Raw genomic sequence first — 72,089 nt, forward strand, 5'->3', positions numbered from 1 at the left:
CGCATCCAAGCCTGTTCCGCAGAGCCCAAGTTTGCGTTATCCATCCGACACCACGTTGTGGTTGTGCACATGTGTCTGTTTTATATGTGACCCCTCAGCACAACTGAGCCCGGATGTCGCCAGTGCCACTATTGAGATATGCTCCATCGAACTTAACAATAAACAATAGGAAACAAAGGATTTATTGACTGTTTTATTGATTTTTCACTACTTAAATGTCAAGTACTATAGACATGATATACATCATTTTGAAGCTAATTTCAAGCAGAATATTTTGGTTGAATATCTCAAAAATGATGATTGGCGACTTCAGGGCTCAGTTGTGCTGAGAGGTCACATATGTGCGGTATCGCAATGAGCTGGTATTATAGCTTCAGTTGGATAACCGATTATAAAGGAAACGCAAGGAAACAATGGTATGTGGACCTTTGTTCACGAAATGAGACAATGGTCTGCTTTTTGTTAACCAGCATTCTTGAAAATGAGCAACATAATGATTGTTGACTTAATACGGTTTGGAAATAATTTCCTCATATTTTTGGTGTTATCTGTCGTTTACATATCCTTCCTAAAACACCAAAGTACGCATATTTCCAAACATCTAAATTAGCTAAAAATTTAGGACATGTTACAAAACTATATTTTCTACAATTTTAGAAGAGTACTTTTAATATTGGCTGGTTATTTTTCACACAGCGACGTTAACTAGGCAAATCCCCATACTTCTAACGTACGCTATTTGTAGAGGTCACGCGTCAATGGTAAGAGCACTGTGTATTGTGTATAGGAAAACGGACAGTAACTGCAGTATGTCTGATTTGGTGGTGTGATATCTTTACGATTACCCATTTATTCAATGCCTTCTTCGGTGACAGCGCCATCTTTACAAGCATCAAAGTGATAAAGCTTTACCACTGTAAATAGACCTGTATCATCCAAACAAACCATCGTTTGATGTATGTTAATTATCTTTTAATCATAATTGTTGTTTTAATGACGGTAGAGATCAATTGTATTTATGAATAAGTTACGAATGAGTGATCACATTAGAACAGTGGCGTAGCGACGGGTGGGAGTGCAGGGGGCACGTCCCATGGGCGCCACCCTTAGGGGCGTCGAATTGATCAATTCAGCATCGATTCTGCGCCCCTCCAAGTGATGGAAGTCAAAATTTTCGCGCGCATTTCAGCACAAAATCATTTCAAATATCAGTTTAAGACCGATATTCAACTTCATTATGACCAATATTAATTAGTGGTAGGCCCTATTTGTGCAAATTTTCACGCGCTCCACGCGCAATTGTTTCAAGAATCGGGGGGCGTCATTATGTATCCTAAGCCCTGTACGCCACAAGCCCTAGCTACGCCACTGCATTAGAAAGGTTTTGTAATAATAAATGAAAATGATCATTAAAAACCCTCTCCACACTGGTTCCAAATCTACATTTTCTTTAAAAATTCAAAAATGTCAGAAATGTGCATTGCCATAGATATGTCAAAAGACAGGCACAGTGTGCCAGCATGTTTCCAGGATTGTAGATACGATGCAACCCATGTTGTCAATGTTGGAGATGCTGCAGACGGCGCCAGGAGACGGCGGCCATATTGAATTTCACAGTTGAATTACAGAAATAATTATGACTTTTAGACATACGGTAAAAGTAAAAGACCTCTAGTGTGGAAGGATCTAATTGTCTGGGATCCACACTGCATGACTTTACTTTCAACATGTTTTTAAACTTTAACATGATTAAAAAAAATTTTGTTCGGTTACCCAGGTAACAAAACACCTGATATATGGCAATTTTTTACCCCTGGTCATGCTCACGGTGGAGACCAAAATTTGATTTATGCCTATAACGTTTTTTGAATCCTAATAATGAGCGAAGTACAATTAGCTCCATCTTCGCTTAATTTTGAAATTTGATTCCTGCGACCATTTTTGTTTTATGTAAATTAGCATTTTCCCTACTTCTTTTTTCTCCCCTTTTGATACGTTGTTGAGGAAGGTGCTTAGAGTTACTAGCAAGCAAACCCATTGTTCTAGTGTTTTCCAGGTTTATCCATTATTTTCCCTAAATTGACTAATCTAATAGTTTATGGGTTTGTTCATCTGTCTGAATAAAGCCTCCTTAGCATTTATAAGATTTGGTATGAATTTGTTCATGTGATTTAAGATATAGTCTTTATTAATATTGGTTTATTACTGTATAAAAATTGTATGTGTTTTGAAGTTACTTGACACTTTGAAGCCTTTATTGTAACACAAGGTTTCTCTTTGGTATGGATTCGTTTATGTCTTTTCAAACTACATAACACTATGAAGCCTTTATTACAGTATCGACTAGTAAGGTTTATCTAGTGGTATGGGTTCGTTCATGCTTTTTCAAGGTACTTGACTGTGTGAAGATTTTATTACAATGCTGACATCTGTAAGGCTTCTCTTTGGTAAGGGTTCGTGTATGTGTTTTTAAGTCACCTGACACTGTGAAGCCTTTTTTACAGTATTGGCATATGTAAGACTTCTTTTTCGTATGAATTTGTTTATGTCTTTCCAAGTGACCTGACTCTGCGAAGCATTTGTAGCAAAATTGCAATATGTAAGGCTTCTCTTTGGTATGGCTTCGTGTATGTCTTTTTAAGTGCCAAGACCGTGTGAAGCCTTTATTACAGTATTGGCATATGTACGGTTTCTCTTTGGTATGAATTCGTTTATGTTTTTCAAGTAGTCCGATTCTGCGTTTGGTGCAGTATTGGCATATCTAAGGCTTCTCTTTCGTATGAATTCGTTCATGTTTTTTCAAGTTAAAAGACTTTATGAAGCCTTTGTTGCAATACTGGCATATGTAAGGCTTCTCTTTGGTATGAATTCGTTCATGTGTTTTCAAGTTACTAGAAGATGTGAAGCTTTTATTACAATACTGACATTTGTAAGGCTTTCTTATGAATTCGTTCATGTTTTTTCAAATGACTAGACTGTGTGAAGCCTTTATTGCAGTATTGGCATATGTAAGGCTTCTCTTTGGTATGAATTCGTTCATGTGTTTTCAAGTAACATGACTGTGTGAAGCCTTTATTGCAATACTGACATGTGTAAGTTTTCTCTTTTGTATGAATTCGTTCATGTCTTTTCAAGTTACCTGACACTGTGAAGCCTTTATTACAGTATTGACATATGTAAGGCTTTTCTTTGGTATGGGTTCGTTCATGTACTTTCAAGCTACTAGACTGTGTGAAGCCTTTATTACAGTATTGGCATATGTAAGGCTTCTCATTGGTACTGATTGCTTCATGTCTTTTCAAGTGACCAAACGTTGTGAAGCCTTTATTACAGTATTGACATTTGTAAGGCTTTTCTTTGGTATGTAGTCGTTCATGTGTTTTCAATTCACAAGACTGTGTGAAGCCTATATTGCAGAATTGGCATATGAAAGGCTTCTCTTTGGTATGGGTTCGTTCATGTGTTTTCAAGTGACTAGACGTTGTGAAGCCTTTATTACAGTATTGACATATGTAAGGCTTCTCTTTATTACGTATTCGTTCATGTGTTTTCAATTCACAAGACTGTGTGAAGCCTTTATTACAGTATTGGCATATGTAAGGCTTCTCTTTGGTATGAATTCGTTCATGTGTTTTCAAGTGACTTGACTGCGTGAAGCCTTTATTGCAATACTGACATATGTAAGGCTTCTCTTTGGTATGGGTTCGTTCATGTCTTTTCAAGTGACTAGACGTTGTGAAGCCTTTATTACAGTATTGGCATATGTAAGGCTTCTCTTTGGTATTCTGTTCTTGTACATTTACCTCACTCCTGATTGGAAACATTGTATTATAATGTTGACCTTGGTCAAATACCAATTGCGAATCGTTCTCATTCGTTTGTTTGTTTGTTGAGTCATTTACACGTGCCCATTGGTCAGGAGATGGTGACGTCAGAAAACCATGCCTTCTACTATATTGGCTATTATTGGAGGTGTTTTTCTTTCTTCTTGGTATCGGTATCATCTTCTTCTTATAGTCATACCAGTATGTACGAATCCACTGCTCATGATGACGTAGATGACGCAGGTATCCAGGAGTATTATTAAAGAACCTTCTGCAATATTTACACACGTGAGGCATCAGGTACCCCCCTACTCGTGGCCTTCTTGGAAGCATTCCTGAAACGAATAATAAACATCAATCCATCTAATTGAGGCAAACATTTAGAGAATAAACGATATGAATTTTAATTTTGCCTATCCTCTACCCATGATAGACGACAGGCAGGTCCAATATTTTGAGTAGTGGATGCCGGCGCAGCCGGTATCCACTACGATAAAAATATTGGACCTGCCTGTCGTCTATCATAGGTAGAGGATAGGCAAAATAAAAATTCCTACCGTTTATTCTCATTCTTAGTCAGTTAAATATTATTTTAATAACTGTAAACAATTTTTGTTAAGCAAAAACTAAGTTACCGTCATAAAAACTCCCTCATTATAAAATGAACGAAACTTGTTTACAACTTCACGTATTCTGTTGCGCGTACTGCTAGCGCGTCGCGTATTCCGCACTAGTCTACGCATTACAGCGCAAAGCATACGCGCACCTCTACAAGCGTGTAAGGCATTATCGAGACGCATGATGACGTGGGGTCGTCTACGGCCTGATAAACGGCACCCGAAATCTTGCGATTGTCCAATCAAAAATGTGTCTACGAACTAGACCACTCCCACTGACTAAGAATGGCGAATCTTAGCGACCGGTGTCATTATTGGCCTACTCACTAATTCTACTTCAATTGACTTTTCCATCAATTTCATAAAATTTCTCAATTTTCCATATGTCTCATCGTACGGACAAAATACAATCAACAGAAATAGTAAAAGTTTGTTTTCGTTTCCTTCCAAGTCATTTCGGGTATTTCAGAGAAAGCGTGACCAAATGTTTAGCGTACTCGCCTTTAGCATGTTTGGTGCACCAGGTCCCGGGTTCAATTCCCAGCGGTGGCAAAAAAGTCTGAAGACGTGTATGTCTGTTAATTGAATTGGCAACATATTTCCGCTCTCCCCATGTTTTATTTAGAATTAGACATTGTGCCATGAGAGTACTCCGTTCTTCGGATGAAACATTAAGTCGACGGTCTCGCGTACAGAAACCCATACCAATACATGTGTCTCGCAGTCAGATTCAAAAAGAATATGGTGTTAACATCGGACTGTCCCAATCCGTATGTCGTGACCCAATGGAATATGCCGCCATTTCATTCTCGCGTACAGAGACCCATACCAATACATGTGTCGCAATCAGATTAAAAAAGAGTAGGGTGTTAACATCGGACTGTCCCAATCCGTATGTCGTGACCCAATGGTATATGCCGCCATTTCAGTCTCGTGTACAGAGACCCTTACCAATACATGTGTCGCAATCAGATTAAAAAAGAGTAGGGTATTAACATCGGACTGTCCCAATCCGTATGACATGACCCAATGGAATATGCCGCCATTTCATTCTCGCGTACAGAGACCCATACCAGTACATGTGTCGCAATCAGATTCAAAAAGAGTAGGGTATTAACATCGGACTGTCCCAATCCATATGACATGACCCAATGGAATATGCCGCCATTTCAGTGTCGTGTACAGAGACCCATACCAATACATGTGTCTCGCAGTCAGATTCAAAAAGAGTAGGGTGCTAACATCGGACTGTCCCAATCCGTATGTCGTGACCCAATGGTATATGCCGCCATTTCAGTATCGTATACAGAGACCCATACCAATACATGTGTCGCAATCAGATTCAAAAAGAGTAGGGTATTAACATCGGACTGTCCCAATCCGTATGACATGACCCAATGGAATATGCGGCCATTTCAGTGTCGTGTACAGAGACCCATACCAATACATGTGTCTCGCAGTCAGATTCAAAAAGAGTAGGGTGCTAACATTGGACTGTCCCAATCCGTATGTCGTGACCCAATGGTATATGCCGCCATTTCAGTATCGCATACAGAGACCCATACCAATACAAGTGTCTCGCAGTCAGATTCAAAAAGAGTAGGGTGTAACATCGGACTGTCCCAATCCGTATGACTTGACCCAATGGAATATGCCGCCATTTCAGTCTCGCGTACAGAGATCCATAGCAATACATGTGTCTCGCAGTCAGATTCAAAAAGAGTAGGGTGTTAACATCGGACTGTCCCAATCTGGATCCAGAGGAGTCAGAGGGGGTGGGGCCAATTTGGGGGAAACATGAAATATGCTGGAGCGTTTGCGCTACGCAGGGGATGTCTGAAAAAAAGTTAGAAACTTTTGGAAAATGAAGACCCAATTGAAGCCATTTGGTGGACCATTTTCCCAGCAAACACAAAACGTTTTCGACATCATTCGCAAAAGGTTATAAAAGGTTGTCAGAAAACGTTTAAATGTCGGGTTATATAAAGGGTACACTAATGGTGTAAAACGTTTTCATAACATTAAATAACATTTTTTTAGTCCAGGCAAAATAATAGTTGACCTCAAACAAATTGCAACAGAATTTTTTTACCACAATGCATTTCTACAATGTCTCTAGAATGACATACTAAAAGTCCCTAAATATCCAAGTGGTGGAAATATGCCTAATTTGCATAAATCCAAAATGGCCGCCAATTCACAGATTTTTCACTTTATTTTGAATGTACCACTCATCTTTTACAACTTTTAAGGTACTTAGATACCTAAAATGCTTATTCCAGAATGGATAATCAATTCATGTTTCACAGGTTTGCCAAATGTCTCAATATGGGTGCCTTAATTTGCATAAATCCAAAATGGCCGCCAATTTTGGGATATTTTATATTGATTTGGTCATCATTCCCAGTCTACACAACGTTTGTGGTAATTTAAATGTCTAAAATGCACATTTTAGGATCGGTAATATCTATGTATGTTTCGCAAGTGTGCAACGTGCCTTGATATATGTGCCCTAATTTGCATAAATCCAAAATGGCCTACAATTTTGGGACATTTTATATTGATTTGGTCACACTACAATGTTTGTGGTAATTTAAATACCTAAAATGCACATTGGGATGGGTAATGTCTATGTATGTTTCACAAGTGTGCAACATGTTTTTATATGTACGCCCTAATTTGCATAAATCCATAATTTTTGAACTGATTTTTTCATAATTTTCATATTACGTATCTTTTTTGTGTGTGTGTCTAAAATGCATGTTTCAGGATGGGTAATCTTAAAATATGTACCCCAAATGTTTCATATGCCATAATCTGTGTGCCTAATTACAAAGAGTGGCCAGTTACGGACTTTTCATATTGATTATAAAAAAAGTATAATACAAAATATCACACAGAACCCTCAGCTTTCATCCAGATTGGGGTACAGTTTGGTTGCAATCCTCAATATTACAATCTTGTAATAAGCACTTATGTGGCAAAGTCATCTTCAGTAGCATCAATTTCAATGTCTGGTGGTGGCGAGTTAGTGCACAAAGTGTCACGGCACTCAGTGCAGACTGCTGAACAAGGGAGGCCATACTTTTAGCATGTTCAGTTTTTGTTTGCGCAATCTTTCTTATATCCACATCTGATGACCTTAGATTGTGGTGTTGGTGGTTACTCGGTATGTAATGCAAGATTTTTGCAATCAACAAGGTGCCAACCCCAATCTTCTGGAAGTTAATTGTTTGCCAAGCCCTTCCACTCGAGTATTTGATAGTAGACACCCAGGAACTTCTTGAAATAGTCACGTGACAGCAGACCATTAATTAGCGATAAAGTGTCAAAGGCAACGAACTTTATGTTCTTCTATCATCACAGAGCACAACAGAGCGCACAGCACACCTGCTTATGTAGGGGAGAATGGAATGTCAGTGGTGTGTCATTGTATGTGCATATCTGCTTATGTAATTTACTGCACAGCAAACACAAATGTTTTACAGATAACATTTAAATGTCGGGTTATATAAAGGGTATAATAACGTTTTTTAAAACGTTATTAAAATAACATTCCAAAAACATTTTTGAAAACTTGGCACAAATCATTCTAAACAGAATGTTATTTTGGGGTTGAAAATATATTTTGCAAAAAAAATATTTGCCCAAAATATTTACAATAACGTTTTTAGAATGTTTTCACGACCTTTATACAACCCGACATTTAAATGTTATTAAAACGTTTTGTAAAAAACATTTTAAGAACATTTATGTGTTTGCTGGGTGCAAATATTTTAACATAATGTTATTTAAGTGTTGACAAAATATATGGCCAAAAATGTTTGCAAAAATAGTTTACAATGACATTTCGAAAACATTTTAAAAATATTGTTGTAGTGTGTTTTCATACAAAACGTTTATATAACCCGACATTTTAATGTTATTAAAACGTTTTTACCTAAACCAAAACCCAAAATATAACTTATTTAAAACGTTTTAAAAACGTTTTTGTGTTTGCTGGGTTGCCACTATTATTGTGTAAAATTTTAGTTTGAAAAAGCCTAAAATTTGCGAAAAGACAGCGCAATTGAAGCCATTTGTGGACAAGTTTTGACTTTTATTGTCTGAATTATTGCTTTATAATTATGTACCCATAACAGAAGGGGTGTCCTATAGGGAGAAAAGTTTGAAAATGAAGACCTCATTGAAGCCATTTGGTGGACTATTTTTGCACTATTATTGTGTAATCAAGATCAATCTCATCGACCGGAAAGTTTCAAAGTGAAAATTTCATAAACTTCCCTCTGATATTGCTGTACCTGCTGTGGTTCAGCAACAGTTTAAACTCCAAATATCATTATGTTTGGAGCTAGCAGTTTAATGAAGAAGATAATATTACTTACTTGGAAATAAAAAGAACTCTTCTTGGCTACAACTGTATGCAATCCACGCTTCTTTATTCTGATGCCCAAGTCGTTAGTTCTATATTGGTTCCAGGTTACGGTGTTAATTAACCTTCTGATGTTGACGTTAATGAAGTAAACAATTTTACCAGTGCCTTCTTGCTGCTGCAACTAAACAGTAGTTAGGTTGAAAATGCAGTAAGTACTGTTCGGTGAATAGCCGAAGTAGAATCTCTCAAATAAGCCTAATGAATGCTGTAACGCTACTATCTATGCTCAACTCTTCGATATCCAAATATGACCAAAGGTCGGGATCAAAGGTCGAATGCTTTGCAAAGAAATAAACTGTTTACGCATACACGATTATCAGTTACGTAATTATTGATTTAAGTAATGATTGTTTTATTATTGTTAGTGTTACGATAATTATGGGAACCAACGTGAGTTAATGAGATGAGAATATGATGTCAGGAATTGGAATTTAAGATTGTTATTATCTTGACAACAATAACGACTCAATTAAAGGGTATTTCGTGATCCTAGCATCCTCTTTTTATGACATTTTTCAGTAGATATCCATGAAAAAGCTTATTTCCAAAATTTCAGCTGATTCCGATTTTGCGTTTGCGAGTTAAGCATGATTTTGTGTATTACACTGCTCCATAGACAATGTGTTGACATTTCGTTCTGGTATACCAGCACGTATACCAGAACGAAATTCAAATTTCACGATATCTTTGCTAAACGAATTTATAATCTGCAAGAATTTTTTTGCACATAAACATTATGTAGCCAGAGGTTTCCAGTGATATAAAAATCTAAACTTTTTTTTTGTTTAGTGGGGGGATGATGCTGTGGATCACAAAATGCCCTTTTAATTGTCTATTCCAATGTTTACTAAACTTGAAAATGTGAAAGTAAATCTCATGAAAATAAAATGTCGTTTCGATCAATTTTTAATAATACATTTGAAAAATTATTTTCTGATATAAGCATGGTGTATGTTTTCAACATATAAAAATAAAATCTTGCTGGTAAAATAAAACGAAATAGATAACAAAAATAACATTAATTCAATTCAATTCAATTCAATTCAATTCAATTTTATTAAAAATTGAATTGGCCGTTGAAATGAAAGAAGACCTAAGTGTAATTCAAACTTTTGAAATCTAAGAAATTGCTTAAAAAGGTGAAAAAGTATCAATTTTTGGCCAAAATCACTAAAAACGTGCATTTTTTGCCTACTTATGGATTTCAGGAGGTCATAAGTCAAAAACCATGGCTCACAGAAAAATATTGTGATTGACCCTTTTTTTCCAAACATCCACCTTAATAGATTAATACACTTTTAATGAATAAAGCATAAGTCATTTTTCAAACAAATTCCCCTGTGAGTTGTTTTTTTTTTTTACTTGCACAAAGTCACCAAGAAATGGCATTTACACCCCGTCAAATACATTGAATTAAGTGATGAATTTGTTCAACGATATTAAAATAATATCTATGTGGCATGTGTTCTACACACTCCATTTAGGGGCCGTCCATAATTTTCGCCATTTTCACTTACGTACAAAGCGTACGTAACTTTTTACCCCCCTCCCTCCCTCGAGTTACGTACAAATAAAATGGCGAAGGATTTCCATGACTACTAATAGCAAAATTGAGATGTTGGCTTGGGGTTGTGGTTAGAGTTTAGGTTAGGGTTATATTACGGTGTTCCAGGAGGACAGTTAGTTCTGGATTAACATGATTAATATTTTTACAGATAAGTTGAGAAATGCTTTAAAAACTTCCTTTTTAAACCATATATTCATGAAAACGAAAGCCATCAATAAATTAAAACATAGCTTAAAATGCAGCCTGAATCTAAACTAAATGACTAATGCACTTTAAAATCTGCTGAACATCCTATACTCTCTTTTCCACTTAGAACTCCCGGGATCAAATCATAGGTGGAACCAAGGGGACATCCCTTTGACATGTTTGGTGTATGTTCTTGCAATTAAACTATGGGTTCCAAGATAGAAAATACTTTTTAAAGTATTTTGGTATGAAATAAATTGAGCATAATGTAAAATAGGACCATTGCTTCTGCATAGACTCAACATTAAAGCGAAAATCATTTTTTGCATGCATGTTAAAGAAATTGTTAAAACGAATTGAAAAATTTTACGGGTCAATTGGTTATGTAAAATATTGGAAAATAGCATAATAATTTTCACATTCATTTTTTTATTGCTCAAACAAATCGCCATTTTTCTTACGTACACATGCCCAGGATTTTTACCCCCTCCCTCCCTCTTACGTACGCTTTGTACGTAAGTAAAAATGGCGCAAATTATGGACGGCCCCTTAGTTTTAAAGATATAACCAGTTAAAAAGTGAAATTTTGGGGTAAAAATTACAAAAATTCTTAATGCTTTCGTAACCGTTGCCATGGAAAGGAATAGAACGCGCGGTTATAAATTTGCCATCATGTCAGAAAAGATTCTGCAGACTCTTCTGAACAATTTGATATAAGATTTGTCCATTTTATGTTGAAACATCTGTCCTATGAAACCATTAAATAGAGCGCTTTTTGCTTCATGGCCTCTATACCCTACAGAGGATAGCAAATTGGAATAATCAATGCTATCTACAGTAGATATCAAATGAAACTCATCAATGCTATCTACAGTAGATATCAAATGAAACTCATCAATGCTATCTACAGTAGATATCAAATGAAACTCATCAATGCTATCTACAGTAGATATCAAATGAAACTCATCAATGCTATCTACAGTAGATATCAAATGAAACTCATCAATGCTATCTTCAGTAGATATCAAATTAAAATCATCAATGTTATGATTGTTATCTACAGTAGATATCAAATTAAACTCATAAATGTTATCTACAGTAGATAGCAAATTGAACTCATCAATGCTATTTACAGTAGGCCCTAGATAGCAAATTGAATTCATCAATACTTTCTACAGCCAATAGCAAAGTGGAATCATTAAATTATGCTATCTACAGTAGAAATTGTACCTGTACAGGTACTCAGTGTGTACTTGTGCAGGCGGTCATAATAGGAATCTCGTATAGTGTATTATAGTTGTACACCAAGGCTCTAACGATTACCCATTTGTTCAATGCCTTCTTTGGTGACAGCGCCATCATTAAAACCACGAATTACTATTTTACAAGCATCAAAGTGATAAAAGCTTTGTCGTTCTCTTTTGTATATCGTAAATATAAAACTGTATCATGCAAAGTTCAAATTATTTTAATATAAGCACTGCATGTAACAAAATCAATTTATCCATCGTTTGATGTATGTTAATTATTTTTTAATCATAATTGTTGTTTTAATGACGGTAGAGATGAATTGTAATTATGAATAAGTTATGGATGAGTGATCACATTCGCTTTGAATAAAATTATGATAAATATTGAATGAAAGGAAGGTTTTGTAATAAGATCATTAAAAACTCTCTCCACATGGCTGTCGTTGACAGACAACAAGTTCTAAATTTTCCATAAAAATGTCAGAATTGTGCATTTCAATGACCATATTTGGAATCGGCATGAGACGTGCATTGGTTCAGTGGTTTTTGAGATAGCTCTTGATATTTTGATAAAATATCTTAAAACTTATGCCTAACTTCTGGGAATGGTTCCTAGCAAGGTTAAGTGAAAGAAACCTCAAGAAACTCCAATTTCTTGGAATTGTTTGATATGAAAGGAGGGTATGATTTTTTTGTATTAGTTTAAGTATTTCCTAACCTCTCTTAGCCACAGGGTTGGCTACAAAATCACAGAGTATACCTTAACCTTAGGATAAACTGGCATGAGTGCGCCGACCCCAGGTTTTCAACAGTTCAGGATTGTTTCTGGACGGAGGTCGGGTGAAAAACGAAATTACGTTTACATGACTTTGTCGAAATTCGTCGTGTGACAAGAATGAGTATATAGATGACTAGGGGGAAGCTTACTTATTTGTGTCTTCTATACTATCCATCATATACCCTAGGCCCTGCATAACGAAATTCAACAATATTCAATATCCAAAGCAATATCCTCACTACAATAGGCCCCCAAAACAGAACTCCCACCCCAAATAATCGCAAATTGACACGAAAGCTTCATTCCATGAAGCATTTCTCTCGTATTTGATCATCTTCTACTCTTCCCTAAAAAATTATTATAATACCAAATCGAATCACCATGGAATTCACCGTATCCCGTCCAGCTCACATTGGGCGCCCCATTCCTTTTTTAAAGGAATTTTTATTATGTTGAAGCTATGGCTAGCACGCAGAACAGTAAACTCGTTTTGTGATTCCCTGACAGGGTTTGCCTATTCCTGGCTTGATCTTCAAGTGCGAGTTAGAAAAAAATAACAATATCATGATATTGAATATAAAAATACAAACATCGTATATAAAAGAAGTGATTAGCTTTATTTTTGGTAATTTTCAAAATATTTTAGTTTCACAAGTAAAAAAATACTTAAAACAAAAGTAGTTTTGAAACTTTCAACAGAAACTAATGGAGGAAAATTTTCATTTACCATGCAAATATTTGATCTGTTAACGATCTGTTACCATAGGTAGAGTGACTGGCTGATTGTCTTCTTCACACCTGCATGGTGTTGGTGTTTCTAGAAGACTTTTGTAAACTTTTGGAAGATCTCGGCCCCGTCTCTGTTTAATTTGACTTGTTGTTCCTTCTTTATGTTTTCTTCCAAAAATTTACGAAAGTCTGAATGTATAAACAACAGTTGAATTTAAATATTTAGCTACTATTTGGAGAAAAAAAACAGGGAATCCAGCACCTTTAATTTCAATATGGGGGCAACTGTTTGAAAAAGGAGGAAACAAGTTGATTTTCTTGCATTAATAATCATAGTCTTGCCACAAGTCTGGATGACAAAATAGGCATACAATACAACAGAAATGATTTTGAAACAGGTCTGTATTCAATGTATTTCTTATTGGCCCTACCTTTAGGTAATAGTGCAGCAGAATGGTGACACTATTGTGTACTTGAGCAGAAAAGGACATGATTTGGCGCAGATGTAGCTCTAAGACTATGCCATAGTCGAATTTTATTAAAAATATGTTATTATTGTCATCAATAGTAAAATGGTCATAAAGAATTAAGAATATCAGATGATTAGTGACAATAAAAGTAATTGAATGCATAATTATAATGGGCTCACTTTAATACTGAACAATTCTGATTTTGGAATCTACCAGTTTATTGATAGCGAACCACGAAAATCCGACTATGGACTTTGAATATTAAGCAGAACTTTGCCCCGGGACTTTGCTCTCTAAAAACACACTGTCAAGCATACTTGTTTATCAGTACATTAACCACAAGTACTAAGCATGGTATAGTACAAGACGCGCTAGATGTTTGATGAGAGATTCAACAACTCTTCCTATACCTTTGTACAGGAGCCAACCGTTGTTAAACCGTGATGAACCCACACATTTACTGTAGCGTATACACGAACGCGAGCGAGACTACGCGTTACGCGAGAGCGCGTAAAATTCGTCATGCCTGGAACCTTTGTGCGTATGCCAGCTTACAAGTTGAATTCAGTATTTTTCAGGTAGCGGCTAAACATTGCCGTTTTATTCTGTAGTTTTATTGCTGATATCAAAAGAGAAATCATCGAAGTTTTTGTAAGGCTGAGTGGTAATGATTAACTGACATTCCTCGTAAAATATAATCGTGAATTATAAGATATTTAGCTTCTTTTCGTTGTTGGAAAACGGCTGCCCGAGCGAAGTAAACCACGCAGACGCGCCGGACGCGAGTTGTTAAACGGTGATGAACAACGGTGAAACATGATTGAATCCCTAATTAACTTTCGCGTCAACACAAAAGCGCCGCAAATACCACAGATAGTTGTGTACGGTGTAGTTAATGGTAATGGCGCGGGCCCGCAAGATTTAAACCATAGCGAGATATGGGCGACCAATCACAAGGCAGATTCATTTAAAGATGCATTACATCATGGCCAATTTTAGTTAGGCCAGAAATTGGCCTAACTCTGCATAGAGTCCCGTGTTAAAAATCTTAACTGCAAGACAAAGTCAGTAATCCACTTGGGAAGCTAACAAACAAAGGGAGTGCGGCGACTAAAAAGATCAGATGGCCCATTCCATGTCAACTCCAGGGATGTGCACCGCAGCACCTCTTCAATTTTTGTCATTTTCTGTGTGGTGGTAGATAGTGATGAGAAATTAAAATCCTGAAAATTTGAGCTTCATACTCCATTTCGTTTTCCCGTGGCATCAATTTGAAATTTAGGGGGGTCAGCGTAAAAAATGTGTCGCAACGCGAAAGACGATGTTTGGAGGTCCATAAATGTATAAAGGGAACCCTTTAAAACTGTGAAAAGTATGTATCATGGGGTACTTTTTGGTGTAGAATTCAAATCTGCTATCAGAAAACTTGTAACTCCTTTACTTTAAAAGATATAGGGCCCTCAAAATGCAACTTCGTCCAACCAGGACCAACTTTGGTGGGGTCAGAACTCCAAAAGTAAAAATAATTTTAGCGTCAATTTTTTTGCCAGTCAGAGCCCTTTGGTAGGACATTACTCTTATCCAATATTGAGCATATTAGAATACATTTAGCTGAGATATTACCCATGCAAAACCACTTTTTTTACATTTTGACCCCCCTGAAAACCAATGTCAGACAATTTGCCCCACCATCAACTTCAGGTATGTTGAAGATATGTTCTTGGACAACATTTCTGAGAGATATTGGCTTTGGTTCTTGATGGCTTCAACACATTAGTAAGGTTTGCCTTCTCCATAGAGTTGTACATGAAATCATTATACATGCAAAATCAAAAATGTGTACAACTCTATGGAGAAGGCAAACTGTGAGAGGACTTTATGCAGAGGGTATAAAAGTCTTCGGTGGACTTCGCTGAACGGTGATCTTCGCAGGACAAGTGAACATGGTGAATCAGGATATACATCAAGAACATTGAGAACTTTACAAGACTTTTACAATCAATAACAACAAGAAGGCTGCTGGATAAGTAACTTTGCTAAAGAGTGTACTAGTATATGTATGATTTATTTTATGTGTTTCACACAATTATTGTTAAAACATACTTTTCGTTTGATTAAAAGACTCAGATATTGTTCACTTAATTAATCAGTGTGTTTTATTTTGGGAAAAGGGTGTTTTTGGCCTTGAGGTATTATTAACGACTCCTAACAATGACAGTGTGAAGCCTTTGTTACAATACTAACATTTTTAAGGCTTCTCTTTGGTATGAATTCGTCCACGTGCTTTCAAGTTACCTGACACTGAGCACCGAAAATGCTCATGATTTACAATGTTTATCTAAATATGTTTTTTATGCAATGAAAATTAGAGATTCGATTTAATTAGATTATGTTATTGATGTTTTGTTTGTATTATGTACTAAATATATTGTATTGTGGGCCTGTGGCCTTGAATTACATGATAATAATGAACTGAACTGAACTGAATTGAACTGACACTGTGAAGATTATTATAACTACCTGACTGTGCAAAGCCAGACATATGTAAAGCGTCTCTTTTGTTTCGTTCATGTCTTTTCAAGTTACTTGACTGTGCGAAGCCTTTATTACAGTATTGGCATATGTAAGACTTCTCTTTGGTATGGATTAGTTCATGTGCTTTCAAGCGACCTAAGTGTTTGTAAACTTTGTTGCAATACTGACATTTGTAAGGCGTCTTTTTGATATGGATTCGTTCATGTCTTTTCATGTTATTGAACTGTATGAAGCCTTTGTTACAGTATTGACATATGTAAGGCTTCTCTTTCGTATGAATTCGTTCATGTTTTTTCAAGTTACATGACATTGTGAAGCCTTTGCTGCAGTATTGGCATATGTAAGGCTTCTCTTCATGCTCTTTTGTCATGTTGGTGTGGGTTGCTTCATGCGTTTTCAAGTTACCAGACGTTCTAAAGCCTTTATCACAGTATTGACAAATGTAAGGCTTCTCTTTGGTATGTATTAGTTCGTGTGTTTTCAAGTGACTAGACGTTCTGAAGCATTTATTACAGTACTGACATGTGAAAGGCTTCTCATTGGTATGGATTGCTTCATGTCTTTTCAAGCTGCCAGACGTTGTGAATCCTTTATTACAATACTGACATTTGTAAGGCTTCTCTTTGGTATGGGTTCGTTCATGTGTTTTCAAGTGACTAGAATGTGTGAATCCTTGATTACAGTATTGACATATGTAAGTTTTCTCTTTCGTATGAATTCGTTCATGTATTTTCAATTCACAAGACTGTGTGAAGCCTTTATTGCAGTATTGGCATATGTAAGGCGTCACTTTGGTATGGAGTAGTTCGTGTCTTTTCTGGTGACTTGACTGTGCGAAGCCTCTGTTGCAGTATTGGCATATGAAAGGCTTCTCTTTGGTATGAGTTCGTTCATGTGTTTTCAAGTGACCAGACTGTGTGAAGCCTTTGTCGCAGTATTGACATATATAAGTCTTCTCTTTGGTATGGATTCGCTCATGGGTTTTCAAGTTACCAGACGATGTGAAGCCTTTATTACAGTATTGACATATGTAAGGCGTCTCTTTGGTATGTATTAGTTCATGTGTTTTCAAGTTACCAGACGATGTGAAGCCTTTGTTGCAGTATTGGCATATGTAAGGCTTCTCTTTGGTATTATTCTGTTCTTGTACCTGACTCCTGATTGAAAACGTTGTCTCATAATGCTGACCTTGGTAAGATGTCAATTGCGAATCGTTCTCATTCATTTGCTTGCTTGATGTCCATTGGTCAAGAGATGGTGACGTCAGAAAACCATGTCTTCTACTATCTTGGCTATTATTGGAGGTGTTTTTCTTTCTTCTTGATATCGGTATCATCTTCTTCTTATAGTCATACCAGTATACACGAATCCGCAGCTCATGATGACGTAGATGACGCAGATATCGATGTGTATTATTAAAAACCTTCTGCAATATTTACACTCATGCGGTATCAGATACCCCCATACTCGTGGCCTTCTCGGAAACATTCCTGAAACGAATAATAAACATCAATCCATCTATAATTGAGACAAACATTGGCTAATCTTTATTGGGTTACTTTGATTAATTCAACTTAAGGGGGTACTACACCCTTGGCTAATTTTGTGCCTATTTTTGCATTTTTCTCAAAAATTATAGCGCATTGGCGACAAGTGAGATACATGTATGTATATTATAGGGGCAAGGACTACAACTACTGCACTGGAAATTTTATTTCAGCACAGACAACAGTTGTGGAGTTACATTCAAAAATGAGGGAACACTAATATTTGGTCAATAAATCAATAACTACTTGCTTTGAGTTGCTGAATTTTCAGTACAGTAGTTGTAGTCCTTGCCCCTATAATATACACATCTTACTTGTCACCAATGTGCTATAATTTTTGAGAAAAATGCAAAAATAGGCACACAATTGGCCAGGGGTGTAGTACCCCCTTAATAGACCTTTTCATATATTTCACTATACTTTCCGCAATCCAAACTGTCTCATCCTATGGACAAATACAATTAACAGAAATAGTTGTTGTTGTTGTTGTCTTTTTTTCATTGTTGTTGTTATTGTTGGGGTTTTTTTTTACTACAAAGTTAGGGAGCGATCGTTATTTACAACAGGGGGAATGGTCATTTTGAGGGGAACCGGACATTTTATGGGGGATCTTGAGGGTGGGAGAGACCCAATAGGAAATGTGTCTCACAGACATATTCCAAAAAGTAGGGTGTTAACACCGGACTGTCCCAATAAGCATGTCGTGACCCACACACATTGTCAGTCCAAATAAGGCCCTTTTCACCTAGATCATGGACCAAAATAGTGTAAAATACAAAATCCCAATAAGGCCTTTTTGGAAGCTCAAAGACTTTACAAATACAAGTACATTTTCTCTAAAAATTCCGGTATCTTCCGATAATAATGATGCAACCGTCAAAATGATATAACCGGGATATATTTTTCGTTTGCCCCCCCCCACCCCCGACTAAGAAAGCTGGCTACGCCACTGATTTGGACAGTGTGTTTCCTTACACATACACTCCTATTTCAGATTGGTCAAATTTAACACGGAATTGGTCAAATTTAACACAGAAAATAAATCCATGCGGGGAAACCACAAGTTATTGGTCAAAATGACACAGTTAAATGTGTCAAATGGAATAACATGGAAAATTGTTTTAAAAAATAACAAAAATTCTGTGTTAAACTTACCAATTTCTATGTTAAAAATGATTCGGAATAATAGTCAAATTGATATGACAATTAAAGGGGTCGTTGTTTTGGGTCATAATGATTCAATTCTGTGTCAAATATCCGTGCTTAAAAGTATAGTCACATATTTCAGGCTCATTCCGGACATGAAATGACCAAGAAAATGATCCCTATGACACAACTATTTGTGAAATATAAATGACACAGAATATTTAACACATCTCAAATAAGAATGTAGGCGTTTTTATTCAATTTATATTCAAAATATGATTTATTCCGTTGTAATAACATGAGATGAGAGAGCGATCTCATTAGACTATGCCATAGTCGAATTTTGATAAAAATATGTTATTAATCACGATAAGAGCATTCCCTTGAACTCAAAATTATACTGATGTTTATTAAAATTATAGTGTTCAATAGTAAAATGGTCATGATTGATCGCGAAAGCCCGAGCAAAAAAAATCCAGGGAGCTAACAAACAGAGGGAGTACGATGGTGACTGAAAATATCAGATGTGAAAATCTATCAATTGCTCACAAATTAATACAAATCAGCATTTTATGCTTAAATGTAATAGCCAGAGTATGCAAAATGGGCAAGTGGACTCGGAGAAGTCTACGATCTCATCAATCGGAAAGTTTGAATGTTGAGGAACGAACTTCATACATTTCTGTCATATCATATTTCTGTCCCTGTTGTAGTTGAGCAACATAATTAATAATTTTATTATGTTTGAAACTAGTGAGTTAAGGGATCTGGAATGAGCGTTTTGAGCATTTCGACAGTATTTTTTGTGGGACATGAGAGCACATCAGACATATCGAATTGCATTCTGAATACGAAGAATGTCTTTCTGATATCAAATAATGTTTTTAATTTTTTGAAATTCACGATATAATACATTGATATTTTTCACATTTTTGATATATAACAGTCTTCGAAGTAAATTTTATAAATCTAATGATATATTCTTAAAGTGTATGTAGCTGGGGGGAAAGCCGAAGATCAATTGAAAATTATGACCATTAATATTGAAGATATGGATTTTCCCCAAAAAGAAAAAATCCATATCTTCAATATAAAAGGTCAAAATTTTCAATTGATTGTCAGCTTTTCATCCCACCTATATACACCTTAAGTATAAATCATCAGATTTATAAAGTTTACTTCGAGTACTGTTAGTCTACTGTTAAATATCAAAAATATCAATTTTAAATCACTTGCCATACATTATATTATATTATATTAGGCCCTACATTGCAAATTTCAAAAATCTTGATATCAGGGAGAAGGACATTCTTCGTATTCAAAATGCAATTCGATATGTCTGATGTGTTCTTATGTCCCACAATAAATACTGTCTAAACGCTCATACCCCATCCCTTAAAAGAAGAAGATATTACTCACTTGGCTACTGTTTACAATGCAATCTACGCTTCTTTATTCTATGCCCAAATCGTTGTTATACCGTATATTGGTTTCAGGTTACGTGGTAAATTCCACCTCAGTTCTGTACGACGGTAATGAAGTAAAGAATTATACCAGTGCACTCTTACTACTGCTGCTAAACAGTATTTGGTTGAAAAGACAGTACTGTTCGGTGAATAGTCGATAATACTCTATAATACTATACTGTATAGTACTAATGATTGTTGTTATGTGGTTATTGCTGCTTCCTACTGCTTCCTTTATCTTCTTCCTTAAATCTTCTTCGATATCAGGTTATGACCAAAGGTCGGGTTCAAAGGTCGAATGCTACGCAAATAAATTAACCATTCACGCATACAAAATTACCATTGAATCAGTTACGTAATTGTTTGTTTTACTTGTTAATGCTACGATATGGGACTCAACGTAAGTTAATGAGATGAGAATGATGACCTCAGAAACACAAATAGGGCCTAAGTTATATTTTGGGTTTTGCTTTATATTGGTGAACGTTTTAATAATATTAAATGTCGGGTTTATAAAGGTCATGAAAACGTGTTTGCAAATATTATGTTAAAATATTTGCAATATATGTTATCAAAAATGCTTTTTAATGTAATGAAAACGTTTTATATATACCCTTTTATATAACCCGACATTTAAATGTTTTCAGACAATCTTTTATAACCTTTTGCGAATGATGTCCAAACGTTTTGTGTAAACATCTTGACAAAACAACCGACTCAAAGTAGCCATTCCATTGTTTTCCTTTAGACATCCTTTCGATCAAATTTTCAAGTTAGTTAATTGTATTCCTGATGTGATATAAGCATGGTGTATTAAAGTATTTAGCATTAATAATTGTGACTTTTAGAAATAAAATTAAGAGAAATCAATTTTATGTTCGTACCAGTCATTTTCTTACATATCATAAAGGATAAAAAATAAATTATGAATGGAACTTTTGAAACAAAATAAAAAACAGAGATAACTGGTTTAGCCGTTATTGATAATGTGCGTATTTTTAATTAAGTGATTTGTCAAACGAAACCGACAAAATGAACACTCTTCCAAAAGTCCCAAACGAACACGTGTTGGATTTTAATATTCACACATTTGTCACCTTGTTCTACAAATGTCACTAAACTGTTAAAACTTCTTTTCAGCTTTAACTTATCCAAGAAATTCGGATTTTTCCCCCAGTCCCGAGTGACTTTTATTCCTGGTATAGCTACATGAATAAGTACGTTGCAGTACCACTTTACAGTGGTACATTTTACCAATTACCACCTCAATAACCTCATCCCAATGGCATACTCCAATAACCTCAATTAAATAATCATAGTGCAAAATTTGACCTCAAGTTGCAGAGTACGAGTTTTTGTACCCAATGGTCATTCAATGAATATACAAATGTATTGGGGTTAAAGAATTGTGCCCCTTATAGATGAGCATGTTGTGGATCCTAGTGAAAGTTAGTCAAAATGTTTTATCGACAAGGTGGAAGTATCAAGTCCAAAATTATACCTTCAGTTTTTCAGAAAGATTTCCATTGCATTAGCAATATTAAATTAGTATAACAAATAATAACATAGCTAACATTGGCATAGTGTCTCTTAAAATGACATTTCAAGTTTGGGGCCAAAAACAATCAATTTAGTTATTTTTACGGAATGAATCAGAGTGAAACGTCTAACTAATAAAGAGTCATCTGTGCGTAAAATTAATTTGTAAGGTGCAACATCTGACGCCAAATTTGACTCCTATATCTAAATTCCTTGTTGTTTTGCGTGTCAAGCGCGATGTGACCAAACGCATATTGTAAAAATCAAAAATTAACAATTCAATCTAACGTGCGCGTTACAGCGTGACAAATGGGGTATAGTCTGACTACCTACCATGTAAATGATGTTTCATACTAGATAATGCCCTGACTATTGCCTTAGGATATTTTTTTATTTTGTTTTGTTAAAATTTTGTTTATTGCTTGTTTTGTCATTTTCCATTATAAGCAAACAATAACGACGTTAAACAAGGAAAGACACAAACACACACACAGGTAATCTTGGTTAACAATAAAATACGCGATATAGCAGCAGCAACAACCAACTGAGGGAGCTGTCTTCCCTTCCTTGACTCACTTTTTTTTTTTTTTTATCTTTGGACAGCCATAGTGTTATATTACAAAATATAAATTATGGCTGATTTTATGATATACAATTTTTTAACATCAGAAAAGACAGAACAAAACGAACATAGACAACAATGAAACAGACAAAAGGACAAGTTTCCCATGTTATTTTCATTAGACGTGCACAGACTGTGAAAAAAAAAAAAGAGGTTTAAAGGAGAGGAAATGCAAATAAAAATAGGTTGGCAGGCAAATTTACCTCAATCCTCATTAAGGTCAAACGAACATTTCTTAAAATGTTTGCCCAATTTACATTTACTTTCTGCGATCCTATACTCAGTATTAAGTTTCATTCTCACAAAGTTTATAAACATGATAAAAGCTTGGAAACTGGGAGAGGTCTTTTGAAATTTACATCTATGAATAAACATTAATCCCAAACATTTTTTGGTAGTTAGCAATTGTAATATTATCACCAGTTTTGCTTTCAATAAATTGGGTCAGACTGTTCCACAAGCATTTGATTTTATCACAATCACAAAATAATTGCACCAAGGATTCCTCAGAATTATTACAAAAAGAACAAAGTGGGGAATCAGTTCTACCAATTTTATGAAGGAATTTGTTTGTACAAATTGCTCTGTGAAACAGTTTAAAGTAAAAAGCCCTAAGTTCCTTGACTCACTTCTTACAAACAGAAGACAATCTCTGTTCCAAAGGGCTTATTTTTGGATCGCATTTGCTCATCTTTTTAACATAACAATGGCTCATTACATTTTTTCAAGACGTTACTATTTGCTGAATCGGCTTCTGTCAACTCGACTATACTATGGGTCGTTTTTGTTTTGTTTTTTTGTTTGTTTTTTGCTTGTTTAGATTATTACTAGCACTATTCGCTATCGTAGACATGACGTCATATTGGTGACCCCGGGGCGTTACCATAGCAACCGGATCACGCTTTCATGAGAATCGCAATGGCGATATCTATGTATGGAATTTATTTATCAAATGTTTAAATTGCCAGTCATATTTAAGAACTGAAACCTCATGATTTCAGAAGGAAAACGTCTTGCAAAAGCTTACTAGACAATGAAACCCATAAGAAATGGCTAAAACTTGATTTTCAAACAGCAGAATATCGACGTGTACAGCGTAGATACCGCTTGATCCATCACTACGGAAGTTGTTGTGACCTCGGCAGGAAGTGACGTCGGACTACGACAGCGAATTGCATGTCAGTCCGAAAACCCGTTAGGGTGTAGGTTAGGGTAAGGGATAGGGTTAACCCTTTCGGGTTTTCAGACTGGCAGGGGTTCGAATTCACGGTGTTTCGGACTGACGAGGTGTCCCCTTGCAAGAGCCCAAATTGGCATTTTAAAGCTAGATGAATGGATCATATTTTTGGATGTTAAGAATGGGTTAAATTTGTTCAATTTGGGTCGATTGTTAACCCACTGTCGTCAGAGGGCAAAGAGGGCAGCTGCCCCCCTGTGAAAAGTCTTCCCACCTGTCCCCCTCTGTGGGATGGTGCCCCCCCCCCCCGATATTTATGATTTTGAGGCCCTTGTACATTTTGACCATTTTCGACAATGTTTGCCTTCTTAAAATTTGTCTTGCCCTTCTCCCCTTTGCCCACCCTCTGAAAAGTTGCTGGCTACGCCACTGCTGTCGGCACACCTGTACCACGTTTGGATCAAATACCCCCCACCCCCCACCCACATATGAAAAAAGGTGATCAAGTGGAGCAATTCACTCCTAAATTAGTAACATTTCACTCGTTTTACATCTTTAGATACTACATGTATAGGCAGGCCTTATTTATATTTAGATATTACTCCTTTGTTTAGAATTGTTACATCTCTTTAACATTATTATCCGCGGTTGATTTGCTGACAAATCTACCGTGATTAAGATACATGTAACTAAGTTGCGACTAATGATTTAACACATTATCTGCCGTAATTCATCGACTTTACCTTCCCATGAATATATGTTGTTTACGTACAACACAATACATACAAAAACAAAATTTGTCGCATAGTTGTGAACGACATTGCCTGTGAACCGTAGCGCGGAATATCCCACGTGAAATCAGGTTGAAAACTTTACTGCTGACTCTTTCGCTAGCTCTCTTCACGCTGGAGTGGCTGAATTTACGCATCAACTGAAGTGAAAGTCTACTTTTTGAAATTCCCATTTAAATTTTTTTAAACAAGTTTGGAAGTTAAATACGGCATAAAAGTGATTGTAAATTGATATGCCTGGTATTGAAATGGTGATTCATTAATATGTTCTCAATCAGGTTGCAGTTGCCGCCAAATTATCGTTGAAAAACGCAATCACATGCGTTCTCGTTCTTTGAGGGACGGCGGATAAGAGTTGTCTCGTTGAGTCAAGAATCATAGAACAAAGAATAATTGTCGTTATTGTTGCTGCTGTTGTCGTTGTTGTTGTTGTTGTTGTTTACTGCTTTTGTTTTGCTTGCTGTAGTAGTTGGTGTTGGTACAGACGTTGTTCTTGCAGCTGTTGCTGATGTTCCCATTGTTGTTGCTGTTGTTGTGGTCGTCTTCTTCGTCGTTCTCCTTTCACTATACTCCTCATCTTAACCTCTTTTCTCAACTTCTTTCAGATACAACTTGACCTTGTTGACAAATTTTTCAGCAGGGGAGGCTCAAGATCTGGCATAAGACTGTTTTACTTAAGCATGTTAACATATTGAAAGACCTCGTATATCCCCTACAACATGAAATTGTTTTGCGTTGTTTTACTTTATATTTCCAATGTGATGGAAAATGCCTTAAAAACCTATCTGCAACGTTACCCAAAATGTCGTTGAATTTGAAAACATGAAAAACAGTGCGGCCTTTGACATGCTTAATGACATGTACCTCAACACACAAACTTAGCCTGTGTCTACTAGTATAACCTTGCCATGATGAGCAGCGATCAACACTCGATTAATTTTCTTAACACCTTACCAAGCGAGACCCGATCATTTTTGATATAATACGTTCACTCTTCCGACTCACGCGACTTCTAGGTATAAGGGCGATTTGTTGGCATGGCCAAGTGGCAATTATCTTATTGTTTCTGAATTGCCAAGGCGTATTACCACAGTCAAGTTATTAAGCAACTAAAGCAAGTGAACATAACTAATTGGGATATTTGTATATTTACAAGTTGTTCACGGTAGATATTTCACACAAAAACTAAAAGTTTATACCACGTTTCGTGAATCATTCACCATAGAGTCAGTCTTGTTCTAGGTGTAACACAGGGCTCGCAGAATGGCTTGCCCGCCTGCCAGGGACGCGTAATTTCTTTCTGCAATCATAATGGGCCGCAATATGATAACACATAATAGGCCAACATACATGTAAGTATGAGACCATATATAACACGAGTGTATTGCCATTATTATTTCCTCTTACTTAATAAAATAAAAAGTAATTTACTAGAATTAAAATTCTACAACGGTTTACCTGGGGTTCGAACCCACACTCTATGCATTAAAAGTCAAATGCCTACACCACTGTGCTATGGGTCGTTGTGCCAGAAAGGTGTTTGTTTATCATACTTATTGATTATGTAATAAAGTGCATACACACAATATACGTACTATTACTAGTATATTAGGGCTATAAATACGTATATCATCTCCTAATCCTAACCCTAACCCCAACCCTAATCCTAAACCCTTTACCCTAATCCTAACCCTAATCCTAATCCTAACCCTAACCATAACCATAAACCCTAACCTTAAACCCTAACTCTAACCATAAACCCTAATCCTAACCCCAACCCTAAGATCCTAACCCTAAGACCCTAACCCTAAGACCCTAACCCTAAGACCCTAACCCTAACAATAATGTAACTTCCCTCGGACTATGCGGTTAGTTATATATTGCGGCCCATTATGGTTGCAGAAAGAAATTAAGGGCCCTTGACAATTAAAATTTAACGTCGGGCAACCAAAAATATAGACTGACATGCCCGACAAGCAACTGCATGTAAAATGACGGATGATGATTACAAATATGCACTTTTATGTTTAAAAATCAAGAAATCCCAAATGTTTCCATCTCAGAATTTCATGTAGGTAAAACAAACCATAGTACCATATGGCATCGCATTAGCTCGCATTTGAATAATCTTAGTGCAAAGCGTTACGTTCATCATGTTCAGTTTGTTTGATTTAAGAAATAAATGTACAGTATATTGTATATACACTTTAGATCTAAATGATCAGTAAGATTAGTTTCAAACAAATCAACCCTATTTCAAAATGTATATGCAAACTCCTCGAAATCATAATCATTCAGAGATCAGCATGGATTCAACGCAGGACGATAATGCGAGACTCAACTATAATTTTTGATGATATCGTGGAAATATGGAGCAGCGTACTAAATGAAAGAGCAGGGCCATGTTGTCTACTTCGATTTTGGAAAGGCGTTTGATAGTGTTCCATCAACTTCTAAAGACAGGTTGGAGTTGCTTTGGCAGATTCAAAAGTGTTAAAAATTGCTTAGAACATTACTTAAGGGGTTGGTCACCCACCCTTGAACAGTATTTTTTGTTGGGCCTTAGAGCACATCAGACATGTCAAATCGCATTCTCAATCATGAATACAAGGGACTTCTGATATCAAATAATTTTGATTTTTGTTTAAACTCGCGATATAATACAAGTTTTATGATAAATTATTAAAATTTGATATCTTTGATATTTAAAAGTCCTCGAAATCTAATGATATTTCATTGAATTTTATGTAGCTGGGAGGAAAAGTCGACGATCATTTGAAAAAAAATTGTAGGTCTATTTGGGGAAAAAATGTGTATCTTCAATACGAAAGGTCATCATTTTCAAATAATCGTCGGCTTTTCCTCCCAGCTACATACTTTCAGTACATATCATAAATTTTAGATAAAGTTTACTTCGATAACTATGAAAAATAGAAAAATATCAATATAAAATGTGTATTATATAGCCAATTTCAAAAAGTCAAAATTATTTTTCGTCGTATTCAGAATGCAGTTCGATATATGAAGTGCACTCATGTCCCAGAAAAATACTGTGCGAACCTTGCTATTCGATCCCTTAAGACTATATTTTTAGCAAACCGTGATAAATATCGGTGGCTTCACCAACACCCCTGCCTCGAAGTTTGACCGTCAATCCTACCCCTGGGTAAGATTGGTGGGTCAAATTGTTTTTCGGTAAAACAAGTGCAAAGAATGGTTCTTAGATTAGCCCCGGGATTAGCCCAAGCCATTTGGCACTAGACGAGGTTTTTGTAGTGGTCTCATGTGTTGAATCAAAGATATCTCTGCGCTGGTAATATTTTCGTATAGATTCGTCAAATGATTTATTTCGCTCGTAATACTTTAACCGTTTTGTAATCTACCTGGAAAAGATATTCCTTTTGAAATAGTAAAATATATTGTGTTAATAAAAAAAAGTACATCAATAGATTTGTACTAATGCTCAATGCGCAAGTGTTGATTGTTAGCATTAATTTTTCACAAATCCATTATAAGTATGCATTATCTAAATTAATGAGAATGAAATTTGTTAAGTTCTTCTGATATATTAATGCTAATAGTTATCATGTACAGAGCTTTAAAAATGCCAATTGAATTATCATTATCTTGAATAACCATAGGAAATGTACTATTAGTTTAACACTTTAAAAGATATTACAGAAAATTCCGTCAATTTAGTAAAATCCATCAGTCATGTTAGTCGACAACACCGCGTTGCAAAATAAAAGCGTTGTTGACTTGGCGACTTATGACAGTAAAGCCGACATGAATAGCAGATGTCAAAGGTCATTTGACTTTTGTGACTACGGCACCAGTCCAGTTCCGCCAGAGTAGATCGGACAGTGTCGCCGGATGAAGATGCGTCTATGGCCTATTGTTTAAAAGTTTAATTTGTTATTTTTTATCTTTTCTTTTTTGTAATGTAGATGTATTCAGTAAAGTGTATTCACAAGGTCATCAATGCGTCTCTAGTCAAGCGTATTGCGGTCATTACCATCGCGTATGGGGAGAGATGTTAATTATATACAATCTAGGTTTGAAAAAGCTGCTGTCATGATATACGGTATATCTATATATATTCGGATATATATATACCTATAGTTTGAAGTTGTTTTCATCTCAAGTTTGGTGGTGATGTAGGCAGTCATGTAGGTACGTATTTCGCTCATGTCGCAACTGCATCGCTCGCGTTAGCCTAATTACACAGAGCGCTTTACACGCGCGTAAAAACGCAGGTTGCCTGCACATGCGTCATAAACTCGAAGTGAACGAAGTAGAGATTTGTCGATCATTGTTCAGTTTCCCTAAAATCCTTATAACAAGGCTGCACTTTCGATACTCTTGCAAATGTCATCATCAAAGCAACTAATAGAACAACTGGTAGAGCCTTACGGTGTTGCAGGGCCTGTCTTTTGGAATTTGCAGAATAACATTAAATAGCTCCTCTCGAGCCTTCAAGGAGAGCTGTTTAGACTATTTACAATAGAATGTAAGGAGAGAATGGTCAACTAAGGAAAGCTAAAAATCACTCTCCTATATTAGATGTATGGAGAGCAGTAGAGAGCGATTACTCTTGCTCCCCTTAAAAGGCAGTCTCTGGTGTTGCAACTTGCACACCTCACATCTGCATACTTGTTGCTACTCGACATATATTCGACAATTAAATACAAATTCAGACCTTTGATGAGTTAATTAATCTCTTATATAATAGACTAATTAAAAGTTTATTTAAAACACCTTAACCTACTATTTACCCTTAGCAAATCGTGCAAGTGCACATCAACAGTGATGATTACTTTCAATCCCGCCTTATGTTTAAATTATTGACAAGGTTGTGATACTGAAAAATACCAAGAGAGCAATTTAATTTATCATCAATAGGCTACTTCTACCATAACAGACACGAAAATGTCTTTTTAATTAATTTATCGTGTAAAATATTGATGGTTTGAATTAAAATATGTATGATAAGAGATATTAATCTAAAGTACACTCACTTAAAATAAAGGATAAACAATAGCTTGCTCATGTAGTGAAACATTCATTTTATTAAAAGATAGAAGAATCAGTCATGGTTGGGTAATCTGAACTTGACTACGTACCGTGAACATAGTGAATAAAAATTCCTTTAAAAAAGGAATGGGGCGCCCAATGTGAGCTCCGGGACGTGATATGGTAAAACCTACGGTGCGATATTTGGAAAGCCAAACCTCTTGTTCTGATATTAGCCCTCGACATGCAAATTGAAACATCTATTACAAATAATACCAAAACTGGCTTTCTTTAAAGACAGTAATGGTGCAACAGTGGATTATCTCGGTGTTTAATATAATATAATATTTTGTTTGTAATTACAATATTAAAGAGCCTATTTGTAGCGCTTCGTTGACTAACATTTAAGGTAATTATCAATATATTTTGTAATTCCTATCAAAGTTAGTACGAAACGAAAGGATCAACAATAAAATCAATCTGATACGAACAGACTAAAATGCTTTCTTTCATTTGATTATCGAAAGTTCTCAAATATTCTCTTTACTTCTAAGTAAGTGAAATACACATATCTCGTTATTTGCTAGAAGTACAGTCATGGACAAAAGTTTGGAATATTTTTATTTTTTGCATAACCCTGTTTTTAAGTGCAGATTTCTTACCATCAATGACCCGTAAGACATGCAAAATGGATCACGGGTGTCTGCCAAGGTCTTAGGTACCATTCCATATCACACAATACCTAGTGTAGGACAAAGGCTTCTTATGCCTGACCAATGAACCATCGGGCATCGTTTTTCCAGTTATTTTAGCGCTATGATTCATAAGGTTACATTGGCTTTTGCATTACGGTGTGAAGAAACCAGCTTTATTTTGTTGCATCTGTCTGTTGTATACGATATTTCTGATCATAGGTTACGAGTTGAGCGCAGATTTATGCGCCAAAGTCATCGACTTACGTAATCGCGGCTACAAACAGAAGGATATAGGTGTCGCTTTAGGAATTACAAAAGATGCAGTCTCTAAAATTTTGAAGAGACGTCGGGAGACCGGAACTACTACACCTAGACCAAGGTCAGGTCGGCCCCGAAAGACAACCGCCAGGGAAGACCGATCTCTCCTGAGACTTTGCCACAATGGCCGCACGGAGTCTGCAACGCGGCTACGAACAGAATGGCTGAGGTCCATAAAAGCTCCTGTTACCAGGAAACTTGTGAACAATAGACTGGTTAGTGCAGGTTTTCGCGCAAAACGACCAATAAGAAAGCCGATACTTCTGCAAAGATATCGGCATGCGCGCTTGCTTTGGTCACAGAGACATAGGGATTTGACAGTAGGCCACTGACGTAATGTGATCTTCAGTGAAGAGGCCCGGTTCATCCTTTACAGACAAGATGACCGATTCAAGGTCCGAAGACAGGTTGGTCAAGCCCTGCTTGCGGATTGTATCCTTCCAGGGAGATGGTGGTGGAATCACAGTATGGGGAACATTTCACAGTAGGTCGAAATCACAACTCTACATGCTAGAAGGACATGTGAACCAGAACCAATACCTGTATGTTCTTGATACAGTTATGCTTCTGTTTGCAAGAAGAGACTTCGGGAACAATTTGACAACACCACGGCGCACAGAACCCTACGCGTGAGGGAATTCCTTGAAAATGAGAATGTAGAACATCTGGACTGCTCGGCTTTGAGCCCGGATATGAGTCCGATAGGGAACTTATGGGCAGAAGTATCCCGCAGGATAGGTAACATGGACAACCAACCAATCACCCTGCAAGAACATAGACCCGCCCTCATTGCTTACTGGCGAGATATTCCACAAGGGACCTTAGCAAACCTGGACGAGGAAATGTCACGTTGCCTAAATGACCTTGAGCTGATAAGGGGTGGACACACCAAATATTGAGATGTGTTTTCTCAAGCAAGAGACAGTGAGCGTTTAAGTTTTTGTTTAAACAATAACGTTTTCTAGTGTCTTTAATTTCATACAAAGAGACCGCCAAAAAGTGTTGCGATTGTGTGATCCTTCCATTGTAATGCGCTTCCTCAGGTAATTCTTTGTTTAATTGACAAACTGAGTGATGTAAACATCAAATGACATTCATAACTTTCAATTAAATTCAACTGAGCACTACTCCAGAACAATAAATCTGTTCCTAATATGATTGAAAACTGCATTTGATACAAAAATAAAAATATTCCAAACTACTGTCCATGACTGTATTTCTTGGCTTTGTCTCATAGCAAACTCCAAACCTGGTCCATTTTGGTCCTCAAGATAGTAGCGTCTGCGTCGTGACTTCTCTCTAGTCCGACGGGTCGCTAGTCCAAAGGTTCCCTAGGCCGAAGGTTCTCTAGTCCGAATATAGAATAAGGGTTAGGGTGAGGGTTAGGGTTAGGGTTAGGGTTAGGGTTAGGGGTTAGGGTTAGGGTTAGGGTTTAGGATTAGCGAGGCTTATTCTATATTCGGACTAGAGAACCCGATATTCGGACTAGCGAACCTTTTTCAGAAATCGGACTAGCGAATGGTAAATTACGTGTTCGGACTAGCGAACCTTCGGACTAAAGAGCCTTCGGACTAGGGAACCTTCAGATTAGAGAGTTGTCACCGTCTGCGTGGGATACACGTGCAATCAAAGGCGGTGTATCTGTAGTACGCAGTCACTTCGCGCCGTCGCGCGCTACAGATGCACTGCCTTTGATCACGCGTATATCACACGCGTACGCTACTCTCTCGTGGCAGACAAAATGGCTACTACAAGTAGCAATCATTTGGATACATGCAGCCTGGAAATAATAGGACATGATTGCCAGGCTGCACGTGTCAATATGATTGGATGGATGGTGAAAATTGATCAAGTGGTTTATTTCATTCGGCCATGGTCCACTTGTGTTCCAATTGTCCTAAAATGAAAATCCAATAGGTTAAAAAAATGAAGAGGGGCTTCAGACCCAAACATTTTTTTTAAACCTCAGAACCCCGTGTGTCCTATAGAAAACGCTCAAAAACGAAAATTGCAATTCTATGTCGATGATGATCAATAATTGTGTATTCCAAGTATTAAACCTAAATTGAACCATTATGAATTCTACAAGGAAATTGAATGGGATTTATGTACCCCACAGATGTTTTTTATTGAATGGAATTTATCATTTTTTTATCATTCATTTAATCAATCAATCAATCAATCACTGACATTTATCATGTTTATAGAGCGCCAAAAACCAAAAAGAAAATGCACTAAAGCGCAATGAACTACAAGCACAAAGCAAATAATAAACAATGAAGGCGATACATGCAAAATACACTATACTAACTACATTATTTATGTTGTAAGCAATTATGAAAAGATGATGTTTCAACAGTTTTGTTGGCTTTATTCAACGATCCACCAAGTTTGATTTGATTTGGGCAGTTGGTTCCAGTACTAAATGCGAGGAGCGTGACATGACCGGTCTGCAAAAGTTGAGTGTTGAGTGCGAAGTTCAATTGAGGTGCAGGAGATGAGCTTCATTGACACATTGTTCAAGTTTGACGACAGCACATTCAACATTGGCGTAATATGCAGTTGCATACCATACTTGTTGATTATAGGACCAATGGGCAGAGTGTGTGTCAGGAACAACAGAGGTCCGAGCACAGACCCCTGGGGTAACGCGTATCTGAGGCTATAAAAAGCTTCATAGATAGCTAGACAGGTATGAATTGAACCAGATCAAGGCATCCTATCCACCCCTGTGATTAACCATCCATGGTATCAAACCACTACTTACACGACTTATGCAAGCGTCAACTTGAAGCTTGAACCTACCCACCTCAAGCCTCGACATATTATCGACGTCGATTCGATGGCGATGGTTGAGGTATGACCTCAATCATTGAATCGACGTCGATAACATGTCTAGGCTTGAGGTGGGTAGGTTCAAGCTTCAAATTTACGCTTGCATTAAGTCAGCAACAGAATAGTAACATCCTGTCTTTCCACGGCCCTCATGATGGCATTGTGGACCATTGTAAGAGCAGTCTCTGTGCTGAGATACTGTGCACACCACAGATGCATTTAAGCTCCAAAATGCCGTTTTGGCTAGAAATTGTCATATTTGTATATCGAGCTGCAGTGCAGTAGAGTATCAAGGACTCTTTAAAATTCCATTTAATTGTCTTTGGTATAACTTTACGTTGGAACACGTTTGACCCATAGCCAAGATTGTATTTCCCATACAGGACACTCATGGGGTCTGGAAGTAAAAGAAACCCGACTGATGGTGACCCCTTTCGAAAAACAAAATTAAATGATCATACATTTTCATTTTAGACCACTTGAAATACGACTGGATCATGGCCGAAAGAAAATAATATATTATTGGTCAAACTTGATCCATCCTTATGTTTATTGAAAATATATATACTGCTTCTTTCATTGGATCTTCTTGAAATTACCAGACCGAATTATCTTTCAATTATTAATCATTAATTAAACCTTCATTACTTAGTGAAGATGAGTCTGTCTGCATACATGGCATTCTTAACCGCACTGACCCATGATATTGGTATCCCCTCATCGGTTGCAGAATAACAACAACATCAATATCAGGATTCATCAACATTGGTATCTGGATTAAGGATGAAATCAAAACTTGATACGGTCCGGTTTCAATGGAACCAGCGGTCTACCGCCGGTCGAGTTTCCATTTCATCCCTTATCAGTCTTATGCGGCACATACACGTTCAATTTTTTATCAATATCAAAGACCCTTGATACAAGAGTAGATTCAAAATCTACCATTGTACACGCACAATGGTAGATTGTGTATCCATTCCTGCATTTGGGGTCCGCAATATTGATCAATAACATTGATCGTGTATGGGCCGCATTATACTCAAAACAAGACTGTTTGTTTACCATCTTTACTAATTCGTGAAGTCGATTATGTGTCCATTAATATCGCCCAAAGAAACGGCCTGGTCAAGAGGTTAAGTTGTGTGTCAAATTTTTCGTATTCTGAGTACATGATTGACCATCTCTTGATTCATGATTGAGCGTATATCTTCATAATCATGTTAATGGCAATTACGCAATTTTAAAGGCTATAACAAAGCAGCGCCTTCACATTATGCTAAAATACTCCTAAAACAGTTTCGAAAATACAAACTCTGGTCAGCTGGTTGTATTGAAGGTATTATTATTAAACAAAGGACTACCATTTTGGAAGACGGATCTCGAGAGAGAAAAGTAGCATGAAAGTATTTACTTTGCTTGGTATACGACAAGGGTGTGTCCTAGCTTCATTTCTATTCATCGTCATTATTGGTTTTCCTGACGAAGAAGGGTTTAGCCAAAAGCGAAAACAATTCATTATTCCTCTGTTTATTTTGTTTACTTTTTGCTTTGTTTGTTGGGTTGATTATTTGATTGCTTTCTGCTGTTTGTTCGTTATTTGTTAGGGTTTGTTTTCAACTCTCTGTGCTAATCAATAAAAAGTTGGCTTCATGTTGTGTGTGGCCAAGAACATAGCAACTCTAGCAATTTTGCATTTCTTCTTCTTCTATACTTTCTTCTTCTACCTCTTCTTTTGCTCCTCACCGACGTCATCATATTCAGCCTTCTACTTCATGTACTTCTTCTTTCCTTTTATGGAAAAGTGGCTTAAAAGTGTTTGCGTATATTTTGCAAACGGGTACGACAAGGGTGTGTCCTAGCTTCATGTCTATTTACCATAAGCGTCGATTTTTCTGCTAAATAACTTTAAATAAATAGCGTCAATTTTTAACAGTCTGGCTTTTGTGACACACGTCCCAATATTTTGAATATTCATTTTATTTCTTTGATTACTCTATTGTTTGTTAGTTTGTTTGTTAATTTGGTTGGTTGGTTGGTTGGTTGGTTGGTTGGTTGGTTGGTTGGTTGGTTGATGGGTTGGTGGGTGGGTCGGTCGGTCGATCGGTCGATCGGTTGGTTGGTCGGTCGGTCGGTCGGTTGGTTGGTTGTGAGTGTTTACTTTTCGGGTGAAATCTTACGGCGCTCGGCCCGGGCGATCACAGTGAAGCATCAAAGGAAGTTGACCTGTTTCCATGATCAATGTCAAGTTGCAAAGATGGTTTAATGTTGGATGCTGAAGAAATTACACGAGTCGAACAGCTTCTCATTCTCTCATTTTTTTCTTACTTTCCGTTTCTTTCTCTTTTAATTTCAAAGTAATTGATTATAAGATCGGACATTGTGATTCGACATTATACTTGGATATATAGTCTATTTGCCTGCTTGTTAAGAACAAGGATAATACGATAGATTCATTTTTAAGTGATTGCTCTAGTAAGTCGTGAATAAAATGCGATTGCTTCATTCAGATCTTTGATTTGAGAAGATCAAAGTTAACTGACCATGAGGTAGTATACTTACTAGCCTGTGAATGATTGGGTTCAATTGAGCTCAACAGAGACTTAACATGGTTAAATTGAGCTAAACCAAGAATAAACATCATTAAACAGGTTTTAAGTCTTAATAATTGCAGTTTTATTGATGTTTTCACACTAACACTGGTTAATGACAATTGCTACATTAAGCTGGTTAGCAAAATTGTTTTCTGATGAACAGATGCGAAAATGTCGATGTAGTTAAGATATTACAGTATCAAATTGGAGTTTAAATCGGTCAAAAAATCTGAACATGCTATTAAATATTGATAAAGCCAACGATCGTCGTGCGGTGCATTCTGCTGAATAATTCAAATGAAGTATCTACATTTTGGATGTTTCGATGTATATTTGATTGATGCAAGCAATTCCAACGTTTTTGTGGCTTGGCGCATGAATGCGCGCGAAAAATTACTAGAGAAATCGTCTGCAAATCTAGTCCATCTTATATCGTCTGCCATAATTGACAGCGGCGGAAATAGTATTTTTTGTATTTTACAAAAAAAGATATGAAGTTGGATAATTACAATCTATACAAAAACCACAACATGTGCAAGAACGTGCAATACAACTGAATTTCTTTCAGGAAAATTACAGTTTACACACAAAAAAGTTGCAGAAACATACAAAAGGTGTTGAAGTTTTAGCTTGCTAAAAGTACGGTCGATCGTGTTTGAAAACCAAATGACAGGGTCATGATAGTCGAGCCATGACGAATAGAGAATACGTCTATATTCATCTAGGCTGCGTGAAATTATCTTTTGGCGCCGGGGAACACAATTGAAGAGCAATTAAAGGACTCAACCAACCAAAGCAGGTTCAAACTTCTGCCATCGCTATATCCATGATATCTGACTAAAACCATTGAAAGAATATTGGTATATGTAAGCTTTATCTTAATTGGTTCTTACAAATCACGTGGTTAGTCAAGAAAAAAGTGGAGGAGCGTGGTATTGCCATGGTGTTTTTTCAGTATAAGAATCATTATACCGAGTGACATGGTAAACAAAAATCTGACAACTTTGAGGTTGACGTATCGTATTTGGTTTACATGGGGAAGAGTTTGGACGAATATTATGATACAATGAGTGCATGTGGTGTGGATCCCAAATTTCCACCTTTGGAAGAATATAACCAATCGAGCTACATCCCAACCAACGGTTATTATAATGGATGCGCCTATCCTAGCGACGTGATTACCCCAGAATATGGACATACAATTGAAGGACATGGACAAACTAATTGCAGTAATTCCTTAGAAAAGTTACGAGCTCAATATGGAGCTGTAAATGCAGCTGAAGTCGACCCTGCTGTAAGATATGGAGTGCCAGGAGGAGGGGGTGGAGCTGGAGGAGGGGGTGCCATCCACCATCATAGACAACAGAACAATTACTATTGTTATAACTCTTCGCATTCTCCTAGCGGTGCGACAGCCCCATCTGTACCGACGGATACCCATCCTCATGGATGGGGTTACCATAGGGGTGTCGTTACCGATAGTAGCTGGGTAAATGGTTCAATGGATGCAGGCCCAGGCAATACGTGTCTATTTAGGCAGAGAAACTCTGGAGCAAAACTTCATACGAGGCCACTGCCGCCTCAACAGCTACCACTTTACCCGTGGATGAAGCGAATTCATGTTAATCCAGGTACGTTAGTCAGTTGTGATCATTATTCAGGATTTGCTTGTGGCACAAGTCATGAAAAATAATATCAAGAGGTGGGTTGTGACTTGTGACTTGTGACCACAAGAATTTTTTTTTTACTCTTAAGATTCATTGTTAATGCCTAATGTAAAATAAGCTTTAAGCTTCGAATAGGTTACCATAATCTTGGCAATCGAAATCAATTACAGAGTGTTAACTTTTTGATATGTCCAAGAAAGTAATAATTATAAGTTTATCAGTGTCCCAATGTTACAGTGTATTTACCTATCATTACATGCGATAACACACTCAGGTCCTGATGGGACCAGCCTCAAATTGCCAGTGTATTAAAACACATAGAAGATGAAGACATCGTTTATTTCAGAAGCAAATTAAGACGAAATAGATCATGTTTGGTAACATAAATATTTAAGTCAATTGGTGAATAGATTAAGTTTTAGTTATCTGCTTAGACTTAAGGGTATAATTCTGGTATACCCAGCGAACCCTGTGTTTTAGGGTTAGGTTTGGGGTTATAATTAGGGTCAGGGTTATAATTAGGGTTAGGGGTAGAATTAGGGTAGTTAAGGGTTATTAGGATGGGTTAGGGTTAGGGTTATAATTAGGGTGGGTTAGGATTAGGGTTGGGTTATAATTGTGGTGGATTAGGGTTAGGGTTATACTTGCGCGCAGCGGCGCAAGGTATTCCAGAATTATTCCGACTTAAGTAATATGTATAAAGCTAATTGTTCATGATTGATTATACAATAGGTTACAAATCAGGTAGACCACTAATTAAGTTAGGTAAAAAGGGACAATTTATATAATATTTGTCATACTAAATTATGAAATCTAAAATATGATCCAGCTACGGGTCAACGAAAATGATATATTGAATCACAATTATACCATTCGACCCAATATTTTGGACCACCACTGACAAGGCAATTGAATCGGTCATAAAATTAACAAAGGAAATTATCGCATCAAAATATGAATAACAAAATTGGCATTGCATCAATATTTGATTATAAATACATTTATATTTATTTCAGGCTGTAGTATAGATTAAAACAAACACCAAACTCAGGTTTTTCAAAATAAAAGGTGGTACTACACCCCTGATAAAACCACACTTGCAACAAAAGTTATGTATATTATAGGGGCAACGAATCCAATTACTTCACTGAAATTTCAGTGATTCAAGACAAGTGGTTCATTATATATGTTAAGAAATAAGGTACATTCTAGCTGTACCTCTTTTCTTATCATAAATAACTTACCGCTTGTCTTGAGTCACTGAAATACCAGTGTAGTAACTGGATTTCTTGCCCCTATCATATATATAATACATAACTTTTGTGCAGTGTGTTATTATTTTTGAGAAAAATGCAAAATAGTCACAAATTTATCAAGGGGTGTCATATAATTGAGTCATATATTATAACCAAAATGAGTTCCAAATTAGTCTCTGATCATTTCAATTTATTAAATTTTTATGAAATGTGATACAATACTCACCTTTCTGAAGCATAAAGCCATTACTGTATAAATTTATCTTAGTAAATGTATGAAATCAGTTGACTTCCGAAGCATAAAGTGTGAACAATGTTGCCCTTATTTTGTCTTTTAATATGTCAAGGTAAATAAGATAAATACTAGCAATTTTTGAGGTGAAAAGGCTTAAACTGTCGTATACAAATAAACCTAGGCCCCCATACATTTTGTCATTGAAAAAGCATGTTTCGCTTCATAACCGATCGGGTCCGTGCTTGTCAACAAAAGAGCGGTAACAAGTGAACCGATGATTTCATTAATATTTGCCTCTTACTCTATATTTGTCTACCATCTCTGAAATTATATTAATATTGTATATTTACTTATCTCAATAATGGTAATTAGATTATTATTGTCTTTTGGTTTTTTTTCTGCAGCTCTTGGAGCACGGTTGACCGGTGCGGAGACGAAGCGAACACGAACATCTTACACTCGACAGCAGCTTGTAGAATTAGAGAAAGAATTTCATTTTAATCGATATCTTACTAGACGTCGTCGCATCGAGATCGCCCAATCATTAGGACTTTCGGAAAGACAGATCAAAATATGGTTTCAAAATCGACGAATGAAATGGAAAAAAGACAATAATTTGCCTAATACAAAGCCTAGATCAAATGGTAGTAGCCAGCAAGGTAGTGGGTCTGATGACACGACGCCAGCAACTGACGGGCCTCAAGCAGCTGAACTCACCGGCGTAAATTCGGCGTATGAACAAACCGATTCCGTGTGTAGTGACACAACTTTGTCCGAATAGAGCAAAACTTTTTACATGACTAACACTATGACAATCAAATTCATTTTCTTTTTTTCTATGTGTAGATAGCATAAGCTGATTCAAGCTTAAATAACTTATTCTTGGTTGAAGCAAAGGTATTTTATGTAAAATGGAAATTGTATGAAATATAGTCATGTGCTGTGGCTGAAAGTTAAAATGCGTGTTGGTATTGTTGGTATCAAAGAAAATTTAAAACGAGCTTGGATAGGTATTCTAAATTTACGCCATAAACGAGCAAATAAGCAAAACAAACATAATACCACACATGATCAAGACTTGTTTTAAACGTTCTTTGATATTGGTTAATGTAGTTAAAATGAAAAGATATTTTCGGTTGTACCGTTCTGGTGATAGCCAAATGTCTTTTGGTGCACATGTGCATGCGGTGCTGGACAGTAGTAAAGTACGCAAGCAAGGAACAAACTTCGGCCTGTTTTGAAACGTAAAAGATTGTCTTTAAATCTACGACTGGCATAAGAAAACAAACCCGATTTCATAATGTCCCTGGGCAGAAAATCCAGGAATTTCACAATTTGAATGTATTTTCATTTTGCAGGGGTCGTCAAAACCATGATAACATCAATTCCAAATAGGTATCAGTAAAAAGGCACATAGGTTTTTCCTGGCACGGAACGAATTATTGTATCTGTATGCACTAATTATTCGGTCAAGCTGGTGTTTTTAAGTCAAAATAAATACTTTGCCTTTAGAGAGCAGTGTTATTTTGTTTAAAATTACGCATTATGGAAATACCATTGGTGTTAAAACAGTAGCATGGACTTCTTTAAATCTTTAAAAGGGACAAGGCAACTTTGAAGGGGATAAGATTGGACGAAAATGGGCTAAAATGTACAAAAAATGCATTCAAATATCAGGTCAGTTAGCATCCCACAGGGAGGGGGCAAGACTTCTCACAGCAGGGAGCTGCTCCCTCCCCCTGGCTATAGGCCACTGTGTTAAAACTATTAACTTGGGTGTTTAGCTCAAAATCGCATTGTATCATTTAACTGTAAAGTGTAATGCCACGTCCATTATCATTAAAGCTAAATTAGAAATTGTGCATACACGTTGGGAATTGAAACAGGGAATAAATGTTTAAGGTGGTACTACACCCCTTGATAAATTTGTAACTATTTTTGCATTTTTCTCTAAAAATAATAACACGCTGGTAACAAAAGTTATGTATGTTATAGGGGCAAGGAATCCAGTTACTACTGGCATTTCAGTGACCCAAGACAAGCGGTAAAATATTTATGATAAGAAAAGAGGTACCACTAGAGCTAGAATGTACCTCATTTCTTAACAGATATATTGTACCACTTGTCTTGAATCACAGAAATACTTGCTCAATGAAATACAAAACGTCAAAAACGAAAACGTACGAAAACTGTAAAGATGAAAAGGACCATTGTATACCATGTTGTATCTGTGTTCAAGATTCTTTGAACTATAATTCTTTATATGCATTTATAATAATATGGTCATTTTTTTTTTTTTTTATTTGCAAAAAAAAAAATTTACATACAAGTAGAAACAGTTTTTATGTTAATGTAAATTCTTTGACATAAGTTGTGGACATTAGGCCCTGTATCCATAGGCTGTTCCATTGTGGCATGTGCCCTTGTTCCGTGTTCACTTGTTCCCATGTGATCTGCCACACAGACAACGAACCTTTGTTTTGCTTAGTGGCCGTATCCATAGTATCACCTATGATACAGGGGTACACATAATAAACATATAATAAAATAAATGTGTGGCAGGTCACATGGGAACAAGTGAACACGGAACAAGGGCACACGCCACAAGGGAACAGCCTATGGATACAGGGCCTTATACAGTATGTCCAGCACCTCCTGGGAGATTCTGAAAGGATGCTTCGGGCATGCAGCCAAACAAAATTGTTTCGCTAGCCCAAGATCGCAACAGTTGGAGAAAGCTTATAGTCACCTGCTCCGCAGCCGACTGATGATGATGATGCTGGGGAGATATAGATAGATAGAGAGAGCGGTTAAATGGAATTGAATGGAATGGAATGGAATGGAACGCCTTTAAGGATTTAATGGGCTATTCCATTTAAAATATACACCCCTCGTAAAAAAATGCACTATAATAATTCCAAATTATGTACACTTTCTGAATTCATACTAGAATGGCGAAAAGTCTTGCACGTGTCTTTTAAAATGGAATTCCAAAAACAATTTCCACAGGGATGTAAATTTCACATGGAATATCTCATTAGGCTAATGTAACAAATATAATGTATTAAAGATAATGTATGTTTTGTCAGTTCTGTTGCTATGCTCTGAAATTTAATTATTTTTCCATTTTAAAACAATCAACATAATTGCCATAAACATTTACATTATTTTAATTGAATGAATGCATGTGTGTCCTTTTTCTTTGAGTTTTAAGTGTTAAACGTAAATATGGTGAATATAGTAGCAGTAGGCCTATCGCGTTTAAGAAATTCGTTTTCTATTATCAATATATACAAGTGGCAATTAGCATAACCAACTGAAATTAATCATATTAATTCTATACAAATGCATATATTTTCTCCTGTCCATATTCTTACATTAGGGCCTACAGATAGATGCAGTGTGAAAGAAATCGTTCATAGAATTTCAGAATATTTTGACATTATAGCATTTTCATATATTGTAAACCTGAAATAAAAATTGAATCCGGTTTCAATGCGAAATGTACGAGCTGTTATAGGCCTACATGTAGCATTTTTCCACAAGTGTAATTACACAAACGGATGGCATAGGCCTACTCGGGAAGCTAGGGCCACTTTCTGTGCATCCCCCACAGGACCAAACCAAACCAACCTTTTTAGGTTCATGAGATGACCCCAAAACATAATCAGGATGTTCCCAAAAATATAAACTGGCCCCAAGGGGGGTAAAAGGTCATCGAACTTTGCATAGGGTCAAAATTTCATACTTGCTCAAATTGTGTTGAAAACCATTCCAATGTATTCCCCTAGTCACAAGGATTCAGAAAATGTATAGTTTGACATATCTAGGATGTACCGTTCTTGAGTTATAACCGGGTATATCGTTGCGGGATTATGAGTATCGCGCTCGTGATGACTTGTGCGTATAGTACCATTTTTTCACAATTTTCTATACCTTTAAAAAAAAATTCCGCCCTTTTTTCTTCAGGAATTCTTTGCCGCCCCTTCCTCTTCCGTCGCCCCTTCGTTTTTGCCACCCCTATTTTTACCCCGGGGGCTCGCGCTCCCAAAGCTCCCCCCCCCCGCCTAAAAAGAACCCGCAACTATACTTTTACCCGCAAACTTGTCAGATCACACAGCATGCAACCCCTTTAAGATGATTTAAACTTAAAATAATATACCTTTTCGTATCAAACCATTTATTCGTCGACAGAAAGGGGTTGTATTCATTTTGATTTTGCAATTCATCAAAAACTGAAAGAAATGACAAAGTAACTTCTCGATAACAGAAGGGCTAGTTTTGAGACTTAAAGAAGTATTTCGTGATCCTGTATAGCATCCTCTTTTTGTGACATTTTTCAGTAGACATCCACGAAAAAAGCTTATTCCCAAAATTTCAGTTGATTCCGATTTTGTGTTTGCGAGTTATGTGTATTAGCCTACACTGCTCCATAGATAATGTGTTGTAATTTTGGTCTGTACGTTTTGTGGAATAAAATCTTGCAGAAACTGAAATTGAAGAACCATATTGTTTTGGGCCATATCTCCATTTGAATTGATCAGAACAGGTCAAATTTAGGCCAAACCACCACTATGAACTTGGGACAAAAGATACCAATGGGCTTAAACTTGACAGGAATTAATTACCTGATGGACCCATTTCTTAACTTTTGTTTGAAACGTGTGACCCATCTTCATTATGTCAGGGGGTTAATTGGATAAACGCCTAAGCGGCTCTTTCGTGTTGGAAGTGACCTTTTAGCTTCATGTTCTTAAGGTGGTACTACACCCCTTGATACATTTGTGCATTTTTCTCAAAAACTAATAACACACTGGTAACAAAAGTTTTGTATATTATAGGGGCAAGGAATCCATTTACTACACTGAATTTCAGTGACTCAAGACAAGCGGTACATTATTTATGATAAGAAAAGAGGTACCGCTAGAATGTACCTCATATTTTAACATACATAATGAACCATTACTTGTCTTGAATCACTAAAATGTTAGTGAAGTAATTGGATTCCTTGCCCCTATAATATACATAACTTTTGTTACCAGTGCGTAGTTATTTTTTTGAGAAATATGCAAATTTGTCACAAAATTTATCAGGGGGTGTATAGTACCACCTTAATGCAATAGAATTGTAAAATTGAAGACATTTACCTCTAAAAATGCTTTAAAATAGTATTCTTGTCGAAAAATGCTGTCGATAAAACGTGCTATATATTAAGATGGTGTGGTCTGACTTTAAATGATTAACTCCAGTTTGACGTACATGACGTGGCGTTATTGATAAAAGTGCCCGAATTATTTTGTACTGGATTTCAACCTTTGATTAGGGTTTAACAAAAATGATCCTGTTTTGCAAAATAAAACATATAATAGCTCAATCATACTGGGCCTAGTTGGATATAACTGCATGGCAATGAAAATCAAATTTTGATATTTGGCAAATTTTTGGAAATAAGGGCCCAAAACATGCGTTTATAACGTTTTTGTATATGCTGTGACAATCATATCCAAAGACTTGCATAAAGTCTAAAATCAGTCTATGCACTCTCATTTTACATGTTTTTTACAAAATAACAAATTGGTAAAACTTAACATAAAATAGTAAGAGTAAGAAAAACTAAACATCTATATTTAAATAGTTACACTCTAACATACGTGGCTATACCGGTCGCTGACCTAGTGCTTGGCACGCGAAGGTCTCGGGTTCGAATCCCGACCAATGCAAACATCTTCTTTGTTTGTTCCCTATCTTTATTCATTCCTTCTTTCCCTCCCAGTCGCCAAAAAGCACTTGGGCGTTAGTGTTAAAACACAAGTGTTTGAATTTGTTAATAACAAAGTTTGTACCTCCTAAGCCTTAACTGTGGAAAACACATGATAGTGTTAAAAAGTAAATTCAAAGTAAATACATCCTACAGTTTTTTTACAGTGTACTGTATTTATCTGGAATCAGGATTAGAGATCCGGCAAACATGGCAAATGGAATATTCTGAACTCAAAATCTCTTTCATGGGGGCACTATTGTTATTTTATTGTTGTTAAATGCGTTCTGACAAAATATTGCCAAAATATTGTAAAATGCGTTGTTATTATTTTCAATTATACATATTGTACTTATATGTCACAAAGACTAATCATTGTCAACATTTTAAAGGTCCGATTTAGGGGCTCATTCATTATTTTCATGGCTAAACGGCTGTTTATGCCCAAGGGGCTGCTTTTTATTTTAAAAAAATAACAAATAAAAATACAAATAACATTATTAAAAAGCATGATTTTCCTTCAGTTTCCCTATCCCGCGATTGCACATCCGAGTCACTGTTTATGCTCGGCTCTCAACCAATCACGCGCGCTGTTACATAGCAAGTATATGAACATTAAACAACTATTAATAGGCCCCCTAGGTGCAGAAAATCTTATAAATCATCGAAAACCAGTTTTTTGCATTTTTAGGAAAGATTATAGATGTGCTAACATATCTTGCAAGTCAGTTACGTACACACAATTGAATGGAGCTTTGAATGTTCACACTGCCATTTTCTTCTTTTTTGCCAATTATTTTCATATGAAAAAAAAACATTCGACAATTTTGTTTTATAGAATATTCTTTTTAAAAAAAGGAAATATTTTACTCCTTTGCGGGGATCGCCGATAGTGCTTCATGCATGCTCAAACCTGAAAGTGGGTTTATTTGGTATTGGTACCGCAGAAAATGTCAGATATCAACACTACCAAAAGCATGTTACTACAATGCTCGTCAAAATGCGTTGGGACACCTATATTGCAACATTTCTGTTTTTAACGTATTCATGGTATTGAATTGCCCCTTTTTTTAGTGTAAAGCCCAGGGTCGGATCCAGGAATTTTTGATAAAGGGGGCGCCTTTTGGTCGACGACGAAAAAAATGTGTTAAAGGGGGTTACCCCCTCGAAAACTCAACGGTTTTGGCCCATTGTTTGCTGTTCATGGCCGAATTTGTTCCTTTTTTTTAATTTCTTACAATTTTGTATTTTTAAGTTACCGGCGCCCTTCGCTAGTCAAAAAATAGAGGGGGCGCGCGCCGGCTGCGCCCCCCCCTAAATCCGCCCCTGAAGCCTGAACCTTTCCCTAACCATATGGCATCCCTTCCCATTCCCCACCTATCATGAGCGCAGTTGGCCAATAATAATAGGATTCAAAATTGATTGGGAAATATATGAGGTTTCATTTACCATTACCATATTTAAAGTGTCCCAACAGTTTTGACGTAGCCGTCCATGTAATATTGAGAGCCAATTATTTAATTCGCCAATTGGGGTAAGCATGGTAAGTGGGACAGTGCTTTTTTATTTCAATTTTTTTTAATATGAACAAAAACCAAATTCATAATAAGTTACGTATTAATAATGTGGCTAATGATCTCAAGAAACGAATCATGTCTATTTTACGACTTGTTATTATGCTGTGGTTAAAAATCACAAAATAGGTAATGTATGCCAAAACGATTTAATTTGGGGCAAAAGGTGATTATAGTACAGTGACTTCATAAAAATATATATATATTATCATGTATTTGTATAGTTATGTCAGTTATGACTAGTTGATAATATACTCACATCTTCCAAATGTGTCTTTTTTAATGTAATAACAATGCGCTGCCCCAGTTATACTCCATTCTGTTTCCCTGTGACATTTTAATTAATATCCCAGCAAACACAAAACGTTTTCGACATCATTCGCAAAAGGTTATAAAAGGTTGTCAGAAAACGTTTAAATGTCGGGTTATATAAAGGGTATATTAAGAGTATAAAACGTTTTCATAACCTTAAAAACATTTTTGATAATCTACTGCCCAGCAAACAAAAATGTTTTACAGAAAACGTTTAAATGTCGGGTTATATAAAGGGTATAAAAACGTTTTAATAACCTTCCAAAAAACATTCTTGAAAACTTGATACAAAACATTCTAAACAGAATGTTATTTTGGGGTTGAAACAATATTTTGCGAAAAATGTTTGCCCAAAATATTTTCAATAACGTTTTAAACACGTTTTCATGACCTTTTTTTAACCCGACATTTAAATGTTATTAAAAGGTTTTGAAAAAAAACATTTTAAGAACATTTCTGTGTTTGCTTGGTTCAAATATTTTAACATAATGTATTGACACAATATTTGGCAAAAATGTTTGCAAAAATAGTTTACAATAACATTTTTTGAAATCATTCATAAATATTGTTGTAGTGTGTTTTCATACAAAACGTTTTAAAACGTTATCATGACCTTTATATAACCCGACATTTTAATGTTATTAAAACGTTTTTACCTAAACCAAAAGCCAAAATATAACTTATTTGAAACGTTTTTAAAACGTTTTTGTGTTTGCTGGGATACCTATCAATATGTACCAGTTCCTGAAATCTGGAAGTCCACTTTTCGTAACGGACCTAGAAAGTGGTAATTTAGGGTATGCTGTCGAATTGTTTGAAAGTAGATTATTATTTCAGGTGCATGGATTAGCATTCAAAAGTTTGCATGTAATTTTGATTTGGTACAAATTTGGGGAAGTGATTGACGTAGCGGATGTGTCCTCGTTTATACCATAGGCCTACCGGATTCGATCCCTGGTCGTTTCCAGTCGGATGTGCATTTGGGTTTCTCCGGGTTCTCTGGTAACCAGAGTCTGGTGCAGTCGTCTTGCGTCTAAAAATGGGCTCTCTTCCGGATCCCCATGTTCCCTTTTCCCTAAGTACTTTATATACATTTCCAACTTGTTCCCCCATGTTGATTACGATAAATCAGTGGCGTGGCCGGGGCCTTTTCAAAGGGGTGCAACGGAGCAAGGGGGCAAGGCAACTATCAAGGGGGTGTAAAATCTGACGAAAATTGTCAAAATGTGCTTAAAAGTACAAAAAAGGCCTACAAATTTAAATATCAGAGCGGCATGCATTCCACAGGGGGCCAAGGGGGCAAGACACCTCACATTTTGGGCAGCTGCATCCCTTGCTCCCCCCGGTCCCCGATTGGCAACCCTGCAATAAATAAAGGAATTGCAGAATTGCACATTAATTGTCTGAGTAACCAGTTGTATAGCCCGATGTTATGATTTTACACAGCATTTTACAAACCATGTTTTTTAAAACAAAATAATGATTAAAATCATTATTTTGTTTTGATGAATCCAAGTGTGTGAAAATAATAATGATAAAATTGGATGCTTTTTATTGGACTCGCTATATGTGGACTCTATTACGGCTCGTCCAATATTATAAACTCATATAGCTCGACCAATAAATAATGGGCTCAATCGATCCAATTTTATATCATACTTGGAATGGTTCCTATCAGAAGCCACTGTGCCATACCAAATTAATGCAACTAAAAAGTTTGTTCGGCTTATAATAGGCGAAAATTGTTCGATTTTTGTTACTGCTCGCATCAATTGAGATTTAAAACCCAGAAATTGACTTCATAATAATGTGTGACGGTGTGTTATTAATTTTTATTATCTTTACCTAATGATTGTCAAGGCGCCTTACACGAAACGTCTTTTCTATTTTATCCTAAGGCGAAAACAGTCCAAGCGGACACACATACAAGTTAACATACATTAGTTCTGCAGAGGAATAAAAACACAATTCATTTGAAAAATAAAACAAGTTCTGAAACAAGTAAAACCACATCTTAATGAAGAAATTTTAAATTTATGTGAAAAGGAACTACAAGTTAAGATGATGTTTAAATCATTGTTACACAAACGATGCGGTTTTCCGTTGGCCTTTTAATGCACCTATATGGGACAAAGGATTATTACTGTATCTGTTAGCGGCCAATGTTAGGCAGTCTTAGCTATAACTGGGATTATGCCTATACTAACCAGGATTAAGTGGGGTATTCCAGTTGAAATCCATATCCCCTGTGGAAGACATGACCTAATCTTCCACACAGGGTGTGACTTTCAAATGGGGTTACCTGAATAGTAATCATCCACACAAAGAGAGAGTGAATCATCCACACAGGGAGTGTGAATTTCAAATGGGGTTATATCTGAGTGGTTGACTCCATTTGAAATCTACACCCCCTGTGTGGGAGATTAAGGTCATATCTTCTATAACAGAGGGGGTATGGAGTTCAACTTGAATAGCGCAATCTTGTTTCCCCTGTTATAATAATGCCGATATGCACGACAGGAGATATCGAGAGGGATTGTCACCTAATACTTGGTTCTTATTCAGTGACATAGCCAGGTGTATGAACGATCTGTAATGTACCAATGATCCATGATTTCTGGGGAACCTCCCTCCCCGCCCACCCACCCCACTGATAACATGTACATGTTACTCGTATTTTTCATTATTACATAATTTGGGTGTTATTTATTGCAGATAGCAGCGTATTTTGTCAATTTTTAACATGATTTGGGTGCTATCTGTTGCTGACAGCAGCATGTGTTTTCTATTATTGCCATTGTGCTATCTACTGCTGATAGCATCGTATGTTTTCTATTGTGGTTGACATCATTTATTTGCTATCTACTGCTGACAGCAGCATGTGTTTTCTATTATTGCCATTGTGCTATCTACTGCTGATAGCATCGTATGTTTTCTATTGTGGTTGACATCATTAATATGCTATCTACTGCTGATAGCAGTGTGTTTTCTATTATTGCCATTTATGTGCTATCTATTGCTGACAGCAGCATGTGTTTTCTATTATTGCCATTGTGCTATCTACTGCTGATAGCATCGTATGTTTTTTATTGTGGTTGACATCATTTATTTGCTATCTACTGCTGATAGCAGTGTGTTTTCTATTGCCATTTATGCGATATCTATTGCTGATAGCATTATGTGTTTCTATTATGGTTGACATCATTTTATGTGCTATCTACTGCTGATAGCAGTATGTGTTTTATGTCATTGCCATTTATTTGCTATCTACTGCTGATAGCATTATGTGTTTCTGTTATGGTTGACATCATTTTATGTGCTATCTACTGCTGATAGCAGTATGTGTTTTATGTCATTACCATTTATTTGCTATCTACTGCTGATAGCAGCGTATGTTTTCTATTGCTGATGTCATTAATATGCTATCTACTGCTGATAGCATCGTGAGTTTTCTATTATTGCCATTTATGTGCTATCTACTGCTCCCCTGAGAAGTAAGAAACTTTTGCAAAATGAAGATCTAATTGAAGCAATTGGGTGGATCATTTTGGCAATATAAATGTGTAAAATTCTAGTTTAAAAAAGCCGAACATTTGTGAAATGAGCAGTCCATGGAGTCTTTCGTCGACGGCAAGTTTTCCCTATTATGGTAGGCATATAAATTGTGTTAAGCATAAATTGGCAAATGTCGAAAGCAGAAGTGAAAGTGGCCATTTGTTTATCAACTACGCAGGGTGATGTTCCCCCCCCCTTAGAACTTGGAAAATTTTGCAAAATGAAGACCTAATTGAAGCGATTTGGTGGACCATTTTGGCACTATTACTGTGTAAAATTTAAATTTGAACAGTTGAAAAGCTGAAAATTGTGAAATGCCGGTCCATAAAGCCTTTCGTTGTGCTACATATCGGGAGTATAGGTCCTAAATGCCAAAAGCTGAGAATAAATGCACAATATCAGGTGTTTCTCTATTCAATTCTTGCAATATCTGAACGCGTACGTTTTCAAGATTTTGTACGCATTGGACTTTGGGACTAGGGATTTGAAGGAGTCAGAAAAGTGTCTGAACGCGTAAATACGCGTGTTTTGTGCGTTAAAGAAAACCCTGGTGCTGACGTCATTAATATGCCATCTACTGCTGATAGCATCGTGTGTTTTCTATTATTGCCATTTATGTACTATCTACTGCTGATAGCAGCATGTGTTTTCTATTATTGCCAATTATGTGCTATATACTGCTGATAGCATCGTGTGTTTTCTATTATTGCCATTTATGTGCTATCTACTGCTGATAGCATCGTGTGTTTTCTATTATTGCCAATTATGTGCTATATACTGCTGATAGCATCGTGTGTTTTTTATTATTGCCATTTATGTGCTATCTACTGCTGATAGCATCGTGTGTTTTCTATTATTGCCAATTATGTGCTATATACTGCTGATAGCATCGTGTGTTTTCTATTATTGCCATTTATGTGCTATCTACTGCTGATAAAAAAATAATAAATGTATAGATATTTATATAGCGCTTTATGCCGTAAACAGCCTCAAAGCGCTTTACATTTATTCCGCCGTCATTAGAATATCTCGGAACCACGTTTGCAGCCTACAATTGGCGCAGGGTTCATCAGTACAACGACTGTGACAACCCCTAACAGCTTCCCATTGCACCTGGGTGGGGTGAGGTAAGCGAGGCAAAGCGCCTTGCCCAAGGGCGCAACACGGTGGTGGGATGGGGACTCGAACCCATGCACATCAAGTAAGCTGTCAGATTATGAGTCCAAGGCCGTAACCACTGAGCCACCGTGCTCATAAACATGATAGCAGTGTGTTTTCTATTATTGCCATTTATTTGCTATCTACTGTTGATAGCATCGTGTGTTTTCTATTGCCATTTATTTGCTATCTACTGCTGATAGCATCGTGTGTTTTCTATTATTGCCATTTATGTGCTATCTACTGCTGATAGCATCGTGTGTTTTCTATTATTGCCATTTATTTGCTATCTACTGCTGATAGCATCGTGTGTTTTCTATTATTGCCATTTATGTGCTATCTACTGCTGATAGCATCGTGTGTTTTCTATTATTGCCATTTATTTGCTATCTACTGCTGATAGCATCGTGTGTTTTCTATTATTGCCATTTATTTGCTATCTACTGCTGATAGCATCGTTTGTTTTCTATTATTGCCATTTATTTGCTATCTACTGCTGATAGCATTATGTGTTTCTATTATGGTTGACATCATTTTATGTGCTATCTACTGCTGATAGCAGCATGTGTTTTATGCCATTGCCATTTATTTGCTATACTGCTGATAGCAGCGTATGTTTTCTATTGCTGACGACATTAATATGCTATCTACTGCTGAAAGCATCGTGTGTTTTCTATTACTAACATTCATTTGCTATCTACTGCTGACAGCAGCGTATGTTTCATGTTTCGTTTAAAAAAAACATAGAGACAGTTTAGTTGCTGACACAATAATGGGCAACCATTCTTTATTTTAAATAATGAATAAGTGCAGCTAGCATGTTAGTCACTTTGTTACAAAAAGATATTTTATGGTGGGAAAAAGTTAATCTAGCTTTAATATTTTCACTAATTATATGAAAACCTGAAAGTTTCAACACATGGGGGAAACATTAATATTTTCGACCAGTTTAAAGCATAATAATACTTTATTTTAATATTTTTACTTATTTTGAATATGGGGACGGCTATAATATCGTGGTTTGCTGATATTGTTGTATCTCTTTTCTTGGTGCTTACACTATGGACCACAATGGCCTCATCCCAATGTCATAGTTCAATAACCTCAATTAAACAATCATATTGCACAATTTGACCTCAAGTTGCAGAGTATGAGTTTTTATACCCAAATTGTCAAAGGTCATTCAATGAATGTGTAAATGTATTGGGGGGTTAAAGAACTGTGCCTTGATAGATGAGCATGATATGGATCAAAGTGTTATGTGCAAGAGAGCAAGCGTGACAAAATAGGCAGCAGAGGACAAACAGTTAACCGAGTGTAACAATGATTACGATGATAATATCCAAGTCAAAAAGTGTCAGGAAAGGCGAATGAACGTACAGAGCACTGAAGCACGGATGACAAATGTAAGCGGTCAGTACGGTAGCTGGTTTCGGAAGTTTCAAACTTTTAGCTTCTAGCTATCTCTTTAGACAAAAGTAGTCTAAATGAAGATACAACGATTGAATGAATGAATAAAAAGAGGGTAGGTTTATTCACTTTTAGCTTGTTTTGGAAGCAATGTGTTCTGTTGACGTGGCGGTTGCGATGACAACACAATATTTGAATAAAAGTAAACAGTTCTTTGTGTGGCCGCCATGTCGCATATTTTGTTTTGCGCACATCGGAGTGTGACGATCAGATAAATAATGCAAAAAGACAAAAAAAATGAATGCGTACCTTGTCATAAAGTGTATTAATATACAGAATGATACATAGATTTAGAGTGTTTGTTAAACTAACCATGGTTGTAACAACAAAGGTCTGCGTGAGCGTTTTATTGTTCATATAAATATCCACACTTACACTTATACATAATATACCTCGTAAACATCCATTTTGTCTGAGAAAATCTAGGCCAAATTATATTACTTGTTGCAAAATAGAGACGAATTGCCGGTATATCATTACGCTGATAAAAAGCATCCTTGTTGTAAATATGAAGGTCATTTAAAAAAGTTCATTTACCAGCAGCAAACAATGCTATAGCAAATCCGTGGATTAAGGAAAATAGGTTATTAATGTAGGCGTTTAGGGCTAAAATGTTGCAATAAACTTTGCAATCTTACTAGCGTTATATTTCTGACATTCATATAACATCACTAGGCCTCAGCTTTCACATGGGTTCATAATTTTCTGTTAAACAACATTGATAAATTGTAATAAAATAAATTAGCTTAATTTAACATACAAGAAAAATAACCGTTCCTGTTTCACAAATGTTTTACGAAAAAAAACCAATTGAGACATATTCACAATCTAATTATGTTAAAAGGTTTACAGTTAAACTTATCGTTGCTTGAAGCAAAAATAACTTTCTGATAAAACGTCTCAATTTCTATAGTATCGGCCTCGTTTTGTTCTAATTAAAAGGCAAGCACATTTCGTTACCTGGTACAGAAAGACCTCGATATGATCTAGGCCTTCAACCCAATGGACCGTTGTCTAAATAGGCCTATATTGCAAAAGAAATAGACGCAATTTATGCTAATTGACTTGTTGAAAAGAAGACGAAGACAATGTAATTATGTTAATTGACATTGTGTTTAGCTAAGAACATTAGAAGAGAAAGCAACAAAACATTGAACGTGTGTGAAAACACTATGTTATATGATGTTGATCTGTGTAGAGAATACCAATATTGTGGGCATGCCAGCTAGCTGCCATCTTTGACTATATTGACAACTATTCTATAATCGTGATAATACCTATTATTCAAATCGCCTTCTTTTGTAATAAATCGCCCCAGGACTTATAAAAGTACATTTTAGTTCATTGAGGATTCATGACTTTTTGTTTGGGTGTTTACTGGCCTAGAAGAGCTTCGGTAATGAAAATAAATGGTCATTTAACCATATCAACAAATAATTAGCCTTTATACTAGATGGATCTTTTTTACTATGGCCTCCGAGATCCACTATCACCCGATGGTAGGGTTACAGATGACGTGAATAGTCATATGATATGTATTTATTTTTAATTAAAAGCATAACAGATTTTAGATTAGACTAAAATAACATGCAGTAAAGTCAACGCCAAAAATAAAGAATCTTTGACAAATGTATTGCACTCCCGTCTGTGACTGGATTTCTAATTTTGAGAACAAAGAACAAAATATGGTTCAAGCATGCATCAGTTACGTAATCACCCTAGTTATTTCGGATTATTTCATTTCATTTGTATCATTATCATTTGTTCTTGTGCAAGATTGGTGAATAAATGTGATACGATCAAGCAAAATCAGTCGGAACTCTGAAATATTTAATTTTAATTTTCTTATATAATAGTAAAAAGCATTTAAAAAGCTGCATTGTGCAGAAAACCCATTGAAATTGAGCAACCAGTTCCAAAGATATGAACAATTAAAGGGTTTCCAAAACAGGAGGAAACAAAAGGAAATATTACCTTTGTTTGGCTATATCTCAAAATCAATATTTCTGAGTTCCGACTGATTTTGCTTGATCGCATCACAAATATGTTTAAATGCATGCTTGAACCATATTTTGTACATTGTTCTCAAAATTACAAAAAATGACTTGGGCAATTAGTGTAACAGGCTGACGATATATACATCTCATGGGAAAGCAAACCGGGGAATAAGAATTTGGAAAAAGATAGAACTTAGAAGTAAATACGTGGAAAGCACGCACAATATCTCTTTGAGAAGCTATATCAGCAGGTGCTCGTCACGTTTCTGGATTAAAGGATAAGCTATTTATTTGCTTAGGGAAGAATAGGTAGGCCTATACAGATGACATTAATGAAGTCTGGTAACTGTACGAAAAGCGAATTGAAAATCAACCAGACAGTCATTGTTTTATCTTGACCAAGAAAAAGCTTTTGACTAGGTGGATAGCCACAAACCATGGGTTGTCATACAGGAGTGTGGCATCAAAGGTAAGCTGCATATGAAATCAGAGTGGTTCCCATTGACATCAGGGGTACACAAGGGATGTGTGCTATCACAATGATTGTTTTTCTTGCTATATACGAGCGTATATATGGCAAACATTGCAAAGGGGGTAAATGGGAGTAATCATGGTGATAAAATAAAAATAAATAAATGTAGATATTTATATAGCGCTTTATGCCGTAAACAGCCTCAAAGCGCTTTACATTTATTCCGCCGTTATTATAATATGTCGGAACCACGTTTGCAGCCTACACTTGGCGCAGGGTTCATCAGTACAACGACTGTGACTACCCCTAACAGCTTTCCATTACACCTGGGTGGGGTGAGGCAAGCGAGGCAAAGCGCCTTGCCCACTAAAGGGCGCAACACGGTGGTGGGACGGGGACTCGAACCAACGCACGTCGAGCAAGCTCTCAGATTATGAGTCCAAGGCCGAAACCACTGAGCCACCGTGTCCTCACACTTGATTGGCGCCATCCTCGCTTATACGTGCAGACCCTATTCCACATGAACGTATAGAGGATTCCAAAACAAACTAAATCAAGATAACATGCACAACATGGCAAGAAAGTCATCATAGCTTAAGCAAAGATACGGTGCATGTTATACCAACAGATCAGCAAGAGATACTAAAATCAGCAAAGAATGACACAAACTAAAAGAAAGATACAACGAATCTTCCACTGTATTAACATTAGGAAACGAATTTGGAGAAAACCTTCTGTTAATAAGATACTATGCTAAGCCATCAGCCTGGGTGGCTCACGCTCCAGTAATTTCAGATGATTGAGCTCAGTAATACATCAAAGAATGTCTTCCAATTCATGAAAACAAATAGATAATCAGCTTAAAAGCTTAGAGGGAAGGTCTTGCTGCTCAGCGAGTGTTTGTAATTATCAGAAGGTTTTCTCCAAATTCATTCTCTAATGAGATCAAGAGGAGAAGCCACGTTAGCAAAAGGCTAATAATGCTGCAAACTGGTCCTACTATAACACACCTTACTTTGCCAGTAGTGGCAACCAAAACATATCTCACAAAATGGTATAAAGCTATATGCTTGAACTTTACGCTTCAATTAAAAGGGAAAACACAAAAGTGATGAAGATTAAGAGCATGCAGCAGGATATTGATGGTATTGGCATATCACGGACTACATTGCAAAACAAAATGAGATGCCTTATCACCTGGTGTGAATAGGATCCGATACCTCCTGCAAGATAACAGTCAGATATCAGGAACGAAGACAAAAGGCACTAAAAATGGCAGATCGACAAAACAAGACAGAGATGCCAAATGGAATCAAGGAAATACCTTCCCGGTGCGCTATCAATCTGAGACACGCCACCTGATTGACCCAGAAAAGAACACCACATTTTCAAAGACGCATCGAAAGGCAATAGTGGTATACGCTACATTCCTAGAAAAAGGTTCCAGTAGTTTTCTACAGGTAGGACAGCTCAAGGGAAAAGGGTTCTAGGAAATTGCAAGAACCCCAAAATGGTTCTTACCCGCTTGCTATACCCCTGCCTTTTTCATGTCTAAAATGGTTCTCTCGGGCCTTTGCAGAACCTTTTATGTTCTTTGTAAAACTATTTTAAGGTTCTACGTACAGGACCTTAAGAACCGTTTAGTGGAACTTTTTTCAAAGAATGTAGCGCAACGAACAGTAGATTGACGTTTCATCCTCAAGGTTGTGTGGTTCATTTATCAACCCTCATGACAGAAATGCCTGAAAAACTATATAGATGCCAATGTGCTTTTCCATTTCAAATCCACATTCCCCCTGTGAAAGATTTGGCTGAGGTCTTCCACAGAGGGAGTATGAGTTTTGATTAGAATAGATAATTGAGTAACTTCCATTTGAAATACTCTCTCCAGTTGTCATGGTTGTGGAAAATATAGGTGTGGGTTTGAAAATGATTACCCCGACCAATATTTGAAAAACATACTCCCACTGTGGAAGATATTTCCAAAATCTTCAACAGCGGTAGTGTGGATTTGAACTGGAATAGCCCAATGTGTGATACAGCTCTATCTACCAGTGATGAATATGGTCGACCAAGATCGCAATGGTGATGATGATTTATTTTGAATATGTAAATTTATTTAGCAGCCATTCGGTGTGTTCGCCAGCCATTCGGTGTGTTCGCCAGCAACGGGCAAAACATGTCTTAGTTGAATTTCAGTTGAATATCTCTTAGTTGAAAATAAAAACCTGTGGACAAACGAATATATTGATAGTAAATATACATATTTGGCTAGATATAAGACTGACTGTGACGCGTCTAAGTCTTTCGAACTGAATGCAATTTGACTTGACTGACGCAATTTACTGTTCTGCACGATTTCCCGGTCAATGTTCCGAAAAATCAGAAGCAACTAAACCATGAAATTTTTCGTTTGAGCTCAAACATTTCATAAAACATTCATAAACACATTTAGAAATGGATCATTGCGGAAATTATTCTCATCATGAGTGTCCTGTATGGAACGCCACAACAAACAATTATTAGTTATGTGTGCAAAACTCAACTAGCGTGAGAAAAACACGATGATATTGTCCTGCTTGGCGTGCCATAGTCCTATCACTAAGAACTTTAAGGCGATATAATACCCTGATTTTCATTAGTACCCATCTTCTTTTTTTGTTGCAAATTTATAAAGTATATAAATATGTTCATCATCTCATGTCCTGAACTTATAAAATATCTCTACATACAAACTGGTTTTAAACCATTTTAGACAATCATTTTAGCCATATATATATTTTTGTTTACTGTATCCTGGTAACTGAGATGTGTGTTTCATAACAAACCATAATTTATTCTATTGAACATGTCCAAGTAGAAATACATGAATAGAATACATTAAATCCTTTGTTATACTATCTATAGAAATGTACTCACTGATTATAACACTGAATAAATTAAATAGGCCTAATCTCTTCCACATAGACAATTTAATACTACACCATGTATGTATCTTCTATAATGTGGTGTTAGGAAAAGAGATTAAAAAAAGGCTATAAGGTCATCAAAGGTCAGGTTATAGGTCAATTGGTTCAGGTCAAATTCAGGCATCAATTTTGAATACATGTGATAGTCTGTGATATCATACATGTCATAATGAGGCATCAATTTTGATATTTTGTATGTTACTGGATATATAATGGAAATGTGTGAGGTGGATATACTAAAATACCTTGGGATGTAAATGGTGAGTACAATTTAGATTGCCTAGTTGAGATGGATTGGGCAAATAAATATAAAATAGTTACCAAAATCACAAAAATGAAGCTTACGGAAAACTACCTAATATGGTATATCTTTTTCAACATTGCTGTAGTGTGGTTGTGGTAACCTGTTACCTATGGCTTCATTAAGTTTCAGTGACATAGTGTCGCAAGTTCAAAATACAAAATATAGCTCAACATTGAAAATAGAAGCATTTTAACCGGTTCGTTTTTTGATAGTTGTGGAGCACCAAGTTCATGAAGTCATAAAAGAAATCAGGGACCACTTATTCCCATTTTACATATCAACATTATTTCCCTAATGTGTTAGCAACACATATCCAAAATTTTAACGAAATCCGTTGATGGTAAGCTTTCCAAAATGAAGTGAATTTAAAACATCAGTGATGTACCACTTTTTGGCTTATACCATTAGAAGCATGTACGCGTCATTGATACTGATGCCACCAATTGAACGAGAAGATTTGCCCCTTCATTTTGCATACCACTTTGTCAAATTTCTTTTTCTCATTTCTTCACAAAATGCAAAAAATGCAAAAAAAATGCAATGGGTGTAGTACCCCCTTAACGAGATCATTCACAGTGGCAAAGCTCAATGACCCTCATTAAACAAGTAAAGCTGAAATTTTGACCTAAAGTTTTGGAACATGAGTTACCCAACACATCAAAAGGTCATGTGTACAAGCATATTAGGGTTATGGAACTTTGGCCTGGCAGATGGGAGCGTGAGATTTTAGCGCCATCCATGCCCGACCAATAATTGGTCTTTTCGGTAAATCCCATAAGCCTTTTGCGAGTATACCTTAGATGTCGTCATTTGACGTCACGTCGACTTGCAATGCACAGTAACGATGTTCGCTAAACGATGTGCTCATCGGCGCAGATCGGCGTGATGTCAAATGACGACATCTCAGGTGTACTCGCAAAGGCTTATGGGATTTACCGAAAAGGTCAATTGTGCAAGCTACTGGATGGACGGTATACAGTCGGGTCGGTGACAGTGGGTGTATGGATTTCAACTGGAATAGCCGTTTGAGTCATGGCATAAAAAAGAAGATACTATAAAATGCCTCTTTAAGGTTATCAACTATTTTAAACTGTTGCGATTTGGTAGTTCACAGCATCTTGCGAATCATGGTTGTGAGCTTTGGCGAAATTTGCCTTGATCATTTCATAGCAAGTGTGCAGAATTCAAATCACATAGGCCTATATAATTTTTAGGCCCTGTGGTTCTTGGTTTACGGTATGTTGTAAAGAGGGCTGAAATAACAACACTTTTGTAAGACGTACATAACTCATTAACACCAATAAATCAAGCAAGTTTTCAAAGTATATGATTTATAGAATGAACCTTTGAAAAACATCAAAGTGTTATTTTTCAATAACATATTCATTTTGATATGAAAATCGATTTTTTTTTGGCTGCTTCGACCAACAATACATCGTGTATACCTTAAGAGCAGACTAAACATATCCTAGTAAACGGACATTATCAGCTTTATTATTTACACACATATACTGCATTATTACATTGGAAAGTAGAAAGCATTTGATAATGTAGATCGACTTTTGATACGTATTCTACCTGCATACGAGCTCGTAGAAACCAATTTTCCGAAATGTTGCATACCTAGGTACCTTTTGCAGTTCAACAAACAGGTATGTTAATTGGGCAATAATCACAGTGATACACGTGTTCAATTTTCTGCTTGTTGGTACTTTAGTTGTTAAAACTCGAAGGTCCTTTTTCAATTGCAAAATGGTTGAGTAAATTATACTATTGATAATGAACACCTTAACTTCCATAATGATCAGATTTTGTATTCAATACAACTTATACAAGTTAGAAACTGTAATGATAGCATGTCAAAATGGTCATAAATGGTGATAAATTGATTTCCTATTTACAAGTTTTTCTTTTCATCGGCAAACGGAAAAGATCCGTCTGTTTACAAACATATGAATACAAAAATCCACGCACATTCACAATACACACATAATGGAACATTCTTTATTCTTCATGTTTTCAGATATGTTCTTAAAATTCGTGGGTCACAATTTACTTTGCTACCCACATCGCGGGATCTCAAGCACAATATATCGATACCTCGGGGGTACCACCACGTGGGCAATATACCCACGATATTTGGCCCTATTGTTGAAACGCCTCCGTCAATACGGACGGTATCCATGACTTTCTTCTCCGCAATTTGAAAGGTGTTATACCGACCACGGTATTATACCGTGGTTGCTGTTTGTTATAGTGTTCAGTTTTTCTTCAAGTTTAATTTTTCATTATGTGACTTACGGGTTTGGGGTTAGAGCAGAAACCGGAAATTGTGAGTGTCGGAGTACTATGACAATCCCGGGAAACCCGGCGTAAACGCACGGACGCCTTAACACTTTTGAGCTCTGTTTTTAAGGTATATACTACAACTGTCCCCATGCACAAGCACAATACACGCATACTACAAAAATATCAGCTATCAAAAAATAATTCTTCTCAAAATACTCGCTTTTCGACAGGAGCCAGTGACAAAGGTGACAAATGCCGATTTTCGACAGTTACCGAAATAACGTATGCCACTGACAAAATGAGAGGATGTTGTCAAATGCCGAAATGCTGTAATACAGGTTGTATCAAAATGATTGGTACCCATCAGTTTCCAGTGATTATGGACATGACTGCAACATCAAAATCCAACATAAGATCCGCATAATTTGGTCATTAATGTTATAAACAGTCATAGGCCCCTATAACAATAAATTATGGTCATTTCAAGAGGATCATATGTTGCATTTGGAAGATGCAGACTTTTCAATAACAGAACTAATGGGTACCAATCATTCGATGATGTGACATCAATTCCGAAAACCATTATTTCAGCACAACACTGGTAATATCACACTAAAAGTGGTCGTTTATGATTCGGAGGGAGGAGAGGTGTACCATTAAAAATAGGTTGAATATAAACTTTCTAGAACAGCTAAAAAAATATTTGTCACAGAAGAAAAAAAATATTAAAACATTAAAAATATGTTATTGTTAATAAACATTTTGGTTCATTCACACTGTTGTTTGTGGTTATTGACACTTTTTGAAATTTTCTTTTATATTTGCCTGGTATGTGTCTCCTTGGATTATAATTTGTATTAAAATTGATCCAGAATAAAAACAACTTAAAATAAACAAAATATAATTGTTATTAAAAAAACAGTTGAAAGAACAAGACCTTGTATTAGTCTTTTAGTTAATCCACACCATTTTACCTCAAATACACGTCGCCTTGACTTTGTGGATTGCTAATACTGTCTGCCTTCTATAGACAAAACCACACATGAAAATATGACATTGACTTGTTCTTATACAAACAAAAATTACAACCAATTGTGGGCGATAAATATAAAGAAATGATTTCATATATTCTAATTAATCCTCTCACCATATTTTTGAAGCTTAACTTTCAGAACTATTTAACGGATTTAAGTGAAGTTATTTTTAACCAATATGTTCGGGCAATAGTGCGTGAAGGGCACGCGACGTTGAGGTGCCCGGCCAACAGAACAAAATTTCAAAATCATACAAATCTGAACAAAAACTGCGTGGAAATCTGACTAAGCCTGCAGGGTTGTTTGACTGTCAGGACGTTCGGTGCAGACACAAAATAATGACTTTATATTCATAGAAAGAATAGTTTGGTTTTCTTCGTGTCAAGTTGAATAAAACTCAATTTCAACTGGTTTCTAAAGATCATGACCAAACAATGATTATTCAATATAGTTACAATTTTCATCGTAAAATTTCCGTAATTAGTTTGATTTGTTTTGCAAGAAATTACGTGGTGTAGGAGTGTCTCATTCAAGATATTGGATAATTGGATTGACATTCTGGCTAGCCAATTTGTTGGTTGTTTTATTTTGTACAAGTTCATATCAGAATATTGTCTTTAGACATGTTAAAGAAGCTTTTCATATCAGATATGTCATTGAGATGAGACTGCCGTTTTAATATGCACGGCGCTGTAGCGTAACCCTTAAAATCTAATTACTCTTGGAGGAGGCGATAAGAGAGAAGCTCTTCGAAAAAACAATATACAGGCCTACAGGTAAAATCATGACGCAAAAGATAACAATGTACAATATGGGAAATAACATACACTTTGCCAAGACGAGTGATTCCCAAAAATAGGCGTTTGCCCCCGGTTTAGGCGCATGGCAGTTTTTGGGTGTTTTTTCTTTTTGGGTGTTTTTTTTGGGGGGGGGTTGGTTTGATTGTTTTTAATTTTGTTGTTGTTTGTTTTGTTTTGTTTTGTTTTGTTTTATATTTTGTTTTGTTTTGTTTTTGTTTTTTGTTATTGTTTAATGATTTGATCTTTTCCTTTTCTTCTTTTTTTTCTTTCCTCTCTTTTTTTTTCGTGTTACCCATTGTGTGTTTACTTGTCATCTACATTTGGTTTTTATTTATTTATACATACACACATACACACCTACAACAATTTCTTATCAGGCGTAATATCCAGTTTGATAAAGGCGCCATGCAAAATACAACAAACATTACTACAAGAAATATAATACAAAGCAAAAATACAAATTCAGATATGCAGTTTCATACTTTTATTCATGTTGCACTGACTGTTTTAAGTATAACGAATGCATTTGTATTGTCTTGAACGATGATAAATCAGAATACAGGTCCATTGCATTGCGATTTAGCACAAAAATCATAAAATATTTTAAGTAACTAGCTTTGAATGGGTGTTATAATTTCTGTCATCATGCAAAAGATAAAAGCCAGTCGAGTTTTACCGTCGATACAGTTTTACATTAGGGCAGTGATTGAGCATGATTAATTATCTGAATTAGCCTGACTCTCCTATTGGCAGCTCACTGTTTATGAAAATACAGTTACAAGACCCAAATATCTCGGTCATGTCATGGAGGTTTCGCGATGATGATGATGAACTTGAAATGGGCTATTCCAGAAAATAAGTGCACACCCCCTATAGAGGAGTAACTTTTCAATCTAAGAAATGTCCGGATTTCCAAGTCTGCTTTCTGAAAACGACTGGAATTCCAGTTGCAAATGTTACTGGAAAAAGCTTGGAAATCCAATCAAATGCAGGAAAATTCACGGAAATGATGAAAATGAGCTCTCCAATTGCGGATTTCTGCTTTTGAACTATTTTTCTGCCGGATTTTTCTGCCGGGCACTTTAAAAGTCTGGATTTCCAACAGTCACGACTGGACAAAAAGTCCGAATATCCGAACTCCTCTATAGGGGGTGTGCATCTATTTTCTGGAATAGCCCAATTCACCACTAGGCTATGATACCGCCGATGTGAGCAGCCAAGAAAATACACAAGAAGAATGCAGTGATGACAGGGTGGGCTGCATCCCTATTTATACTTATAGCTAAAATGGTATCATTTTCAATGTCAAAGTCCAATAACCTATATTTGACAATGAAAGGTAAACTTCGACCTAATGTTATGGAGGATCAGTTTTTGTACCCAATACATTTAAAGGTCATTTTACGTGTGTACAAGCGTATTGGGGTCAGAGAACTTTGGCGTGACAGATGCGCATATTTGAGGTAATGAGTACCGGTACTTACGCTGTCACTGGGATCCATAAGATTCTCATCTATTAGTGCACAGTTCTTTAACCCCAATACATTTGTACATTCATTGAATGACTTTTGAAAATTTGTGTACAAAAACTCATACTCTGCAACTTGAGGTCAATTTTGGCCCTATGATTGTTTAATTGAGGTTATTGGACTATGCCATTGGGATGAGGCCATTGGGGTCCATAGTGTGTATGAGATGCAAGTAGTTTTTGTTTAAAATATTGTCTGATAATGCGATTTTATTAAGATATATCTCACTTGATTTACTTGAGGCTGCGTGTACAATACTCTACCATATCATTCCAATATTAACATTATTAATGTAAAATATTATTATTTTCCCGATAAAGATTTTGCCAATATTAAGGCCGAGATGTGGCTCTGGATGTCGGCGTAGCGAGGGTAAAATATCCGTGGTATCGCCTGAGACGTTAGCAAAACACTTATGTCGCCAGAAATTTGCTCTGTAGAAAGATACTGTTTTGATCGGCCGACAGTGTTTGGCGACTTTCGGCAGATGGGTTTCGCCGAGGTAAAAATGACAATGTAATATCAACAGGGAAAATGCGAAAATCGTGTAGAAAGTATATTATTCAAATAAACAAATGCGATGACTGCTATAAGTTGGTATCCCAGATAGGTTTTCTTTTGATATATAGGTCATTGAAAATAAATTTCAGAATTTTACTTTTAGTTTCATCATTCTAGTTTCCATACGCCTTGTCATTTTGAAACTTCTATACACTGGAAACACGGCGTCTTGGCCAGTTATTGTCCAAAGTGTCTTGCAAATAGACAGGGTTTCAACAGTAGAAACCTTTAAAAAATAGAGCATTACATTATATGTGTCTTGGCTGACGACACAATCCAAGATCACTCTTAGAAAAAAAAAGGTGCTACAAGAGTTCCTCTGATTTACTCCATCCAATTCTTCAAAGAACCGTTAAATATTCTCCAAATATTCTTTACCGCCCTTATTGATTCTATAATGAATTTTATGAACCTTAAACACATAAAGAACCTTTTTTTTCCTAAGAGTGCTCCCCGCAGGACAAAAAGATTCCAAGGTGTACCTTTTTCCCACACATGCCCTATTAGAGTGATACGCTCAATTCGGACATGTCTTCCAGCAAGTGGTCTACACAATACAAGGCGTCTCAAACTGACTTCATATTCGTATAACTTGCCTCCAAACTGGCTTCACCGGACGTGTCTTTTGCGTTGCAGGCAAGACACGCGTGTATGGTTCTACTGTTGAAGACATGTCCAATTGCAGGACACTGCTAATTCATAATTTTACGGGTTAGTTATCCTAACCACACTAGCCAAATAATACACTCCGATGAGCATGGTGAGGAACGCGTATTTATATTTTGCAACCATAATGGGCCGCAATTGGGGCTGCAACACGCTAACCCTAACCCTAACCTTAACCCTAACCCCAACTCTGATCCTAGACCCTAATCCTAACCCTAATCCTAACCCTAACCCTAACCCTAACACTAACCCTAAACCCTAACCCATACCCTAACCCTAACCCTAATCCTAACCCTAACCCCAACCCTAACCCTAAACCCTAACCCCAACTCTGATCCTAACCCTAATCCTAACCCTAATCATAACCCTAACCCTAATCCTAACCCTAACCCTAAACCCTAACCCCTACCCTGATCCTAAACCCTAACCCTAGCCATAACATAAACCCTAACCCTAATCTAATGGTTATGTGTATTGCGGCCCATTATGGTTGCAGCGGTCCGGTATGGTTGCAGAGAAAATCGAGCGTGAGGGATGGGAAATCCACGTAGGCATCATAATCCAAACCATGCTGATATATATAGTAGACCGAAGGGTTTTAAATAAGGGGCTGTTATTTTCTTTGGAATGGGTCCCAGATATGTGTAGTACATAATTATACATGTATATCCGTATTTCGGTATCAGATATTTCATTGAAAAGCATGCGCGTTTTGGTTTTTTTTTGGGTAAAAGCAGGGGGCGGACAAAATGAAGGGGCGGCAAAAACAGGGGCGGCAAAAAGAATTAGTAAATAAAAAAGGGCGGAAAAATTTGATAAAGCATCAAAAATTGTGAAAAAATGGTACTATATATCAAAATGTGCTGCTTTAAACCCTTTTTTTTTTCTTTTTTTTTTTGCTCTTCACTTTTTCAAACGACCGAGAAAAAAATTGGGTCAACCTTTTCGGGCTGTTGAGGAAGGGCGGCAAAATTGAATTTTCTTCAGCCCCCGGGGTATGGTTGGGGCGGCCACGGTACGCCACTGAAAAGTTATTGTTCGTTTTATAAATAAATGTTCAGAACTGGGACTCGTGGACACTGGTCTTATATGCTCAACTTTGACTACTTTAGAAGTGACGGAGATGAATCGAATGGGAAGCATTCTAAAAATGGGGGACATTTGTTGAGAGATTTAACTTGAAGAATAAAGAGGTCATTGAATGAGAAGACCCTCAAAGTGGAGGTCATTCAGTGTGACTTAGAACTTGGCCCATTTATTCTTAACTAATACAAAAACGTTAAAATAGTCTGAAGACACAAATTTTTAAACATTTTGAAGAAATCAATGACATTCTACCAATTTCAGAGACAAAATCAGGGTTATGTGAGAGATTATAAACATGATTAATGCACAATTTGCTCAGAATTCTTTAAAAAATAATTTCGCCAGTCGAGTCGTTTTCTTAAATGACACATCTGTCATTGGGGTAATTCAGATGTATAAATAGAATAATCAAAACACCAACTTCACACATGAAGTATTGTTTCTGGATCACGTTTTACTGCTTGGAAAATAGTATCCGTATCACTGCAACCAAAATTAATTCATGCATGCAGGAAGCTTTCAATAGAGGGCTCTTGTACGAAAAGCAATTTTTGTTTCCACATAATAAACTTGTTTTATAATAACTATTAGAAAGTACGTAGTTGTTGTAGAATTTCTTGCTGTTGATGATATATGATTGGACATGTCTTTATTTTGCCCGAATGTTGTTCTATATAGTTGAACAATAAGTAGTTTTGCCATATTGTACCATTTACGGGTCTACGCTCTCTTCGTGTAGCCGTTCGAACATAATGTAGTTTTACCAGATGCCGGTGCTTCCTTGAATACAATATTTTTTATTTCTTGTTCACATTTATATTATAGTATAGTTTCGATAAAACCAGTGATTTTATGACAACTGACTTATATAATGTCAAATCTCTTTTCTTCCACACTGAGCAACCTTCTTGATTTATCTAGCTTTGATTCCCAATTCAGCTTTTGTATTTCCAGTTTGTCCAATCGGCTGAAGTTATAGCTGAATCGGCGTCCCAATATTGGAGAATATCAGTCTGAGCAAAGTATTAGCAACCACGGACTAGTCCAAAGTAAATATACCTAGGGAATTGACTGGTCCAGATGTCCAATTTATGTGAACCATCTCTTCCTGTAACAAAATCTCTCATTTATTGACATGTTTAGTTTTGAAGCCTAGAAACTTTAGAAAAACGATCAATTTTGCGAATAGCTTAAAGTAGATTTTGGCGTTCGAACCCGCAACCTCTCGCACCATAGTTGAACGTCTTTTAAGGCGATTGAGCTAACTTGACTGCTACAGTTCATACCAGAATATTGTCATTAGACATGTTAAAGAAGCTTTTCATATCAGATATGTCATTGCCATTAATACTGTCATTTTAATATGCACAGCACTGTAGCGTAACCCTTAAAATTCAATTACTTTTAGAAGAGGAGGTTGGTAAAATCATGGCGCAAAATATAAAAATGTACAATATGGGAAATAACATACACTTAGCCAAGACGAGTGATTCCCAAAAATAGGCGTTTGCCCCCGGTTTAGGCGCATGGAAAATGACGTGTCAGTGCAGTTTGTTGCTGTTGTTGCTGTTGTTAGTGTTGTTGTTATTGTTGTTGTTGTTGTTGTTGTTGTTGTTGTAGTTTGCTCTTTTCTTTTTATTCTTTTTTTTTTCTTCTCTTTTGTTCGTGTTATCCTTTGTGTTTACTTGTTTTTTGTCCATTTGGTTTTTGTTTTATACTTTTTCACGTTGCACTGACTCTTTTAAGTATAACGAAATATACTGTACGAAATGATATATCGCTGCTTAAAAAGGTTTTATAGTTTCAAATGTGTTTTGTGAAACTATCGGTGTCATCTGTATGTGCAAACTGACTAATTTTAACCGCCTTGTCAAAGACTAGTAGATTTAAGGGTATTTTGTCCTCGGACAATTGGAAACCTTCAATGTTTTATTGTGTTTTATATTGCATGACTACATTTCTACCAAAATTACGAAAAGGAATGCATATAAGGAACAACCTTGACGAATACCGCGTGAGATATTGAAATATCTGAGTTCCATCCTTTATTTGTAGCACAACTTAAGTAATTTTTATTTATTCATGTACTCATATTTACGAAATTAGAATCACAATTACATTTTTCTAAAACTACAAAAATTAAATTTCTTTTTCGAAGTCTAAAAATATTATAGCGCCATTGGTAGGCCTATCTTTTCCCGGATATTTGCCTGAGACACATCAATGATATCGTTGAAAAAAATGGAGGAGGAGGTGGAGAAGAACATGAAGAAGAAGAAAGTGTTCGCTTCCTACATGTCCTAGTCATAAATAAAATATTGGTTTTAGGATGGTTTGGGGAGTTTTGTAGGCTTCTTTATCAATAAGAAAAATATCTTTGAATAATGTGTCTGAACGCCGGACAACGTCCCTACAACGTGCAAACAATCCGAACAGCGCCTTCAATATACGTTCTGTCTCAGGTGGTGCACGGTCGCAGTGCATTCTCTAAATTCAGTAAATGTCCATCGTCAACCGTGTAATTGAATGGGATTATTTTGAAATTTTAAAACGCTTGAAATATCACAAACAAATAGGCCTATGTTAATAAATAATATAAATACAAGCTAAAACCGTTGGGGTTCGATAATGAACCCCACAAAACTAACTGAGTATATGGAAAATGCCATACGGCCGGGCGGTTTCACAAGTTGCCGGTTCTATCATGCTACTCGCCGCCTGTTCTGTCTGTGGCCATTGTACATTGTCGCCCTCATTCAAACTACACTGAGTTATGAATTAGAGAATCATGCTGGCGATGTTGTTACCTGCTTGTTGTTATAGTAACTTCAGGGGGTGCAAGAAGTAGGCCTACCAGGTTATTTTTATTCAATTTAGAAAAAAAATCGTTGTGATTTTTTGGCATGTAAATTGGACAATAAAAAATTAACAAATAGGGCCTATCGGTAAATTACCATTCCGTCATATGATGTCACAGATTCTATAAGACTGGTGTTTAGATAATTTTTACAATATAATTTAAATCAAGATTCGTATAGGCATTCGGAACTTGACATTCTGACAAATCATTTTTTAAAAAGTTTTTGTACGTTACAATGAAATCTGTGGTTTTCAAAGGCAAGTCAGCTGTTGAGAGTTCCTCCAGATTACTCTTTGGATAAAACTTCAGATTACATTTTGGATACAAATTTTTGTTTGTTTGTTTGTTTGTTTGTTTTTGTTTTTATTATTTTTTGTTTTGTTTTGTTTTGTTTTTGTCTTCAATTATCGCAGGCTCCTTCAAAATCACCGATATATAGTTCTAAATTAAGGGTTATATTTGGTTGGAAGTAGTGCCTAGTCTTTTGGGTGTATACTTCAATTAAATTAAATATAATTATAAAGGTCTTGATCAAGCTGACTGAGTGAGAAAGGAATAATTACGGTGCGTGTTGTACATTACATTACAACTACACTCTTATCGCTGATATTAAGAAAATGCTGTTTAGGAGAAAATTGTTTAACATTTTTGCCCTGATTACGATTTTTTGCTTTAACCAGCATATATTACTCGTATTTTCTTAGGGCTAATCAGGGGCTATTGATATTGTTTAAACATTTGCGAAGTAAATGCTTTAATCAGCATACTTGATTAAAGAAATAACATGCGTTTAAACAACATCATTATTAGATTGATAAAGGTTCTTTTTCAGATCCAATAAAATGATACTACTCACTCACAAATATTTCAATTCCTATCAGGAATCTTGTTCACTCTGGTACTGGTGTTTCTAGATCTTTTTAGAACCGGCAACACTTTTGTCTGGTTTTGATGACGTCACCAAACTTTCTTGTTTCGGCAATATAGTTCTCGAACCCTTATTTTAATATAAGATTGATTAAAGAATACAATAAAATGGTGGACGATAAAGTCCAGCTACCGAAGATATTCCAACTGGAAAAATGAAAGCGCTCCACCGACCGCGGTTTATAATTTAAGGATATCTTTCAGGCCTAAGTGATGTTTTAATGACTTATTCATTCCTTATAGCTCCCGGAGCATAACATATCGAAGGAATTTCAATTTTGTCGTTATATCATTTAGAATAAATGTGTCTAAATATCCCTACAATGTGCAAACCATCTGAAAACTACAGCGCCTTCAATTTACAATGCTCATCGCTAGTTATTTAGTATATTGTCGCCCTCATTCAGACACGGAGAAGGCTGATGAATTATTTTATATGCTGGCGTTCACATGGTGCAGGCTTTTGCACCTAGAACTGTCAGGGGATGCAAGAACATGAAGAAGGAACGGGTGATTTTATAAAGCAGTTAAGAAAGAAATCGCTTGTGATTTTTTGGTGTGTTAAAGTATATTATGATGTCACAGATTCTTTTTTTTTCCTTTTTCGCTAACTTCATCGAGATCGACCAGACAATAATATTTATATAGGCCTACTCTCATGAGAAAATAAAACTTTTGTGCACACCTTTATTACAAGTATCGCATTTTAATGCCTTAGACATGTACCTATAATGTGTGTTCTATATATCCATGGCTATCGATAGATATAATCGGCAAAATGCTATCTTCAGTAGAAAGCAAAACATGCACACAAAATGCTAACTTCTTTCAGATAATCTCATGGCCCTGCCGTTGCTGCTTGTTAATCTGTCATTTTTCGTAAAACCCACTTATCTATGGGAGTTCTACCTCTATAGCTATATATAGTGATATATAGGCCTACTGTCAGCAAAATGCTATCTTCAGTATATAGAAAGCAAAATACACAAGATTACTAACTTTTTCCAGATAAACTCATGGCCTGGCCGGCCATTGTCGTCGCTGTTTGAATTCTAACTTGTTATACTGCTATTATGATTTAGTGTCATTTTTCAGGAAAATCGCTTTACCAACCGTGACATGGCTATTTTTCAAGCTTGTTCAAGCTATTTTTATTCATGTCACAGATTCTGTAGGACGGGTAGTTGTCAAATAATTTTGCAACATAATTTTATTTTGTGTACGTTACAGCACACTATACGGTATATGAATTAAAGATCTTTATTTAGAGGTTAATAACTGCGCATCGGTTATTTGGAGGGCATTGTGAAAAATCTAAACATTTTGCCTTTGGAACCGAGGAATATCCTGAGGGGCGTAGCCCCGAGGGATATTCCGAGGTCCAAAGCAAAATGTTTAGATTTTTCACAATGCCCGACATATTACCGATGCAAAGTTATTAACCTCATTCATAACTTTCGTCACTTTAATCTCTTCACC

General features: G+C 36.3%; 2 protein-coding genes across 2 annotated transcripts; one reads left to right on the forward strand and one right to left on the reverse strand.

Moving 5' to 3' along the window:
- Positions 1-574: 574 nt before the first annotated feature.
- On the reverse strand, positions 575-17,355 carry LOC140142134 (uncharacterized; the record flags this gene model as incomplete). The annotated part of the gene is made up of 3 exons (XM_072164100.1): positions 575-4,159; positions 11,953-12,071; positions 16,277-17,355. Coding segments are annotated over 3 exons (2,445 nt in total), but the record flags the coding sequence as incomplete, so codon positions are not given.
- A 19,690-nt stretch (positions 17,356-37,045) lies between these two features.
- Positions 37,046-41,135, forward strand: LOC140142814 (homeobox protein Hox-B4-like). Its single transcript, XM_072164823.1, has 2 exons — positions 37,046-37,762; positions 39,694-41,135. The coding sequence occupies exons 1-2, from the start codon at positions 37,165-37,167 to the stop codon at positions 40,068-40,070; spliced, it is 975 nt and encodes a 324-aa protein (XP_072020924.1). The 5' UTR covers positions 37,046-37,164; the 3' UTR covers positions 40,071-41,135.
- The last annotated feature ends 30,954 nt before the right edge of the window (positions 41,136-72,089 follow it).

This window comes from Amphiura filiformis, chromosome 20, assembly GCF_039555335.1.
Source record: "Amphiura filiformis chromosome 20, Afil_fr2py, whole genome shotgun sequence".
NCBI lineage: Eukaryota > Metazoa > Echinodermata > Ophiuroidea > Amphilepidida > Amphiuridae > Amphiura > Amphiura filiformis.

What these genes read in the sequence shown, in the direction of transcription:
- LOC140142814 (XM_072164823.1), top strand. Translation starts at nt 37,165, where the DNA reads ATGGGGAAGAGTTTGGACGAATATTATGATACAATGAGTGCATGTGGT. An exon ending in GCGAATTCATGTTAATCCAG is followed by an intron (nt 37,763 to 39,693) that starts GTACGTTAGTCA and finishes TTTTTTCTGCAG; the next exon opens with CTCTTGGAGCACGGTTGACC.